At 51.7% G+C, this 70,997-nt stretch overlaps 1 protein-coding gene across 1 annotated transcript; it reads left to right on the top strand.

Annotated features, from left to right (window-relative positions):
* The first annotated feature begins 15,510 nt into the window (after nt 1–15,510).
* CD9 (CD9 molecule) lies at nt 15,511–51,193 on the top strand. The gene is made up of 8 exons (XM_060024147.1): nt 15,511–15,707; nt 39,822–39,927; nt 46,119–46,216; nt 46,811–46,885; nt 48,502–48,600; nt 48,722–48,811; nt 49,431–49,514; nt 50,684–51,193. Exons 1-8 carry the CDS (start codon nt 15,642–15,644, stop codon nt 50,747–50,749), a joined length of 684 nt encoding a protein of 227 aa, XP_059880130.1. The 5' UTR covers nt 15,511–15,641; the 3' UTR covers nt 50,750–51,193.
* Nucleotides 51,194–70,997: the final 19,804 nt, after the last annotated feature.

Here is a 70,997-nt window from a genome sequence, read left to right on the forward strand (position 1 = left end):
CTGGTCCAGGAAGATCCCACATGCCACGGAGCAACTGAGCCCATGGGCCACAACTACTGAGCCTGCGCTCTAGAGCCCGCAAGCCACAATTAATAAAGCCCGCGTGCTGCAACTACTGAAGCCGCGCACCGCAACTACTGAAGCCTGCGCGCCTACAGCCTGTGCTCCGCAATAAGAGAAGCCACCGCAATGAGAAGCCCACGCACCGCAACGAAGAGTAGCCCCCGCTCACCGCAACCAGAGAAGGCCCGCGCGCAGCAACGAAGACCCAATGCAGCCAAAAATAAATAAATATATATATATTTTAAAAAAGAAACAACCTAGTGTCCAGGGTGTGTGTGTTGGGGGAGGGTGAGTGGGGACCAGATGCACCGTTAAGGTATGGGCATCATATCACAGGCCCTGAGGAATTGGGGTTTAACCCTGAGGAACTGGAGATTTTAAAAGTTGAGAACAAAATGTCCCATGTCCGCAAGGAGCTTCCCGTCTAGAATCAGAAGTGGAACAATCCCCAGCAGGGGCTACGCTGACAGTGGGCTTCCTGCTAAAGGCTCTTGGAACGCAGGAGTGTTCTCTGCCGGCCCTGGGGAGACGCCGCCTGCCTCAGCTTAGAAGCCTGCCGCTCTGCGTCAGGGCCGGCTTTTGACTCTTTGTCCCCAGAGCGGGTGCTTGTTTGTTTGTTCGTCATAAATTTAAATTGAGGGGGAAAGTGTCGTAATACCTCGGTTAACCACTTTGCCTCGGAGAACTGAGCTGATCCAGCCACGGCCAGCCCCGTGCCATGGAAAGCAGGACACAGCGCGTGCACGCGTGCGTGGGGTGGGGTGTGCATCGACACGCTGCTGCCTTCCTTCGTCCCTTCCAGCTTCGGGGTTTTCCTGGGACTGTTCCTCTCTTCTGGAGGGAGGGGCGGGGGCGGGTAGCGGAGATGGGGAAGGAGTTGGGAGGCACGCTGGAGAGTGTCTGTGGCAGAAACAGACTGCGTACAAGCAACCGGGGCCACCAGAGACAGAAATAGGAGCGGAGCCCATGTAAATGCACTGACCGAGAGCATTCCTGTGGTTCTAAGCAGATCTGGACAAGTTCACGCAGGGAGGGGTACCGTGTGATGGACCAGGGCCAGAACTAAAAATAAGCCGTGTTTCTATGCCGAGCGGGAGCGCTAGCATCTGTGGGACTGTGGCAGAGGAGAGGGGAGTTTCCGCGCCCCCAGGCACAGTGAGGCCAGAGAAGAGGTTGGCCGGGCCTCCGTCTCAGCAGTGAGACAGGATGATGCTCCCCCCAAACAGGAGACCTCTCTCCTCTTCCCAGCTGGGAAGCCGAAGCCCAGAGAAGGCAGAAGTCGGGCGGGGAAGGACTGAGGCAGAGGCTGTCCCGCAGCAGAAGAAAGACTCCAGGCGTTACTGCTGGCCAACCCTGGAGGCTGGCCCATCCCTGCCAGAGTAGCAGAGAGGGGTGGGGCCGCCTCCAAACCTCCTCCCCAGGGAGCAGTTAAGGAGCCCAGGAGTGGCCTGGAGTGGAGGGAAGGGACACAGCACTTACTGGGTGTTCACTAGACGGGGGTGTTTTCCACAGGGTCCCACAACGATCCTGAAAGGTGGGTATTTCACTCCGTTTTGACAGATTATGAAAACAGGATTCTGGACTTCTCTGGTGGTCCAGGGGTGAAGACTCTGTGCTGCCACTGCAGGGAGGGAGGGAAGGAAGGAAGGGAGGAAGGAAGGAAGGAAGGAAGGAAGGCAGGAAGGAAGGAAGGAAGGAAGGATGGGAGGGAGGGAGGGAGGGAGGGAGAGGAAGAAAGGAAGGAAGGAAGGAAGAAAAAAGGAAAGGAAGGAAGGAAGGAAGGATGGGAGGGAGGGAGGGAGAGAGAGGAAGAAAGGAAGGAAGGAAGGAAGGGAGGAAGGAAGAAAGGAAGGAAGGAAGGAAGGATGGAGGGAGGGAGGGAGGAAGGAAGGAAGAAAAAAGGAAAGGAAGGAAGGATGGGAGGGAGGGAGGGAGAGAGAGAGGAAGGAAGGAAGGAAGGAAGGAAGGAAGGAAGGAAGGGAGGAAGGAAGGGAGGAAGGAAGGGAGGAAGGAAGGGAGGAAGGAAGAAAACAGGGTTCACAAAAGACTCACATAATCCCAAGGCCACCCAGCATGTCAGTGGCAGAGCTGAGACTGGACCCCAAGGCTCTGCCCCCCAAGCCTGCACTCCTTCTGCCACCCGTCACTCATCTAAAAGGCAGAAAGGGAAGCAGACCCTTTCCAGGTGGCCCCAGAGGGCAGAACAGGGACAGGGGTCACAGGCGGGGAGGAAACCTTTGTAATAACCAGAACTACCCACAGTAAGTGGCCGGCCTCAGGAAGCGGCAAGCTCGTGCACAAGCTGGCTGCTGGGGACCGTGAGAGGGATCCAGGAGGTTCCCATCACTCTCAGGGTCTGCGCCATGTGGAAGCAGCACGGGAGCCTGGCCTGCCTGGGTCTGACATTGCCCTTGACCTGTCCTTGGTGTGGGAAGGAGGGAACCTTGAGTCTGGGAAGAAGGGAACCATCTCTGGAAGCTGCCTGCTAATGGATCAATCATTCGAGCAGTTTGCAACCCTGATATCCAGCACCAAGCGGTCGGAACAGAGCCCGGTCCTCAGGCTGCTGAGTACCTTCTAGGGCAATAGGGCTCCCACACAGAGGGAAGCAAGCACGCCAGACCCAGGCAAGAGAGGGTGTTTGCTGCAGAAACAAGGGCTAATTTACGGGCCACCTCCCAGGTTTATAAGGAGTCAAAAGACAGGACAATGGGGCCTGGAGAACCCAGGGAAAGTGCCTTGCGCTAATAATTATAGTGTTAATAGTGTTATTCACAGCTGTCTTTTTTTTTTTTTTTTTTGAGCATTTACTATGTGCCAGACACTGTGCTGAATGTTTCGGATGCATTGTAGGATTTAACCCTCAGAGCACCCCGTGAGACAGGTGCTTTTATCACCTTTTTACAGACAAGGAGACAGGCCCAGAGAAGGGATGTAACTCGCCCAAAATTGCACAGCGAACGTGGCAGAGCTGGGACTCAAGCCCGGATCTGTCAGACTCCAGGCTGGTGCTTCTGCCATCTCTGCCCTGACACAGAAATAGCTCCAAGACAGAACGTAATTGTTTCCTATTGCTGCTTAACAAATTAGCACAAACCTAAACACACGTTTATATAACATTTGTGTAGGGCAGAAGTGCGAGCTAAAATCAAGGTGTCAGCAGGACTGCCTTCCCTTCTGGAGGCTCCAGCGGAGAATTCAGTTCTCTGCCTTTTCCAGCTTCAGGAGGCCATACTCAACCCTCAGTACGTGGCCCCTTCCTTCGGCTTCAAAGCCGGCTTTGCCGTGTCTCTCTGACCTTTACTCACACCTTCCCCTGACCACAGCCAGCGAAGACTCTGATTTTAAAGATCCCCGTGACTAGACTGGGTCCCCCTGGGTAATTCAGGGTCACCTCCCCATCTCAACACATTCACAGGTTCCAGGGATTAGGGTGTGGGCGTTTCAGGGGCCATTATTCTGCCTAGCACTTATAATAAAGTGGGGAAAAAGCAAAGGCACCAGTAGCAAGGTACTTAAAAGGGGAGGGAGGGAGGAGTGAGTAATTATATGTATTAGTATTTGCATAAAGGATACATAAAACCAGCATTGGTTATTGGAGGAGAACCAGGCTGATGGGGGACAAGGCTGGATGGGGATATTTTGTGTTATCACAGAAGTGTTCAAACACACACAAAACTAGAGAGAATAGTCTAGTGAATCCTTCTACCCGTCACCCAGCATCAACAGTTACCACCGTTTTGCCTTCTAGTTTCATTTATCTCCCCACCTTTTGGGAAAGGACTGAAAATGTATAGCAAATCCCACACATCGTATCACTCTAGCTTTAAAAGCTTCAGTATGTAGCTCTAAGAGACAGGGGGTTTTCAGAAGTATACCACAGCTCCATCATCACACCTAATAAACTTAAAAATAGTTTCTTACTATCATCTAATACTTAGTTTATATTTAAATTTCCCTAACTGCCTACAAACTTTTTTTTTTTTTTAATAATTGGTTCATTTGGATCAGGACCCAGACAAGGCCCTCATGCTGTACTGGGTTGAGGTGAGTCCTAAATTTCTCTCAACCTATAACAATTTCCAGGAGATACACTCTTCCCTCTCTACACTTTTATATCTTTATTTCTCAATCATGTAAATGAATGATCTACACAGAAGTTAAATTCGGGAGACAATGCAAATCTAATGCTGTGTGGAGAGTTAAAGGATGGGGGTGAAGAAGACCATCCCAAGCAGGGGACTCAGGAGCAGAGAGGAGGGGGGCGGGGGAGGGGGGCCCCGCCGAAGCCCCCGGATGTGGGTGGAGTCAGGGAGCCCAGGGGTCCAACATTCTGGGGGGTTTCCTGGTCTGCTTGGCAGAGGTAGGTGGAAGGGTTGCAGGGACACCAGCGCCAGCCTAGGCTGCAGCATCCTGAGGAAAGTCCCCAAAGGGGACTTTATAAATAAATCAATAAAAGGACGATGCAACCTTATCTAAATGTGCAGCCGAGAAACCACAGGACACCCGCCACCCACCAAGCCGAGCCTAGTGTTACACCAAAGCACCCCCAGACCGGACAGCGGAAGAACACACAGGCGGGTAATCACGAAGGACAGAGGAGCCGCTGAAACTCCCAGACGTGAGAGACCTGAGCTCTGTGCCCGCTCTGCCTTCAGCCGTCTGCAGGATCCTGTGAAGGTCACCTGCAGACGCAGCACCTTGAGTAACCATGGCTGGGGGAGCGGGGAGTAAGCAACAGCATGCACCAGCATGTGCTTGGATTTGCATAAAGAAGGTTACATAAAAACCAGATGAGAGTGGGACTTCCCTGGTGGCGCAGTGGTTAAGAATCCGCCTGCCAAGGCAGGGGACACAGGTTCGAGCCCTGGTCCGGGAAGATTCCACATGCCGCGGAGCAACTAAGCCCGTGCGTCACAACTACTGAGCCTGTGCTCCAGAGCCCACGAGCCACAACTACTGAGCCCATGCGCCACAATTATGGAAGCCTGCGTGCCTAGAGCCTGCGCTCCGCAACAAGAGAAGCCACTGCAATGAGAAGCCCATGCACTGCAACGAAGAGTAGCCCCACTCGCGGCAACTAGAGAAAGCCTGCGCGCAGCAATGAAGGCCCAACACAGCCAAAAATAAATAAATAAATTTATCAAAAAAAAAAAATGAGAGTCAAAGCGATCCTGAGTATGGAAGGAGCAGTGGAAATTCTCCCCACTTAATATTGCTAACAGCCAGATCCCAAAGCCCCACTCCCCATATTATCCCTGACTGAAAGAGGGGTTGCTGCAGGATGAATAGGAGTTTGCTGGGAATAGGAAATTCACTGTAGACAAAGAGAATGAGAGAGTCAAAGGAAGAGAGGCGGGAATGAGCCCAGGGCGTTCAGAGAATTAAAACGAATTCAAAGTGCTAAATCAATGTGGGATCTTGGATTGGACTCTGGGACAGGAAGAGGACATTAGTGGAAAAACAGGTGAAATCTGAATAACATCTGCAGCTTAGTTAATAGTACTGTACTTAGTTTTGACAAACCACGTTTTTTTTCAGATGTTGACATTGGGGGGAAGCTGTACTATCTTTGCAACTTTTCTGTAAACCTAAAATTATTCCAAAATAAAAGAGTTAGTAAGAAAGAGAGAGAAGGAAAAAAGACAAAAAGAGCAGTACAAAATGGCTAAAGCATGTAAGTTGCCAGAAGGGGGGAAAGGGTGATGGGCATCAGCAGAAGCCAGCTTACCGGGGCGTCCTGTGCCCCACCACGGGGTCCAGACCCCATCTCTCTGCAGGCAGTACTCCACGGCAATGTCCCCTCTTTCTGAACCCTTCCCACAGGCCCCAGGGGGACGCCAGCCACAGTTTCTTACATTCATGTTCATCTTAACTATATTTCACCTGCCCATATGTGCCTGAACACACACACACAAAGATCCCAGGTCTGCTACACACACACACACACACACACACACACACACACACACACGCACGCACACAGCTCATCTAGGAGGAGCCCTGTGTCCAGCCTCTAATCCCCCCCCCCCCGCCCCCGGGAATCTAGAACCATCACCCAGAACAGAGGTCAGCAGCCATCCCCATTCCCCGTGGTGGAGGAAAAGCAGTCACCCTCCCGGCTCCGCAGCTGTGAAAAGGGAGCCTCAGAAGGACAGGCTCCAGCAAAGGCAGGACCAAGACGCAAACTCTCTACCTGTCTTCGGCCCCAAAGACTCAGACGCTCAGCTTGCGGGGGGGGGTACCTTCAAGATGGCACAACCCCTCGGGTGTCACCTGCAGTCCCTTCACCCACCTCCACAACCAAAGGACAAGAAAGACAGAGCACCCATGTTAACACAGCCATTTACGCCATGCAGAGGTAGTTCAGCACCCGGGTCCTGGAGCCAGATCCCCTGGGCTCAAATCCCGGCTCCGCTGCTTCCCAGCAAGTGAATTCATGTGGCCTCCATTTCCCCATGTGTGAAATGGACATAGTAAGACTCTCAACCTCAGAGGGCCGTTTGAGGATTAAACGGGTTTCCACATAGCAGTTGTGCCCATCCCAGCGTTCGTTCTTTGGGCTCCTACTGTGGGTACTACAGGAGCTGATCATCTACTGGGGGACATTTTTTAAAAAAGATGCATGAAACATGAAATTACTGGGAATTCCCTAGCAGTTGAGTGGTTAGGACTCCGTGCTTCCACTGCAGGGGGCAAGGGTTCGATCCCTGGTCGGGGAACTAAGATCCGCATGCCTCGCGGCTCAGCCAAAAAAAAAACCACACACATGAAATTACCATCCGGGACACACACATGAAATTACCACCCGGGACACACACATGAAATTACCATCCGGGACACACACATGAAATTACCACCCGGGACACACACATGAAATTACCACCCGGGACACACACATGAAATTACCATCCGGGACACACACATGAAATTACCACCCGGGACACACACATGAAATTACCACCCGGGACACACACATGAAATCACCATCCGGGACACACACATGAAATCACCACCCGGGACACACACATGAAATCACCACCCGGGACACACACATGAAATCACCACCCGGGACACACACATGAAATTACCACCCGGACACACACATGAAATCACCATCCGGGACACACACATGAAATCACCATCCGGGACACACACATGAAATCACCACCCGGGACACACACATGAAATCACCACCCGGGACACACACATGAAATCACCACCCGGGACACACACATGAAATCACCACCCGGGACACACACATGAAATCACCACCCGGGACACACACATGAAATCACCATCCGGGACACACACATGAAATCACCACCCGGGACACACACATGAAATCACCACCCGGGACACACACATGAAATCACCATCCGGGACACACACATGAAATCACCACCCGGGACACACACATGAAATCACCACCCGGGACACACACATGAAATCACCATCCGGGACACACACATGAAATCACCACCCGGGACACACACATGAAATCACCACCCGGGACACACACATGAAATCACCACCCGGGACACACACATGAAATCACCACCCGGGACACACACATGAAATTACCATCCGGGACACACACATGAAATTACCATCCGGGACACACACATGAAATTACCATCCGGGACAACGTCTGATCAGAGTCTAGCAGGTGACTCAGAAAGCAACTGCTACAGGAGCGCTGAGAGGGAGGGCCAGCGCAGACTGGGATGATCGAGGATTCGGGAAACGCAGGGGCCGAGCTGGCCTCAAAGATGGGGGCTGCTTATGGGGGAGAAGAGAAAAGGATGGGCCAGGGACTGGGGCAGAGGGAAGAGGCGGTGGGAACCCAGCCATAGGTGTGGGTGTGCATGCGGTGTCCCAAGAGAGGGAACAGAATTGTAAATACTATAGGTTGTGACAAGAGAGCAGAGGGCCTTTATGATGAGCTTAGAATTAGGACACGAGCCTTTCATACATTCAGAAAATATTTACTGTGCACCTGCTGTGTGTCAGGTACTGTGCAAGGCCCTTGGGATACTTCTGAGAACAAGACAGTCACAGTCCCTGCTCTGGAGGAGCTTACGTTCCTGCGGAAGGAGGCAGATTATAAACAAAACACATACTAAGAAAATTCTTTCCTCTGTTAGAAGGTGATAAGTGTGATGGCAAACAATTTAGCAGTAAGTGGAGCCCAAGAGGTTTTCGAGCAGGAAAAATGCGCGAAGCAAAGCTTTAGGAGTTACGACAAAAAGACGATATTAAATATTAGTCACTGGGGCTTCCCTGGTGGCGCAGTGGTTGAGAATCTGCCTGCCAATGCAGGGGACACGGGTTCGAGCCCTGGTCTGGGAAGATACCACATGCCGCGGAGCAACTGGGCCCGTGAGTCACAACTACTGAGCCTGCGCGTCTGGAGCCTGTGCTCCGCAACAAGAGAAGCCGCGATAGTGAGAGGCCCGCACACCGCGATGAAGAGCGGCCCCCGCTCGCCGCAACTAGAGAAAGCCCTCGCACAGAAACGAAGACCCAACGCAGCCAAAAATAAATTAATTAATAAAAAAAATATTAGTTACTTACAACTCTTCGTCACCCCCCACCCAATCTCCTGAAGTGGACAGATCCTGAGAAATATGATTTGTTTTGCTGAGCTGGGGTAGTGGGAAGTGGAGGATGCAGACCGGAAATGCCGAGTGAGAGCTACATTGCTCCCCATGAAGCGGAGGGCGAGGGCCAGAGGCTGGCAGGGGCTGGGCAGGGGTGCAGGAGACCAGGCAGGCGTGGCTGCACAGAATGGAAGTTTGAAGAAAGATCCAAAAAGCATTTTGAGAATGGTGTTCTCTGGCATGCAAGCTGTCACCCCTCACCCCGTTCTCCGTGAAATCGTCATAAACTCCATACTCTGCGCGGGTGGTCTCCACAAGGACTACGCGTGTGTTCAACACACTGAAAAGAAGTTATGGTGGGGGTAGGGCGGCCCAAGGCAGCCCAAGCCCAGTGACGTGGCAAGGCAGTCGGTCCAGCGATGCGTGCAGACTGGATGAGTGAATGACAGGAACGCGGGTAGGAGGATGGGACAGTTGTTGGGACTGAGGAGGGGCTTCGAGGACATGGCCCCATCTTGGGTGGAGCGGGTGGAGAGGAAGCTGAGCCATGAACACGGAGCTGGACTCAGAAGCCCTGAGGTCTGCTCTTCTCTCTAAATCCCTCTCTCTTGGGTGGGGAGGGATAAACTAGGAGGTTGGGATTAACATATACGTACTACTATATATAACACAGATAACCAACAAGGATCTACTGTAGAGCACAGGGAACTCTACTCAATATTTTGTGATAACCTACCTGGTAAACTAACACAACACTGTAAATCAACTATATTTCAGTTAATAAATAAATAAATAAATAAACTTCCTCGAAAAAGATAAAAAATTTTTGAAAGACACCAACAATCCAATAATACCCTGTCATTTGAACAGAGAAAAAAATAAGAAACAAAATAAATCAGTCTCTCCTGCCTTGGGCTTTGCTTCTTCATTTTGAAGTCGGACAGCCTCAGTGGCACCTCCTACCGGTGACGGGAACAGTACAAGGAAGCAGGAAGCACATTCAGTGAGCAGGTGTGGGACCAGCAGGAGCAGAGGAATCCCAGGTGAGAGGAGGGTTCGGGGCTGACTGGAGGGTGTGGGCAAGGAGAAGGGCAGGCGGCTTCTTGTGTAGGGAGCCCCTCGGAGATTATGAAGTCTGATCTTGATGTTTATTTTGAGATGTCTATTCGTATACTATTGACTCTGTGACAAATTACCACAAATTTAGTGGCTTAAAATCAGCACACATGACTTTACAATTCTGCAGGTCAGAAGCCCAAATGAGTTGGCAGGATGACATTTGCTCCCTCTGGCAGCTCAAGGGGAGAATCTGCTTCCTTGCCACCTCTGGAGCTGCCACCTCTGGAGCTGCCACCTTCCTTGCCATTCCTTGGCTTGCGGCCCTGTGTCCTTCCCATCTCGGCCTGCGCCTCCACGTCTCCCTCTCTGGCTCTGACGCTCCTGCCTCTTCTTCTAAGGACTCGTGGGATTACACTGGGCCCATGAGTACATGCCACGATAGCCTCCCCATCTCAAGATCGTAACGTAATCACACGTGCAAAATCCCTTTTGCCACGGAAGGTAGTATCTTCACGGATTTGGGGAGTTAGGATGTGGGCATATTTGCAGGGACATTAGGGTTAGGGAAATGCTCTACAGGCCCTCAGATATCATGATGAATTTAAGCGCAAAAGAAAAATGGTGGGAGGAACAAGGGGGGATGCACGTCCAGGGAAAGAGGGGAGCAGAGGACAGAGGAGCCATGCCTGAGGGAGACCCACTCCCTGGCAGTTTTTTCACAAGTTTGCAGAGGGCTCCTATGGGCCAGCAAGGGACTGGATGCTTGGAGAACACAGAAACTAACCAAATGCACGTGTATTTAGAGGAGCTCGCCTCCAAAACGTGTACACAGGAGAGATTACGATGAAGCCCAATGAGTCACACAGGAGAGATCCAAACAAGGTAATCCGTGGAGGAAAAGACCGAGTGTTCAAGGCTTCACGGAGTAGTGACATTTGAGCTTAGTAAGAGGCGCAGCAAAGACGTTTCTAGAAGGGAAGGGAGTGAACCAAGGTGGGTGGTACAACCCCAGGGACAGCAAGGGAGAGGTGTCCAGAAAGAAGGGCTGTTCAGCAGGGTCATGGCAAGGAGAAATGGCCACCAGTGTGGCAGCTGGGAGGCCTTAGTGGCCCATGAGAGTGGGTTCTCCAGCCGCCTCCCATAGCTGGAAGCAAGACCGGGCCCAGGAAGACGGGTGTGGCCAGTCCTCAGGTCCCTAGCCCTGTGTTCAAATCTTACCACCAGGTGGGGCACAAGAGCCAGAGTGAACCCTCAGCCAGGGCAGGGGTTTTTCCAGAAACAGGATGCCCTGAGGGAAGGGAGGAAAAGTTCTCCCACTCCATCACCACACAGCCTGGAAGGCCTCACTGCCTTCATGTGATCTCTGACTCAGGGGCTTACCCAGATTTTCCCCTTCCAGTTAAAGCAAAACCGTATTTTTTCTGTTGCTCCCTTTCTTGGTCGCCTGTAGGACTAAAGGCCTCTAACAAACACACTTTGGGGCGGAGGCTCAGGGCACCACACAACAGAGGGGACCTGATATCTCCTAATTCAACATGTCACTGTACAGGCCCAGACAGAGGAGGTGGCTTGTCCAGAATAAACCAAAGGGTGGGATCAAGAACAGAACTCAGATCTCCTCACTCACATTCTCAGGACTCCTCGATTGTACGTAATTTGATGTTTCACCATAGCCCTCTCCCACCAATGGTTTCTTGAGGGTAAATAGTAACAGTAATAGTAACAGTAGCCAACATTCCCTGGGCACTCCAGTGGCAGGTGGATGACCTCAGTCAGTGCTCACAATTACCCTTAGAAGGAGTTTCTTTTATAAGCTTAAATGTTTGCTCAACTCCTCCCATCTGGACTTGTGAATGAGGAGGTGGGGCGGGGAGAGGAGAGGAGAATATAAAAAAGATAAAATCCTTTCTCTCCTTAGACCTGTTCTCCCAAGGCAGGTTCTCCCAACAGCACCATGAGACCTTGTCTGGTTTCCAGCCTCAGCACCCCACACCCTGCTGGACCCTAGCCATCCCTGGCCACGGTGGGTCAGGGGCAGTGACCTAGGAAAGAGTATCAAGACTCCTCTGCCCGTGGCCACTATTGGCCACATTTAGGGAACTTTGTTTCCGTGACTGCTCCTTCCCAGTCCTCCTTCCTTCCCTGTCTCACCCACTATGGTGGTTTCCCCAGCAGCTGCCTGTGGTTTTGTGCCTGTGCCTTTCCACATGGTTCCCTCTGCCTGGAGTTCCCTCCCCAGCCTTGTCTGCTGGCCCACCTTCCAAAGTCAGCTGCGGTGTCCCCCTCGCTGGAAGCCTCTCCCAGCTCAGGCAGACCTGGGTACACGCCCCAGCCCCTGCTGTTTCCTAGGCAACATCTCCCCCTGTTAGCACGAGTTCATGTGCCTGACACACAGTGAGGCCAAACACCAAAACGTCGGAGTTTGGAGCAGAGAAAGGTTTGTCAGGGCAGGGCCATACAAGGAGATGGGTGGCTCACGCCCTAAAAAAACCCCCAAGCTCCAGGAAGGATTTCGAAGGGTTTCAGCAAAGCTTTTTTAAAGCCAGGCAAGGGACAAGGGTCGCAGGGTCTGTGATCAGCTCGTGCACAGTTCTCTGATTGGCTGATGGTGAGGTAACAGGGCAGTGTCACAGGGGTCTTAGCATCGGGTATGTATAGGACACAGAGCAGGCTCTCCAGAAACACTGGAAGAAGAAATGAATGAAATCCTCCTCGGCTCCAGCTGGCCTGACTCTGATCTTGCCCTCGCTACCCCCTCTCCTGGTTTGCCCCCCTCTCTCCAGCCTCCACCCCGTTGCCCCACCCCTTGGTCTCTCACCTGAACTACTATACACCTCACCTTTCAGTCTAACCCCCCAAAGCTCTGAGCCAAGGCCTGGAGATAGAGGGAATGGTCCTTGTCCTCAAGGAGCCTCCTGCCTGCTCCTCCCCTCAACCCCCAACCGCTCCCTGCCACCAGCCACCCAACTACCCAAAGCACAGGTTCCCTGCTTATAAACACTTCGGTGACCCCTCACCCCCGCTTACAGAGTCCAGGACCATGAGGCACCTCTAGTTACATCCCCACCTTCACCTCCCTACACGCCTCCCCCAACTGTGAGCTCCAGCCTAGACCCCAGACGGCCCCAGCCCCAGCTTTGCCTGATTCTCCCATGATTGCAACCACTTTTGCTGGGGTTCTGCAGCATGCTTTCCAATTTGGGTCAAAGGCTCCTCCTTTAAGCCCCCCTGGCCTTTAAGCCTCTCTCCTTGACCTCCTGTAACACGCTCATCCCCCTCCTGCCCTAAGGACATAACAGGATACTGAAAGGTGTTTTCGAATAAATGCATCAATGAGACAGATCTAACAATAGTAAACAGAGCAAAATATGTACTTTAAAGTGGTAAGGCAGGCTGTTTCTGGTGAGTGTTATTTTGAGTTACGGTTGTTTTTTTTTTTTGCTTATTGGTATTTTCTGATGTTTCCGTAATTGAGCAGGTTTTGTTTTTGTAATTAAAAAAGAAAAAAACCACCAAAGGAAACTTCATTTTGAAAAAAATACGAAAGGGTTTTGGGATTTCAAAAGTAGGGGGAATCTCCTCATCCTCTGGCGAGAAACAGGAAAGGAATGTTTAAGGGGCCATAGAATTTCTACAAGAGAAGATGGGAAGGCAGGCCAGCCAGAGGGCACACACCACATGCCAGGTGCAGACCTGGGGTGCTGGGGAGGGCAGAGTGTCCCCTACAGATGCAAGATGAGGAATTTTAACTTATCTCATTGAATGTGGGGAGCTGCAGAAAGAATCCTTCTCTTCCAGTTTTACTGAGATAGAATTGACCTGCAGCACTCTATAAATTTAAGGTGTTCGACATAGTGATTTAACTCACATACATCATGAAATGATTACCACGGTGGGTTTAGTGAATATCCACATCTCATACACATACATTAAAGAAATAGAAAAATATTTATATTTTCTCCTTGTGATGAGAGTTCAGGATTTATTCTCTTAACAATTTTCCTTTATAACTTGCAGCAGTGTTAATTATGTAGTATATTGTACATTACATCCCTAGTACTTATTTACCTTAAAATGGGAAGTTTGTCCCTTTTGACTACCTTCCTCCAATTCCCCTTCCCCTCCCCTCCCCACCTCTGGTAACCACAAATCTGATCTCTTTTTCTGAGTTTGTTTGCTTGTTTTGGAAGTATAAATTGACCTACAACACTGTGTTAGTTCATGATACATAACACAGTGATTCGATATTTCTATACATTTCAAAATGATCACCATGACAAGCTAGTTACCATCTGTCACCATATGAAGATATTACATAATTATGGACTATATTCCCCACACTGTACATTTAATTCCCATGACTCATTTATTCTGTAAGTGAAAGTTTGTACCTCTTAAATCTCCCTCGCGTAATTCTCTCCTACCCCTACCCCCGTTCCCTGTGGCAACCACCTGTTTGTTCTCTGTGTCTATGACTCTGTTTCTGTTTAGTTTTATTTGTTTGTTTTTTAGATTCCACATGTAAGTGAAATCATACAGTATCTGGCTTTCTCTCTCTGATTTATTTCTCTCCACATAATACCCTCTAGGTCCATCCATGTTGCTGCAAGTGGCAAGATTTCATTCTTTTTTATGGCTGAGTAATATTCCATTGTGTATATACACATCTTCTTTATCCCTTCATCTATTGATGGACACTTATGCTGTTTCCCTATCTTGGCTACTGTAAATAATGTTGCAATGAACACAGGGGTGCAAATATATTTTCAAGTAGTGCTTTCATTTTCTTTGGATAAATACCCAGGAGTGGAATTGCTGGGTAGTTCTCTTTTTAATTTTTTTAAGGAACCTCCATACTGCTTTCCATAGTGGCTGCACCAACTTACATTCCCCCCAACAGTGGAGGAGGGTTCCCTTTCCTCCACATCCTCGCCAACATTTATCATTTGCGGGACATTTCTGAGCGGGGGAGAAACACCCTAAGCACTCCGGCACTGGAGCTTCAAAGAGGTAGCAGTGGGCAGAGTCAAAGGGCAAGAGCGCGGGTGACGGGGAGTAGAGGCAAGAACAGAAGCCAGGCTACAGGCTTTGTCTTCTCCTCTGGGCCATCTGAACCTCAAGTCCAGGAAGCACTCCCGGACTGCCCGGCCCTCAGACATATTACTATTCAGTGATGGTATCTGAGAATTACTCCCATAAGCTTCCGACCGATCTTCCCACCTGGACGGCGAGCTTCTAATTCCTCCTGCTCCGCATGACGTGCCGAGTAATAGTGTGCTTCACGAGGGAAGGTTTGCAAGGAGCCGCCCCAGGGAGACATAAGGCCAGGCAGCTTCTGTTTTAAATCGAGGCCAAAGCAAGAAGAGCCCTCATTCTGCGGCAGCCGGCCTGGGGTTAAGGGACCTCGGCCCCGACCACCGGGTAAGGGGTCTCCCAAAGCAGAGGGCTCGAGAAGGACGGAAACCAGGGGACAACCGGAAGGGCGAGGCCTCCACTTACTCCGGGACGAAAGCAGCCGAAGATGACTGACTGGAAAGACCCCAGGATTGCTGGGAGGAAACGGGGAGGATGGCGGGAAGTCAAGGCCGGCCGACTCGGTGGGAAGGGCCGAGCCAGAGGCGGGAGGGGCTGCGGCCACCGGACCTGGGCGGGGCGGGGCGGGGCAGGTGGGGCGGGGGCGGGGGCCGGGGCCGGCGGGGGCGGGGGCGAGGGCGGGGGCGAGGGCGGGGGCAGGGGCGGGGCCCGGCACATGCGCACCGCGGCGGCGCGCGCCCGAGGAGTGGCACTTTTTAAAAGTGCAGCCCTGAGGCCAACCCGCAGCCGCCAGCACCTCGGTCCGAAGACTGGTCCCGCCTGTCCCGGCCTCAAGCGCCCCCGTCCCACACCAGTCCGGCCCAGGCCAGTCTAGCGCGCACCATGCCGGTCAAAGGAGGCACCAAGTGCATCAAATATCTGCTGTTCGGATTTAACTTCATCTTCTGGGTGAGTGAGCGCGACTGCCGCGCGCTCCTCTCCGGGGCCACCTGTCCACCCCGGGCACCCGGTCCGCGGTCGGGGTTGCCGGTCACCGGCATCGCCTGCGCAGGGGAAGACTCCTGGCGGGAGGAGAGGGCACTGCGGCCGCCAGCTGGCTTCTCGGCGCGGGCTGAGACGGGCTGGGAGGGCGCGTTGGTCCGGGGCTGGTCCGAAGCGGGGCGGGCAGGGGGCGCGGGGCCCTGGTGAGCCGGGGGTGTGTGTGGGGGGGGGTGTTTGCTCCCACCCCGATCCCCTCCGAGTGCAGGAGGGAGAAACGGAGCACCCCCTCTGCTGGGGACTCAAGGCCCTGCCCGAAGGGGACTGTGGCGGGCAGTGCAGCTCGTGACCCGGGTGTGGTCCCCCCGAGTGGCCGAGGCCGCGGGGAGGGGAGGATGCAGGCCCTCCAAGGGACTAAGGTGGCGCCGGAGGAGCTCAGTGAAGGTCTGTTGGCACCTTTACGCCGGAGAGCAAGGGGCGCGCAGGTCGCGGGTGTCAGCGTCCCGGGCCCCGTCCCTGAATGAGCGTCGGGATCCCTCCTCCACCCCCGGGGGGGAACCTTCAGGCCCCATGCTCTCAGACTGATTCTGAGCCGGCGTGAGAAAGTCCGAGCTCCCTCGAAACTACCTGAAAGACTAGCTTGTCTTGATTTTTTTTTTTCCCCCGAAGAGCGATAAGTATCTGAGCTGGAGAGAACTCCGGGAGAGCTGGGGAGGGGTGGGGCAGATGCCTATCGGCGCCCTCAGTAGGATGAGTCCTCTGTTTCTCCATTTCCGGGAGAGATAAGGTGCCGGCCTCACCCCCTTCCCCGCCAGCCCACCCAGCAGCCGGGCGGGGCCACAGGGAGTGGACTGTCACCTGGGGAGGACGCAGGCCAGGGAGATCCAGGACTCCCGCTGCCGGCCACTCTCAGCCTGTCTGCAAATGGGAAGGCTAAGGCCGGCAGGGAAGGGGAGTGGTCCCTCCGCACCTCTCCTTGAGGGATTAAGGGGCCACCCCAAGAAAGAGGCAAGGAATAGGGGACTTTGGTGTCCTGGTTCACGGGCCACATCCCCTGCTCACAGGTGGACAGTATTTGCCCCTTTGCAGTCAGGAAAGCATGTGGAAAGGCAGGCCCTGTGCCACTCTCGATAGAGACGGCTGTAGAAGCAGGGGCGAGCCACCAGAGGCTTGTAACAAAAATGTGCTTATTTCCCTGGAGCTGCTTCCCCGTGAACCCCAGGGAAAACCTCCTGAGATTTAATCCTCTCTCTGGAGCTGACGGGGTATGAGGTTGACCTGCCCTTGCAAGACTCATCACACCCAACACCTGCTCTAGTGAGGACAGTGCACAGGTGTGCCCTGCCCAGCCCAAGGCCTGCTCTAGGGAGACCCTCCTGTGGTGGGCACCCCCTCCTCCCGGGTGTCCCTGCCAGCCAGCTAGCTGCCAGCCTTGGCTCCGCCCGTCTCCAACTCCGGCTCTAGGAAAGAACGTCAAAGGCTGACTAGCCCCGCCCCACCCCGCCCTTGTCCTTTAAGGAGTTTTTCTCTCCCTCCTCCCTAGCACCGTCTCTCCCCTGCCAGTCTCTTGGTTACTCCTCAGCTATCTGCCTAGGCTGTGTGAGGGTTTGGGGCGTGGGGGCCCACGGACTCCCAGGCTGCCTCCATACCCCCCGCCCCATGGCACCTGCAGGAGCCTGGCGGGAGGCTCCCAGGCCACTCAGGTATCTGCTCAGCCTCTCACTGACTCCTGCCTGCCACCCCACTGTATCCAGACCTGCCCCTGCCTGAGCTAGGTGCTGCTGATGGGCTGTGTCATCTGAAACAGAAATGACTCATTCTAGGAACGTCTGTGTATAGAATTAGAAATGACTTTTGAGGTGATTCAGTCCAGCCTCTTCTTCACAGCGAGGAAGCGGGAACCAGAGAGGGGCTGACCTGCCCAGCGTCACGGGAACCCAGCCAATACCCCAACCCCTAGGTCCCTTAAGTCCTGTCCTCTTCCATCTCCATCACAAAACCAACAAGGGGACCTGGTAACGGGTGGTGTATGGGGGTCAGCAGTAGCTTCATGTCTCTGAATCGTTTATTGTTCAGTCGTCCTGTATTCAGGTCCCTGTAGAGATGAAGCCCTCATCTCCCTTCTAGGAGGTGTTGGAATAAAGGAACACCATGATCCCCTTGTGCAGCGTGTTACTGCAAAGCCCTTTTGCAAATCTCATTGTATAGCCAGAGCAGGTAACATTCTCCCCATTTTACTGATGACCAGGAAACTAGTCCCCAGAGAGGTTCCACGACTCAGCCAGGGTCATGTGGCAGGATAGCATCAGAGGTAAGTCTGAAGGCAGGTCTGGTTGGCTCCAAGTTCAGCACGCTTTCCATCACCACCTGCTGCTGTACCTAGCTGAGCGGGAATGAAAGGAGGGGGGCAACAAGCTCTCAAAAAATAACTTTTAAGAGAAGCTATGACCTGAGGGAACTGGTTGCTTGGACTGTTATGATGTCATCACTTCCCTTTCTCTCTTGAGACCAGGAATTTATAAACTTGGTGTTTGGGACCTGATGTGGGCCTTGAAGAGCAGGAGTTGGGAGGCTAGGGGCCACCAGTACCTCATGGACAGAGGATGCTGAGGGGTGGTCCAGCAGGGATCCAGAGAGGAGAAGCCCACCTCAGCGGCAGTGGGGTGATTGGGGCGGGGGAGGGGAGCGGTGTACCTCTTCCCTGGCCCCCAGTCTCATCCCTGTGGGACCCTCAGTGACAGCAGAGCCTGCGCTGCCTGCCCTCCCCAAGTAGGGCCTCTGGTGCCCGCAGCTAAGCCAGCAGTCAGGCTGTTCTTCCAGTGCCCCCAGGACCCTAACTTCCCAGCTCTGTTTCAGTTGTTTCTGGGTTTCCTTCAGACCTCTTTGCCTACCCACCCTCCAAAAAATTTCAATGGGGAAACATTTTACAATGCCAAAGGGGCAGCCTCAGCTGTACAGTGGGGAACCGGGGCTGGTCCAGGCCAGGAGCAAGGCCTTCACATTCTACCCACCCCCTCACCCCTTTGTTCCCTGCCTCTCACCCCGTCTCCTCCCTCACTGATGGGAATAGCAGGGAATTTCTATTTCCCAAGAAATGGTGTCTCGCAGGCCTAAGGCAGGCTTCACGGAAACGTGGACAGAGGCCTGGACCAGAGCTCAGGGACCTGTGTGTTAGTCCAGCTCTGCCCTAAGCTCACTTTGAGCAGGTCACTTTTGAATTCCAGACCTCAGTTTCCTCATCTGTACAACCAGTGGGTTGGAGCAAATGGTCCAGGAAGGTCCCTTCAGTAGCTCAGTCTATGAAACCAGCCCCACCCCCAGGGCCTAGAGCAAAGGACATTCCCACACAACCCAAAACAGGAGTCAGGAAATGGAAGTGTGCAGTGGGTACCCAGGCTTGACCCAGCGTGGCTTCATTTCATTCAGGGGCCTCTTGACGTCTGGGGCCTGAGTCGTGCCTCTCTTTCCTGGTAACCCCAAGTTCCCTCTACTCCCCCTGGGTGGGGTCTCTCTGTCTGGGGGGGTTCTCTGTTTTGGTCGCCCTCAGCCTTTTGTGGCAGTGCTGCCTAGTGGTCAGAGTGGCTCTGGGTTGGATTTGCCCGTCGCCGTGTGGAGCTGGTGACTACCCCCTGGGGTTGCTGTGGGTTATAGGAGCGCATGCGCGTGACGCACTTAGCCTCCTGGATGAGAAGTAAACTTCCAGCCGTAGCTTTTGTCATCCCTGTATGGAAAGGAGGTTGAGGAGGTGGGGAGGGTGGGAGCACTGGCCTGAGGAAGTGTGGAAGTTGAAACCAGAGAGAGGTAGACAGGTGCACACCCCACATCCACACACGTCCCCCCTTCTTCTCATCCTGCATCACTGCCAGCCTCGTTCCTCCACACACCTCTGCGATTCCCACCTCAGGACCCTGACTCCATTTCATGTGTGGCCGCAAGTCTGACTGTGGGGCAGCCCCACTTCTGAAAATAAAACTGCGTGCGGAGAAATCCGGAATGCGGGGTCCGGGCGGGGGATGGGCGAGCGGGATGGCACTGGCAGAAGCCCCTCCCACCCAACCTGCTGCTTCACCCAGAAGCTGTTTGCCTTCAGTGCTGGCCTGAGCAAGCAGCTGGGGCTCTCGCGTGAAATGGCTTCCACCTTTGGCACCCAGACAGCCCGAGCCCTGCGAGAGCCGGCTGTGTTTGCACAGAGGCTGGCAGGTTTGGGGAGGCCAGGTGTCTGCATCTGCTCAGGAAAATAAGACTTCTCCCTGCCCGGACTCCTGAGGCTTTCCCCCCACTTTGCCCCACGATGGTTGTCGACAACAGATGGGACTCCTGATTTGGGGAGTGGGGAGGATTCCTCTACACGCGCGGACGCACATACGCGCGCACGCACACTCACCTGGCACCATTCCAGACCTCACTCTCTGGTGCTCAAAGGAAGCAGCTGCCGGTTCAGACCTGAGTTTGGAACTGCTTTGATAAGAAGCCCTTTGGAGCACTTACTCCGCTAAACGAGTCTTCTGCGGCTTCAGACCTCACACATCACCGTTCTCACATCTTCCTTTTGTGTCAGATGCAAATCTTCACTATTAACACACAGAGCTGTGTGTCCGTGTTCGATTTGTCTGTTTTCCTGTTCGATTCCATTTTACAAGGAGGCACGGTTTGGGGGATTGGTTGCACAGTTTGGGACTTAATAATACGCCTGGGACTTAACAAAAGCACCTTTTCTGCCAAAGAGCACAAGCCTTGACCGTCTTTCTTGGGTGTGCCTGGCTGTGAGGGTGAGGGACCCGACGTCACGGGTTACGGTGGCTTCTGTGGTCCTGTTGCCTCCTTGGTGGCTGCATGTTCTGGAGAGTCTGGGGAGAGGAGCGTGAAGAAAAAGTTTCAGGAAGCTTCATGTTTTTGTGCCGCATTCCTGCCTCCCTCCGGGGGCGGGGTCAGGGGAACTTTATTTGGAACCGCCTCAGGTCTTTTCAACCAAAGACTTGCAGAAACCGTCTTTCCCTCTTACTTACAGAAGAGCAATGACTTCACGGTTTTGGGGTTTGACAATCTGGGGAAGAGCCTGTCGAACCCAGGTTCACCCAGAGATAATTTGCAACTGAGGGAATTAAGGAGACCAAAAGCGCTAATCTAAACAATATTTTTTTTTAATTTATGTTTTTAAAGTCTGACTGCAGATCACTTGCTTGGTTCATTCCGTGGAAAAAGTAATGCTGGTCCAGGGACATTTGCATTTTCCGTCAAGTGATGGCAGGCAGCTGTGGAAAGCAGCGTCCTGTCTCCAGATGAGATAATTTTATTTTAATTACATCCATCCAGTAATTTCTCCCCTCCACCAAAGAAATACTTAGTTCTGGATAGTTTTCTGTTTGGTTTTTTGTTTAATAAATTTATTTATTTTTTATTTACTTATTTTGGGCTGCGTTGCGTCTTCGTTGCTGCGTGGGCTTTGTCTAGTTGCAGCGAGCTGGGGCTAGTCGTCATTGCGGTGCGCGGGCTTCTCATTGCGGTGGCTTCTCCTCTTGCGGAGCACAGGCTCTAGGCACACGGGCTTAAGTAGTTGTGGCACATGGGCTCCGTAGTTGTGGCACATGGGCTCCGTAGTTGTGGCGCGCAGGCTCTAGAGCGCAGGCTCAGTAGTTGTGGCACACAGGCTTAGTTGCCCCATGGCATGTGGGATCCTCCCAGACCAGAGTTCGAACCCATGTCCCCTGCATTGGCAGGAGGATTCCCAGCCACTGCGCCACCAGGGAAGTCCCTGGATAGCTTTTAAGTACTGCTTGCCGTCATCCTCAACTGGCAGGTCTGAACATTTTGGGGGAATCCCATGAAATCAATGGGACCTGCCTCCAGAAACACACAGTCCCCGGTTTTTTTGCTTTTTTCTCCAGAGACCCATGAACCTCCCCATATCAAACACCGCATATTGGTTTCCAGGCAACCCCTGCTCTGTCCGGAATCCCACGTTTCTGCCATGAGGTGTGGGTTGCCTCACTGCTCTCCAGGGCTGCACAGGGGAGCTGTGGGGACTTTGAGGAAGGCATTAGAGAGCCCCTAAGTTCCCCGAGGATCAAGGGCAGCCCTGACTGGAACTCTGGCCTCCCCACCCATCCTTGCTCTGACTGTCAGCTTAATCCTGGCCCAAGGAGTGGCTTGGACTCGAGATTAATTCAACAAGTGTTCTGTATTCCTAGTCCTGGAGCTTGGGCGATTTGTCTTTGCTGGGAAAGAGCAGGGTGCTGTCTTTCCCACAAATGGAAACTAGAAGGCTCGGCTGGCCTTCTCTGGCCTTGCCCCTGAGGACTTTGGAAAGGGAGATGCGCCCCCCGGGGGTCTCTGGAGACGCAGACCTCTGAGTTGTGATGTACAGCCTGGCTACGTAGCAGGGAGGACGAAGCCCACTGACTTGCAGGAGAGGGGCCAGATCTGTTTGATCCCAGGGAAGATCCCTGAGCAGAGAGGTGTGTGGACTGTTGACGTGGAGAAAGTCAGTCAGTCCTTTTGCTCAATCCTCTTGCCAGGCGTTGTGCGAGGGAGCAGAAACGGTGTCCCTGGCTGTGTTAGGGAAGTCACCCTCCACAGCCTACCCACTACACTCTCAAGGTCCCAGTATCCACCTCTCTCAGACCCAGGCAGATGGGGGCCATGACTCCTACCGAGCCCCTGCCTCCAAACTGCTTAGAGGAGGCCCCTTTTCCTCCCAGTCTGAGCCGCATGTCAGTGTCCAAGGGCAGAAACAACACCACACGTGGATCGTAGGAGAAAATCCTTGACTGGGGGTTAAAAATATCATAAAGTAAATTAGACCGTTTTAGTGAATTCAAAACACATTTCTATAGCATTTTAGTTTTAATTTATCTTTAAACTTACACTGATTGAATCAGTAGCAAATGATAAGGTTGATTTATTGAATCTTTAAATGAAAGATCAGCAAAATCATACATAGTTGCGAATTCTTTGCTTTTCAAGTTTGGGGTGTTGTGTGTGTTTTCATTTTATTGAGGTATAGTTGATTTGCAATGTTGTGTTTAATTTCTTCTCTACAGCATGTGTGTGTTTTAATTGAAGTATGATCGACATACAACATTCCTTTAGTTTCCAGTGTACAACGTAATGATTTGACATTCATACACGTTGCAAAATGATCGCCAGAGTAAGTCTACTTACCATCTGTCACCATACAAAGTTACAGAATTTTTTTTTCTTGAGATGAGAGCAGCTTTCAAATCTGCAAAACAATATCACTGACTATAGTTACCTTGCTGTACATCACATCCCCTTGACTTATTTATTTTATAACTGAAAATTTGTACCTCTGAATCCCCTTCGCCCATTTTACCCACCTCCCCAGCCTTCCTTCCCTCAGGCAACCACCAATCTGTTCTCTGTGTCTGTGGGTTTGGTTGGGTTTGGTTTGTTCATTTGTTTTGTGTTCCAGATTTCATTTAGCATAATACCCTCCAGGTCCATCCATGTTGTCACAAATCGTGTGATTTCTATCTTTTTTATGGCTGAATAATATTCTAGTGTATATATGTACCATGTCTTCTTTATACATTTATCTATGGATGGACATTTAGCTTGTTTCCATGTCTTGGCTATTGTAAATAGTGCTGCAGTGAACATAGGGGTGCATGTATCTTTTCGAATTAGTTTTCATGTTCTTTGGATATGTAACCAGAAGTGAAATTGCTGCATCATGTGGTAGTTCTATTTTTAATCTTTTGAGAAACTGCCATACTCTTTTCCATACTGGGTGCACAAATTTACATTTCCACCAAGACTGCACAAGGTTCCCTTTCTCCACATCATCATCAACACTTGTTATTTGTTGTCCTTTGGATAATAGCCATTGTGACAGGTATAACATGATATCTGATTGTGGTTTTGATTTGCATTCCCCTGATGTTTAGTGATGTTGAGCATCTTTTCATGTGCCCGTTGGCCATCTGTATGTCTTCTTTGGGAAGTTTAGTTTAAAAGATAGTTTGCTATAGACTGTTTGCGCCTCTCCAAATTCATATGTTAAATCCTAAAGTCCAATGCAGTTTTATTTGGAGTCGAGGCTGTTGGGGGTGATTAGGTCATGAGGATGGGGCCCTCATGAATGGAATTAGTGCCCTTATAAGAAGAGGCGGGACCTCTCTGGTGACGCAGTGGTTAAGAATCCGCCTCCCGGGCTCCCCTGGTGGTGCAGTGGTTGAGAGTCCGCCTGCCAATGCAGAGGACACGGGTTCGTGCCCCGCTCTGGGAAGATCCCACATGCCACGGAGCGGCTAGGCCCGTGAGCCATGGCCACTGAGCCTGCGCGCCCAGAGCCTGTGCTCCGCAGCGGGAGAGGCCACAACAGTGAGAGGCCCGTGTATCACTAAAAAAAAAAAAAAAAAAAGAATCCGCCTCCCAATGCAGGGGACATGGATTTGAGCCCTGGTCCAGGAAGATCCCACATGCCACGGAGCAACTGAGCCCATGCGCCACGACTACTGAGCCTGAACTCTAGAGCCCATGAGCCACAACTACTGAGCCCACGTGCTGCAAGTACTGAAGCCCGCGTGTCGCAACTACTGAAGCCCATGTGCCTAGAGTCTCTGTTCTGCAACAAAGGGAAGCCACTGCAATGAGACGCCCGTGCACCACAACGAAGAGTAGCCCCTGCTCGCCACAACCAGAGGAAGCCTGCACACAGCAACGAAGACCCAAGAGGAGTCCCAGGCTCTCTCTCTAGACAGCCAAAAATAAATAAATAAAATAAATAAATTTATTTTTAAAAAAAGAAGAAGAGGCCCCAGAGTTCCCGTCTCCCTTCAACCATGTGAGATTCTAGTGAGAAGATAACCCTCTATGAACCGGGAACTGAGTCCAAACCAGATGCCAAGTCTGCTGGTGCCTTGATCTTGGACTTCTACCCTGTCCACAGTGCTTTGTTACAGCAGCCTTAATGGACTAAGACAAAGTTATTTACAAATCCGAACCAAAAACGCCTCTTCTCATCTAGATGAACAATTGCAGTGTCGCAGTTTGCATGCACCCCTCACATCCATGCCCCCCTCTGTTGTGTGGGAAGCCACCCTCAGCAGAATGTGTCCTGCAGGGACAGGAAACTCGTCCCCCGTAAAGACTCTTCCTCCTGCTCACCCTGATGCACTATAAGCGCCTTCTCGTGATGTGGGGCCATGGATTTCAACCTGTTACTATTATGCTCAGACTTTTTTTTGTTTTCTTAGCCACACTGGGCAGCTTGCGGGATCTTAGTTCCCCAAGCAGGGACCAAACCCGGGCCCCCTGCAGTGGAAACACGAAGTCCTAACCACTGGACCACCAGGGAAATCCCTATGCTCAAAAAAAAATTTTTTCTAATAAATTTATTTATTTATTTTTGGCTGTGTTGGGTCTTCGTTGCGGTGTGCAGGCTTCTCATCGCAGTGGTTTCTCTTGTTGTGTGGGCTTCAGTAGTTGTGGCACTCAGACTCAGTAGTTGTGGCTCACGGGCTCTAGAGCTCAGACTCCATAGTTGCGGCGCACGGGCTTAGTTGCTCCGTGGCACGTGGGATCTTCCTGGACGAGGGCTCAAACCTGTGTCCCCTGCACTGGCAGGCGGATTCTTAACCACTGTGCCACTGGGGAAGTCCTCCCTGTGCTCAAACTTTTTAAAGCCTCCTTTCTACAAGCCTGGGGAAGTCATCCCACACTCTACTTTCCCCCTCTTCAATCAAATTATAGCCCTGGCTCCCCAAGACAGATAACCCTTAAGAGATCCGAAAACTCATTTCAACTAGAAATTACATTCTCTTCCAGAGCTGGGGAGGGACCCTTAGAATGGGGAGCTGGTGTGACCCTCCTGCCTCTTAGGGCCCCATGCCCAGGGCTGTAAGACAGGCCTGCAGTGATGCCCTCTCATTCCCTCTGTCCTCTGCTGGCAGGATGGTGCTGTAAGGGGCGGGCAAAGGCTCTGGGTCCCACCTTCAGGCCATGCCTATAGGGATACAAGGACAATGGCCAATGGGCAGCTGCAGCGGTGTCTGCACTTGCCAGGCTTGCGGCGGTGGCGCAGCTGGGACGAGAAGGGCATGTACCAGCTTACTCCCAGTGCAGGGCTGTGGCCACACTCACTTCTGGCTGGCCAGCAAGAACGTGCCCAGAGCTCTCCAGCCAGAGGCCAGCAAGAGGAGTCCCAGGCCCTCTCTCTAGACTCTGTCCGTCAGGCTCCCCCAGAGCGACGCCAGACTCGGAAGGCACGTGCAGGCCAGGTGGCCAAGGCGGGTACCTTCCTGTCGTGAGAAGATAGGCCCTCTGCTCTTACCTGTGGGCTCTCTTGGGGCCTTTACGGATCGAAGATGCCACTTTTGAAATAGAATCAGCTGTGACCAGGAAGGAGAAAGGATAAAAGTGATGAAAAATTCTGGCCCTGAAATTAACAAAATGGATCTAAAAGACCTTTGAGCTTAGCAACATGATTGAGAATTTGGGCTTTGCAGTCAGACTGTTGTGGGTCCAGGTTGTAACTCAGGCACCTCTTTGCCGTGTGATCTCAAGACAAGCTCCTGAACTTCTGTGCCTGAAACTTCTCATCTCGAAAACAAGTTAATATTACCTACCTGGTGGGTCTGTTGAGAAAATTAAATGATTCAAGTGAAGTGCTTCAGGTGAGGCAGGGGACACAGCACACAGTGGAGGGCTTGCTGTTTAATCATTGAGACTAAAATGAAGAGGGGATCGTGGCAGAGGAATAGGGCAGGGGGTATCTCCCACCACTCAGGGTCACGCGAGCAAGTGGTAACAGGTTCCACAGATGGAATGAGAGCTAGCTGGTCTGTGTGGCTAAAGTGTATCAGCAAGAGTGTGTGTGTGTGTGTGTGTGTGTGTGTGTGTGTGTGTGTGTGTGCGCGCGATCACCAGGCATCTTAGTTAGGCATACACAATGGAAAACACAATGGTATTCTGGAATTTAAAGCAAAACAGCCCCAAAACAATCCCCCACATCAGATGATTTTGGTTAAGATCAGAATGGCTACTTTCAGCAGAAAATGCATTTATGGGCTGGCTGACGTCTGCTGCACGTCCGGCCAGAGGCAGTGGAAACTTGAAACTTCTTGTTTGGAAGGAGGTTACCTTGGGCAGAGGCCTCCCTCCCAATCCCTCAGCCCCAAGTGACTTAATACTGGCACCTTGTATTAGCTAAAACTTTTCTGCTCTCAGGCAGAATAAGGGCTCTGGTTTTCTTTTTTTCTTTTTTTTCTTTTTTGGCCACGCCTCGAGACATGCAGGATCTTAGTTCCCCGACCAGGGATGGAACCCGAGCCCCCTGCATTGGAAGCGCAAAGTCCTAACCACTGGACCGCCAGGGAAGTCCCACTCAGGGCTCTGGTTTTTAAATGATGCTGGCTCAGTCCTCAAGAGGGAGGATTTCTCAAGTCTTGAACTTGTTCAGAGCAGGTCACTGCCTAATTTCCATAAAGGTGTGCTGAGAAGAAGTTTACAAGGTCTTTCATCCTCTGCCACACCCCAGAGAGGGGACCCAGCTACCTCCCTTCCACCAGGGATGAGACAGGCAGTCAAGTAACTAACCTCTGCCTGGCACACGCTGTGCATGTGACAGAGGGAGAGAACTGTCAGCTGAGTCACTGCATACCTGCTGTGTGACCATGGGCAAGTTACTTTACCTCTCTGAGCCTGTTTCGTCATCTCAAGCTGGGATGATCGGAACTACCTCGAAGAGTATAAGGCAGTCCCACCAGCATCCTCAGATTCAGAAGGGGCAGCAGGGCCTGACAGGAGGACTCTAGTCTCCCAATATTCCTCTTCTCCCTGGGACATCTCTCACTATGTGCTTCCAGGGAATGTTCCCCTGTTAGCAAGCTGAACACAGTTGCCCAAAAGAGGCCAGCAGAGCAAGATAGTGGTACCCACAGGCTGTAGCTGTCAGCCACCACCCCGCGTCCTCCCAGGAGGTCCACAGACAGGCTGAGCCTGTGCTCAGGAACCTGGGGAAAGTTAATTCTTTAGACTTATCCTACAATTTGTATTATTATTATTTTTTAATGTTGAATTATCTAGGCGGTGGGGTAGGTACCACAGTCTTCTCAGTGTTTAGGGCACTAAATAGCGGAAGTCCGCCTGCCTGAGGTCCTGGCTTGGGAGAAGGGGGGGTGATGGTTGGATTTTGTTTTTGTTGCTGTTGAGACCTCTCCCCCCCCCACCCCCCTCAAGGTGCTGCATTGTGTAAAAGAGTAACACAGAGCAGCAGGGGGCGTTATGACCCAGGGGGATTATTGGGGGAAGGAGGGGTTGAACTGTTGGAAATGTAGATTCCTGGGGGGAGGTGGCCGGTTGGTGACTCTCCTTAGGGTCAAGTTATTATCATGGTACCTGCTCATAGCAAGAGCTCAGCTGTCAGCTTCTGCAACTGTTGTTTAGTTAGGATTACGTAAGGAGCTGCCCCTCCTTAGAATTTTTCAGAGGCTGAAGTTGTCCTAAGCGCTCACATTCGTCCCCATCTTATTGCTTCAGCTCTGCGAAGCCGCATCACTGAGGGCATTGCTCAAAGCTGACATTTTACCACTAGGCTTCCTCTCTTTCAGAAGGCGAAACAGACGACTTATCTTTTCATCTGTCTACAAAACGCCCATTTCAGAGATTCCCCTGGTTTGGGAAAGGTGAGGGAGGGAGGGACCAGTTTGGGGCTTTGCTTGGAGTGGCCCATAAGCGTACCCAGTTGACAGGGACCTCTCTTGTGGAATCTGCCCAAGAGGGGCGGCCTCGGCACCTCTCCTTCAACACTCACCTTCTGCTTCCCAAAAGGGCTGGATTCCTCTTATGGAGAACTTTTTGACACTTTGAAGCCAGGTCCCAGAGGGGACAGAGCCAAAGGCACCATTGCTTCTGTGTGGACACCTTGGGAAGCAAAGAAAGGAAGATAGAAGTGGCCCTGAAGGGTTCATTTCCCCTGGGACCCTCTGAGGGTGGGCTTGAGGCCACGACCTGTCCCATGCTCACCAGAGGGAGGGGGGGAGAGAGAACGGACCCAAAGGATGAGTCCGTGGTCGTTTCCTCCTTTGGCCCTGGCCTTGGCTGGCATTGATGCCCTAAATTGGGCTCGTCTAGCCACCAGGCAGGATAAGGTTTAGGTCAGAGCATCCTGCTAAATTCATGATGTCCAGACCAGACTCTTGTCCCCCACAGAAAATTTCTTGGGGGTTCCCATTCTTCCAGTTCACCAGCTGGCAGGGAGGGAGCACAGTGTTGGGAAGAGTGCGGCTCTGAGCTGCTGGCTGCATGGATCTGGTTCAGAGTCAGCTCTGCCTCTTGCTGGCTGTGTCTTTTTGAGCGAGTTGCTTAACCTCTCTGTTTCACCTATAAAATAAATGTGACGAACGGATTAAATGAGATAATATACTTAAATCACCTCCTGCGATGGAGGACACGAGTGAGTGCTCATGAAGAGTGACTGCTACTGTGATTATATTATTTATTTTCCTTTCCCTAGCCTCTGGAGGAGTTACTAATGGACAAAAGCCTGCCACAGTCCAATCAACAGTAACTCTAGATAAACCTACAAGGTCATTGACCATCAGCCTCTGCATGTGTTCTTTTTTTTTTTTTAATGTTGTTTTCCTAGAATTTGGGGTGATTTGAGGAAGAGTCCACTTCCATACACAACGGCAGCCTGTCCTGGGGAGAACGTAGGCTGCAGAAATTGGGGACGTTTTTGCCAAGAGCGCCCTGCTGCAGGGGCTGCCCGAGTCATTTTGGCGTCTGGGGGAGGAGGGTTCACCAGGTGAGTCTGTGGCTGGAGGCATGTGGAGAAGCCAAATGCAGGTTCCGACTTGAGCATTTACTGTGACTTCCCCACTCAGTGGGTTCAAGAGGGCGTTGTCTAGCCAGTATCTGTCTTTCTTACCTCTTGCTTCCTTCCTGCTTAACGTGTCCTGTATCCTCCCCCTTATCTGTCACCATTCAGCAGCCAAGGTGGTCCTCAGCCCCAGTCCCCCTCCCTGGCTTTCCAGTGCCAGCAGGAGCCCTGCGCCCAGGGGAGGCTCACATCCCCGCTCCGTAGCTTCGTGCCCTTTGGCACTGGCGTTTCAAAAGCTGGTCTCTGGGTTCAGAACCCCCAGAAAGAGCTTTTCCATTCCTCCAATTGTTCAGTGTTTAAATGAAAGCCTTAGAGCAGTGGTTCTGAAACCTGAGTGGGCAGCAGAATCATCTGGGGGTGCTTGTTAAAACAGATTGCTGGGACTTCCCTGGCAGTCCAGTGGTTAGGACTCCAAGCTTCCACGGCAGTGGGCTCGGGTTTGATCCCTGGTCGGAGAACTAGGATCCCACATGCCACGCAGCGCGGCCAAAAAAAACAACAACAACAACAACACAGATCACTGGGCCTCACCTCACTTGGGTTTCTAATCGAATAAGTCCAGGACGGGGACAACAAGTTTGCACGTCTGACAAGTTCCCAGCTGATGCTGCTGCCACTACAGCTGGTCTGGGGACCACGTGTTGAGGACCACTGGCCTGGAAAAAAATCTCCCAGTGGCCTTTGAGGATACAGGCTTCTGTAGATGTGCAGCTCAGAAGAAGCCCCAAGGGGATGAGATGACCCCCAAAATGATCATACTCACGGGGAAGGTAGGGGACAGTTGTTCTTCAGGACTGTGATCTCTGGGGCTTTTCTGTTCATCTCTAATAAATCTAACGTTAGTAATATGCCCTGGTTGGCATCTTTCAGTTCTGCCATGAACGAACAGTTTACTTTTTTTTTTAATATTTATTTAATTTTATTTATTTATTTATTTGGTTGCAGCAGGTGGGCTCCTTAATTGTGGCTCGCAAGGTCCTTAGTTGCAGTTTGCCGGCTCCTTAGTTGCGGCACGTGGGCTCCTTAGTTGTGGCAGGCAGCTCCTTAGTTGCTGCAGGCGGGCTCCTTAGTTGTGGCATGCATGGGGGATCTAGTTCCCTGACCATGGATCGAACCCCCCCTCGGCCCCCTGCATTGGGAGTGCGGAGTCTTAACCACTGCGCCACCAGGGAAGTCCTACCAGTTTACTTGTGATCCTTAAGGAAAGCAAGCCATGGCAGTTTTTTTTCTGATCAGCGTGGAGTTTGGTTTTAGCTGTTGTTATCCTGTGCGACGGGCCTGGAGAGGGCAGGACTCCAAGACCTCTGTTCCTGCCCAAGTGCTTCATCCTTCCAGAGACAGCAGCTCGGGGAGGAGGGTGCCGGGAGAGGGTGAGAGAGGCATTGGGGAGCCAGCTCCTGTCTGCTCTTGCCAGCAGTGCCCGGCCCAGGCTCCTGACGGTGAATCAGCCCATCAGGCTTGGCACTCTGTGCTGAGCCAGGGTTGCCATGGAGATGGGTGAGGCTGGAGCCCACAGGTCTAGGTGGCCCGACTTGTTTCTAAAGGCCATGTGAACACAGAGGCCCTTATCTGCACTCTGGAGGCTGCATCAGGCGTGAGTGGTGAGGCCGCTTACATCCTCTGGGTTCAGCCGCTGTGACTGCCTGGGTGGCCAGGGGCAGCTAAGCTGAGGTCTCCCAAGCCCAGTATGTTAACAAAAAAATCCAGGGCTGATACGGATCTTACCGAAGGAAGGAAGTAAAGAGGTCAAATCCCCTCCCTCTCTGTGATCTGCTCCTTCAATAACTGCTTCCTGCAGCGTGAATTCACTCACGGAAGCAGCCTGGGATCCCGGGAAGGACAGAGGCCTCCACTCTCGGCCAGCCGTGTCCCTTACCCTCCCCGTCCCACTTCTCTCCCCCCATCCCGGCTGGTCCTAGCGGAGCTCTGGAGGCATCTCCCCCAGCACACCGCGCTCACACAGACCCACAGAAGACAGACCCCCACTGTCCTCAGTCGCCCTGTGCCCACCCAGCCGCCTCCTCAGATCAGAGGAGGACACAAGCTGAGGCCGCCAAGAGCCGTGAATATCCCCACTTTTGTCTTCGTGTCATTCGCAAGGTTTGTTATTATCGTTGTCATCATTATATTCCCCACAGAATCTGGCTGTCTCTAGCACTCACGGTCGTCAGAGTGTTTTACACGTTTAATCTTCCCCTTCAACCTCCTGGGTCAAAGGCAGGAAAGTATCAAACTCTTTTTTTACAAGTGGGAACTCTGAGGTTCAGAGAAGCTACAGAGAGTGCTTAGTGTCACACAGCTCCTAGGTGGCAGCGCTGGAATTAGCCCCAGAGGCCACGCCACTGTCCACACATGCAGCTACTCTCAGCAGAGATGTGCGTTCTCCTGGGAGCGCTCGCGTACCCCGGGATGGAGTGGCGGCGGATACGTGTTTAGAACTCTGCCAGGTGATTCTCACATCACCCCGTGGCTGGCTCCGGTGTGCAAGTGACAGGGGGCAGAGCTAGGGCCCCCTGCTTCTTGCCCACTGTTCTGTCATGCCACCTGTCCCTTACTAAAATGTCTGCTGCATCCCTTTGACCAAAGTCACCAAATAGCCAAGGCTTCACAGAAGGACGATGGGACATAGGAAAGAAAGCACTGCCTTCTCCCCCGACCCCCTCCTGTCACCACCGCCCACCTCTAGCCGCTTCCAAAGTGGCAGATGGGACCACTGCAGTCAGCCTCAAAGGAAACTGCATGTGGAGATGATCTGCCCTGCACTTCCTGGGCCAAGACAACTGGATGGAGAAAGTGTCCATGAGTATTTCGTCCTTTTAAAAAATGTGTGACCCGTCAGGTCCTATTACAGAAGACAGAGGGGACCGAGAGGAAAGAGGCCCAAGCCAAGACCACCCAATGTGTTTGCCTTGGGAGGATTTTTCTTTGCAGTGGGGTTTCCCCCACGGGGAGACATGGTTCCTTCTACCTGAGGGATGGGATGCAAGGTGACACATACGCGCACACAGACAGAGAGACAGAGAGACAGACACACACACACACACACACACACACACACACACACACACTGAAACCTCTGCAGTCAGCCGGTTGCCCTTTTCCTCTGTGCCACCTCGTTACCTCCCACCTTTCTGCACGCTTGCTTCAGGCGTTTCGGCTGGTACGGCCGCCACTCCTCGGGCTCCAGCTGGAATTGGCTTTGCCAACTCGGCAGGGGGTCCAGAGAATTCAGGTGCCCCTAAGCAACACTGCACTTAGGATTTGTTTTCAATTCGCCCCTTGGACTTGGAGGCCTTTCCTTTAACCCCGGGTGTGTGTTGTAGTGTAAGATTTCTAGGCCTGTCCCTATGGGTCTGGTGTGACTCACTGAAATCCTCATCTCTGCGTGGGAGGGAGCCTTGGGCGTGTTGTGCTTTCAGCCAGGGGAGAGGAGAGGACAGGACAGGAAGCTGGGCCCGCCCGGGGTGCGGCTGGGCCTTCACGCCTCCTGAAGCTGGCATCCCGCCCCAGGTGACTGGATTACCTGTGTGATCCTCAAGGCTTGGAGGGTCTATCCAAGTACACACAATGTGGAATCCATACCCTCCGGGTTTTCTGAATGGTTTCAGAGTGTCTGTGAACTCTAGAGGTTGTATGGAAAATTATAGCGATGCTTTTCAGACTTTTTCTGAGACTTTCACCCAATTCTGAAACATCTGTCATCCAGAAAAACTTCAAAATCATAAATTCACAGATATTCTAGAGTGATGAATTCAACACCTATCACCAGACATCTAAAACGTCACATATATATTTTTTTCTTTAATATTTATTTATTTGGCTTCGTGGGGTCTTAGTTGTGGCATGCGGGATCTTCGCTGCGGCATGGAGATCTTTACTTGCGGCATGTGGGACCTAGTGCCCTACCAGGGATCGAACCCAGGCCCCCGGGCATTGGAAGCACAGAGTCTTAGCCACTGGACCACCAGGGGAGTCTGGTCACATATATTTTAGAGTGAAAGAATTAAACACCCGTCACCACTTGAATATTGCTGTTAAAAGTATAATGATATGCAAAGCTATGTATGTTAAAGGTTTACTTTATTTAATTATATCTAGTCATCTTTAATAAAGTATTATTAAATAAAAAATGAATGCATTAAAAAAAAGGATTGGAGCATCTAACTGGACTTCGGTGGGCGGTGAGCACAGCAGGGCATGGACTTTTTATAAACCCTCATTTTCCAAAAGACTTGATGTGGACGTGCCCCTAAATCTCACTGTGACATTCATCACATACCCTCATGGCTCTTTCTCAGTATTTATTCTGGGCAAGTAGTTGTTCTTTGTAGTTTCTGACCCTTGTTGGGAGATGTTGGAAGATGGTTCTGGATGACAAGCCAGTGGGAAAGAAGGCTTGTCCAAGGTGAGAGGACCCAGGAGAGGAAATTCTGATGGGCTTCAGAGCTTCTCTTTCATTGAAGTCATCCTTCACTTATTGAATAATGATTTACTAATGACTGTTTGGTCCCAAGTATGGATGGGGTGCAGAGGAGCTACTGAAATGACCGAGAACTCATCCTGCCCTCCAGGAGAGTATAAACAGGAAGAGAGGGAGCGAGGATGCTGGGGAGGACCAGTGCGGAGCGGGGAGGAAGCTGAGGACGTCTTGGTGGGGAAGCAGCTGGCCTAGGTGGTCGGGACAGCCTTCCAGGAGGAGGGGCTCCCTCCAGCTGAGGCGGGATTTACGAGACTTATTTGGGAAACTTTGAGGGATTCCATCTAAGGAGCAGGGGAGAAGGAAGCAGGGTTCAATGTTGTTACTGCTTAGAGGTCCAGAAGTACAAGGGTGGAGTAGAAGCCTTAACACTCGGTGACAGCCCAAGCCGTCTGAGCCTTTCAGAGGAATGGCCACTGTGCTACATGAAGGGCAGGGGGCCCCACAGGGACTCCTTGCTGAGTGAGGACTTGGAGGTGGTTTAGCTACAGGTTCGGGGTTTAAAGCGCAGAGCAGCCAGGAGGAGCAGTGCAGCTGGAGGAGGAGACGGTTTGTTTTCTGGGGTTTTTTTAGGATAGACAGACCTGCCCATGTGTGTTGGCAGAAGTCAGTCAGAAAGAGAAAAACAAATATCGTATATTAACGCGTATATGTGGAGCCGAGAAAAACGGTACAGATGAACCGGTTTGCAGGGCAGCAATAGAGACACAGATGTGGAGAACAAACGTATGGACACCAAGGGGGGAAAGTGGCGGGGTGGTGGGATGAATTGGGAGATTGGGATTGACATATATACACTAATATGTATAAAATAGATAACTAATAAGAACCTGCTGTATAAAAAATAAATTAAATTAAATTTTTTAAAAAAAGTGAAACAGTAGCCGAGACAGACAACAGAGGCAGGAAAGAGGTGGATTAATGGAGCAGGTTCTTTTTTTTTTTTTTTTTTTTGCGGTACACGGGCCTCTCACTGTTGTGGCCTCTCCTGTTGCGGAACACGGGCTCCGGACGCGCAGGCTCAGCGGCCATGGCTCACGGGCCCAGCCGCTCCGCGGCATGTGGGATCTTCCTGGACCGGGGCACGAACCCGTGTCGCCTGCATCGGCAGGCAGACTCTCAACCACTGCACCACCAGAGAAGCCCAATGGAGCAGGTTCTTGAAGGAGACAGGAAGCTTTGAAGGAGAGGCCCCACCACACACACACACTACACACATACACGCACACACACGGAGTTTTAGAACAGCTTTAGAGGTACAGAGAAGTTGCAGAGATACTACAGAGAGTCCCCTTGTACTCCTCCCCGTCTCCCTTCTTGTTCACAGCTTATATTCCCAGGGCACATTTGTCAACAGCTCAGAAACCAGCATTGGAACGTTACTCTTAACTAAGCTAGACTTACTCGGATTTCACTTGGTTTTCCAGCCCAGTCCCCTTTCTGTTCCAGGATCCCACCCACAATACCACATGACGAGTGTCCTGTCTCCTCCGTCACCTCTGGCCTGTGACAGTTTCTGTCCTCATTTTTCATGATCCTGACAGTTTTGAGACATTCTGGTCAAGTATTTTGTAGAATGTCCGCAGGTTAGGTTTTGTCTCGTGTTTTTCTCCTGGCCCATCTTCTAAGAAGAAACTGAGCGTGTGTGTGTGAGGAAATAAATCTCCAATAAAACGATGGGGAAAACTGTCCTTTCTCCCTGAGAGATCAAATGGGTGAGACCTTTCCTGGCCTGAAGGCGGAATGCGTCCCTTTGGCTTTTGTTGGAAGGCGGTAGCCAGGCCGACTGGGCAGAGCCTGGGGCTGGGAGTGGAGGAGCTGTACCTTCTGCTTCTGTCCCCACCAGACCGGTTGGTGGTGGTGGGCAGGTCGCTGCCCTCTTTTAGGGACGCCCTGAGCAGGGAATTGTCTGAGCATCCTCGGCCTGCGCACTCTAGTCCTGCCATGATGGGTAAGAGGCGGGCTGCAGCCGTGGCCCCTGTGTGGCTGACATTCCTGCCACGTACTGTTCATTAACCCTGGAGGGAACGGTCAGCTTCTTGGTCCCGCAGACCCCTATTTCCTTATTCTATGGAGCCCCTCAGTAACTTGCTGACACCCTTTTTAATGGAAGTCTAGTTGATTTACGGTGTTGTGTTAGTTTCTGGTGTACAGTGAAGTGGTTCAGTTATACATATATAGATATTCTTTTTCATATTCTTTTCCATCATGGTTTATTACAGGATATTGAATATAGTTCCCTGTTCTATACAGTAGGACCTTGTCATTTATCTATTTTATATATAGTAGTTTGTATCTACTAGTTCCAAACTGCTAATTTATCCCTCCCCCGTCCCCTTTCCCCTTTGGTTTTCTATGTCTGTGTGTCTGTTTGTGTTTCGTAAATAAGTTCATTTGTGTCCTATTTTAGATTCCACATATAAGTGATATCATATGGTATTTGTCTTTCTCTTTCTTACTTCACTTAGTATGAGCATCTCTAGGTTCATCCATGTTGGTGCAAATGGCATTATTTTGTTCTTTTTTCTGGCTGAGTAATATTCCTCTGTGTCCATGTACCACATCTTCTTTATCCATTCCTCTGTCGATGGACACGTGGGTTGCTTCCATGTCTTGGCTATTGTGAATAGTGCTGCTGTGAACATTGCAGTGGCACCCTTTTTAAAGGTTGAAGCTCTTTTTGGTGGTTCTGGTCATTCCTGTTTGGTTTCTCCTAGGACTCAGGTAGCTGGGGACGAGAGCCAGGTGGGGGGCTGGGGGACCCCTTTGTGCACACCAAAAAGTGTGCCCTCCTGGGAAGTGCTCTGAGCTCCCCGGATAGCACGGCCTGCACACCCGGGAAGGCCACTGTTAAGCGGTGTCTTGGCCCTGTGACCTCCAGCCAACTGAAGCGGTTTCTCCAATAGCGTTACAGAAAACGGGGCAGCTGCTGGCAGCGTCCCTTCAGGCCAGTTAACTCAGTAATTCAAACAAAACGGGCAGCAGTGCTCATTTCTCTGTGATTTTGGTGAACCGAGCCTCCCAGTCCCGCCCCTGTCCTCCCTTCCTCCTGGGTTTTCTTGAACCTTCCTCCTCTCTCATGGTGAGTTTTTAGGCATAAGAAACTGAGATCTATTACTGCTTTTTCCACTTCTTTTTTTTTTTTTGGCCGCACCACGTGGCATGTCGGTTCCCCAACCAGGGATCGAACCTGCGCCCCCTGCAGTTGGTAGCGCAGAGTCTTAACCACTGGACCGCCAGGGAAGTCCCATGCTTTTTCCACTTCTGCAGAGCCAGCCACTTTTCCTTCCTCCTGATGTTAGGTCTGGGATGGTGTCCAGATGTGGCAGGACCCTGGACTCCTCTCCTGTATCTGGCCTTGTCCTTGGCCGGGGTGGCCTTCTGGGACACTGTCCTCCACACAGTGTTCTTCTTGCCACCTGTGCGTGTGGGCCAGGTCAAAGGTAAACGACTGGCTCAGGATCCTCGAGACTAAAACTGGAAGTTTCGTTTGGGTGCTGTTACCTGTGCATGGGATCACTCCCAAAGAGACCCAGCTCCTGACCTGACAAGCTTCTGGGCAGAGTGGAGCTGTCATCATCTTTTGTAGTTTCGTTCTTTCGGATGGGATTGTTTTTGTTCCTTTTGTGGTGACTCGTTTAAGAATTTTTCCAGCAAAGTAAGGGGTGGATGAGTAACTTTATCCACAGGGAGAATGACGGGAGGATAAGCCTTGGATACGTGCAGGCAGCCTAGAGCAGAAAGGACGTGCGTGAAAGGACACGGCTTTCTCAGGCCCAGGTGCTCTCAGCGACAGCCCCGCCAAGATAAGGGCGAGAGGGGAGACTGAGGCCAGGGCTTGTGGCTCAGTGCTAACCGCAGTCTAGGATCACCTGCAAGTGCATGTGAAGCTCCAGCCTCCAGGCTTTTCAGGCTAATGCTTTCACATTCCCAAAGAGGCCAATGGCCTCCGTCTTCCATTCCCCAGGAATCTGATTGGGCCTGCTTGTGTTGGGGGTGGAGAAGGGGGAACTGCTACCTCCTTTCTTATAACGCTCCAAGACCCCAGGGGAGCTAGACCAGGGTCTTGGGTCTTAGTCCCCAGTGCACCGAGAGTTCCCAGCTGGGCCCTTGTTCTAAGAGGTCCTGAGAGTCAGGAGAACCCAGACTGAACCAGAGCATCCAAGCTCACCACGCCTGTTCGCCAGATGGGAGAACTGAAGCGATAGAACTCTAAGGAATTCCAGACCCTCACTGTGGACACCTCTACGGGAGTAGACGAGGGTTTTGGGGGTTTTTTGGCCCCGCCAGGCAGCATGCGGGATCTTAGTTCCCCGACCAGGATTGAACCTGGGCCCTCCCTGCAGTGGAAGCACAGAGTCCTAATCACTGGACCGCCAGGGAATTCCCTGTAGACAGGTTTTAACTCTACTGCAGTGTGAAGTCTTGGGTCGCCCCTCCCACTGCTGCTGTCTCCACTCTCCACCCAGCACGTCCAAACCCGCTGCAAAGTCATGGGAAAAGGAGAGAAGCAGAGACAGAGAAGAGGCCTGTCTATGCTGCAGGCTGTCCTGGCCCTTGGGGCAAAGAACCCAGCTCCCTGAGGAGGAGGGTTCTGACACAGGGTGCCTCTGTTGAGGAGGGTGGGCCAGCGAAACCTGGGGCTGGGCACTGGCCCTGAGCCCACACACCCTCCTCCAGCCAGCCACCACCCACAGCCTGTGAGTCACCCCAGCAAGCCCTGGTACAGGCCAGCAGCAGTGGGGAGGGGAGCTCAGCTGGCCTGGCGGGGCCTGGCAGGGGGCCTCCTCCCTGGCATCAAGTTCAGCAGTGCCTGACGGGCCAGGATTGATGCCTCAGTCTTTCCTTACTGGGAGAGCCTGCCCTTTAGGGTCCAGTATCTCAACTTGCCCACCTATGAAATGGGTTTTTCACTAAATTGTAGGATCGGACAATCCTCTGGAGATTTCTTGTCTAATGTTTACAAGGATCACCCGTAAGTAAATGTCCACCTGAGCCTGGAGTCGGGTGGGTCAGCTTGTTAGGCTTCCCTGTGTGAAGAGAGAGGCGCCAGCTGTGGGTAGGTTTCACTGAGCAGCACGGTTTAGTCCGGAATCACAGCTGCCCTCACAGCCCAGGGAGGTACCTATGCGTTGGGCGATGTTTTTTCTTTTCTTTTATTGTCTGGTATATATACAGAGGAGTGCAGAAAACACAAACAGTGTGAAGGATAATTATGAAGTGAATATCCGGGCCACTACCACCCAAGTCAAAGCTAGAATATCGCCGGTGCCCTAGACCCGCCTCCCCCCACCCCCACGCTGTTCCCTCCTCAGAAACCCCGCCCTCCCTACAGGCCACCACTCACTCGACTTTATGATCATCACTTCCTTCTTTTTCTGTTATGATATACATGCCCTCCTAAACAAGAGTTTTTAACTGTATGGAATTGTATTGTACGTGTCCGGTGCTTTTTGCTTCTTCTGATTAACATCGTGAGATGCACTCGTAGTATTGCACAAGCTGTGGCTGGTTCATTTTCACGGCTGTATAATATTCTGTTGTCCACGAGGTATCCATCCCCGTACTGCTGGTAGATAATTGTTTATTCCCAACTGGCTGGTATTTTTACCAAATGGCTCGATCCCCTGCTCCCACCCCCACCTGGCTGCTGCTACTTCCAGATGCCCGGCGAGGGGCAGAGGCCAAGGGCAGCTCACCTGAGCTAGGGCACCGCGCTGTTCCTGACAGCCGGGCTCACGCCGATGTCCCGTGTGTCTTGCAGCTTGCCGGGATCGCGGTCCTTGCCATCGGACTATGGCTCCGATTCGACACGCAGACCAAGAGCATCTTCGAGCAAGAGAATAATAATAACTCCAGCTTCTACACAGGTGAGTGGGGGACCTTGCTTTTCCCTCCAGCTGTGGAGAGTCCACGTTGATCCAAGGACTTGGGCTGGGGAGGACTTCTGCTCCAGCTGCATTGCCAGTCGGGTCCTTTTCCAGCTGGGCTTTTGTGTAGTTGTGCCCACGCATCTGCATTTAACCGATGTGGTGTCTTTTTCCAAGCTGACCGAGCCTGGCATTGGGACCATTCTCTGATGTGAAGTCAGCTCCGCCAAAGCCGCTGCCACCCTGGAGGGTTTCAGAACCTCTGTTCTTGTCTCTGAACTTCTCTCTGAATTTTATGTCTAAGAAGCCTGGTTCATTTCTTTAATTTAAAAAACTTTGTCCTGGGGACCCACAGAGCCAGGGGAAGGAGAGGGAGCATCTCCCGCACGGTTCAGATAGGGGCTCAGAGACCCAGAGGACCTGCCTCCTGGATAACATTCAGATTAATACGAGAGACTAGAAGAGACACCAGCCCCTCAGACCCCTGCGCTGGGACACAGGCCATGCATGTTAAGTCTTATCTGTTTTCTAAAGTGATTTTGTTTTAGGGCAAAGGCTTCCAGTTTGAAGATAAATAGATTTAGCAGGTTTCTTTCTGCACACGGCATCTTCTTCTAGCATCGTTCTGTCCCTTTCACCAGCATATTGCCGTGTAAGCATCTCTAACAGGAGTGGGAGGGCCGGGGCCTGTCTGAGGCAGTTCCCTGGTTTCTGAGTCAGCTCACAGATCCTCTCGGCTCTCCCCTCGCCTGGTTGGGGGATAGGAACCACTTCATTTGCAAAAAACAAAAGCGGCCCCCTATTTTTAGGAGGATGCTGTCATGTCATCAGGCTCAAAGTGTAAGTTTGGTCATTTCCTTTCCACCCACCAAAGAAGTTATTTTTAAAAAAAGACGGAGCAGTCTGAAGAGCGTTATCACCCAGACCTTCAGGAAGAACGCGGTGGCCAGTGGTGCATGACCCCCTCCCGCCTCCCAGGGCCAGCCTCCAGCTGGTGGCCCCGCAGGCGCCTGGGTCTGGGGATGGTTTCCCTGCCTTCGTCTCTTTTTGGTGGTGCTGTTAGTTGGGGTTTTTTAGGGAGTGTCTCCCAATTGTCAGAAAGAAAGTAAGGGAAAGAAAAGCACAGCATACGTTTTTTTAAAACTACACACACATGCTCTTCCCTGGTGGCGCAGTGGTTAAGAATCCACATGCCAATGCATGGGACACGGGTTCGAGCCCTGGTCTGGGAAGATCCCACATGCTACGGAGCAACTAAGCCCGTGAGCCACAACTACTGAGCCACATGCCACAACTAGCCCGCGCGCCTAGACCCTGTGCTCCGCAACAAGAGAAGCCACCGCAATGAGAAGCCCGCGCACCGCAACGAAGAGTAGCCCCCGCCGCAACTAGAGAAAGTAGCCCCCCCGCAACTAGAGAAAGCAGCCCTCACCACAACTAGAGAAAGCCTGTGTGCAGCAACAAAGACCCAATGCAGCCAAAAATAAATAAATAAAGTTAAAAAAAAAAAAGTACATTGAAAACTACACACACAGAGTTTTTAGGGAGCAGGTTTCCATAGGGCCCTGACTTGTTTTAGCTACAGCATTCTTTTGTGAGGTTTTTGGCAGCCTCGGCAGGCCTGGAATGCCACTCTGTGAGCTGGGGCAGTGGGACTGCAGGGTAGGGTCAGGGGCTGAGGACAGGCCTTGAGCTCTCCACGTCACGTCACAACAAGGAGCTGGGGACCCTCTGCAGGGAGAGCAGATCTAGGAGCAGGTGTGTGCAAGCAGGTGGCATTGTCCTAGAGCGAGTCCCCGGCCTCCCCATGCTCTGCAGGTGCCTGACTCCATACCTCTGGTCGCTTCCAACGACCAGTTTCTGTTTTGTTATCTAGGACTCTGGCTCATTCTGTGTATTTTTTTTTTTATTGGGGTATAGTTGATTTACAATGTTGTGTTAGTTTCAGGTGTACAGCAAAGTGAGTCCGTTATACATATATCCACTCTTTTTTATTTTTTTGACCTCGTGGCTTATGGACTCTTAGTTCCCCGACCAGGGATTGAACCTGGGCCCTCAGCAGTGAAAGCATGGAGTACCAACCACTGGCTGGACCGCCAGGGAAGTCCCTCCCTAGGCCTTTTGACTTTGCCCCAATTGTGGTTGGGGGAGACAGGCCCCCAGCACCAGCAGCCCAGCAGGTGACAGGTAGGAAAGTCAGGCAGGTGGCAGGAGAGTGACAGGCATACAGCCAGAGGGGCCAGGCCTGCCTCCAGGAACCTCCCAGGACTCAGGTCCCCTGGTCATTGCGGCGTCCTTCTGATGGCCCTACCTGTGGTCCTACCTGAGGTGGCCAGGAGCTGGTCCAAAGGCACATCCCAAAGAGACACAGCAAAACCCCTACTGAGGGACAAGTGGCCACTGCCCCCTGAGCTCTCATAGACAGATACAAACCCTCTGCACTGGACCCCCTTCCTGGGAAAGGGCTCGGCTTTGAAGACTTCATTCTGCTGGCAGAAGCCCAGGGCTTGGAGGGTGATGCAAGTGACATCACATAGAACACAGTCAGCGACTGACCACTTGGGCCTGGCTGGGCCCCACGCTTCGCTGAGTGCTTCGGGCAACTGAATAATTGTCACAGCCAGGCAAAGGGCCAAGGAGGCTTCGTTCTCTGTGTCCCCTTCCCCCTCGGGCTGTGACATCAGCCTTTGCATTGACCCACAGCCCCTCTTCCAGCAGAGGGTGCCAGCTCCGTCCCAGCGGCTCTTCCTGACATCATGGGTGACCGTCCCTTGCACTTGGGTACAGACCATCTGCAGGGCAAGCCACAGGCCAGCCTGGCCGTGCAGCTGACCCTTCAGGAAACCTGAAGGACCCAGGGGTGTCTTTTCTCCAGCGGGGCCACAGCTTTCAAGGTAGAGAACGAATGCATAATCAGGCAGAGAAGCGAGGGAAGAAACTTGGCAACGTTCAGAACAGTCTCTAGTGGATCCAGAACGGCTGACAGCCTTATATGGACCTTCTCTGCAGTTCGGGCCCTGGAGATTCAGGCCGTCAACAGTATCCATAATCCCAGGCTGCAGACGAATTGGGGAACTTCTTCTTCTCGGTCCCAGCCCAGCAGCCCTTCTTCAGTCCTTGGTCCAGCCATCAGTGGGCTGGACGGGGATGGGGAGAGAGCCATCGGGGAGCAGACCTAGGGTTCCTCGGAACCCCTGCTTGACTTATTTGGAGACAGTAAACTGTTCTCAGCAAGTGGAGGCCAGAGGCTCGGCCGGAGTTTGTTCTGCACACGAACGTGTGGGGAGCACTGTTTGCAAGATGGGATGGGGGTGGTGACGGGAGGCTGACGTGTCCCCTGCCTTCCCCAGACCGAGAGTCCCAATCAACAGGTGGAAAAAGGCTTTTGTGTAAAGGACACAGCAGATGCTACTGCTTCACTAGAAGCTTTTATTTATTTATTTATTTTTTTTGGAGTAGGCCTGTAATGTCAACCTGAAGAAAGCAGAACAAACAGCCCTTAAGCAAGTGAATACAGTAAAATCCCAGAGAAGGCTCCGTGACTCGTAACTTTTTCCATGAGTCAGACTGAAAGCTAACATCCACTTGTTTTATAAAGGGGAATGCTTTGTCATTTACCACCGCCAGCCCCTGCTCACAAGCTCAGGGTGCAGACCGGGCGGAGCCTGTCCAAGGGGAAGCCCGGGACGGCCCTTTGAAGCGGCAGCCCTCAGCCTGCAGGGGATGGAAGGCTTCTGGGGTTGCACCTCATAGCTGAGCCGCCCTATGGCTTGACGGCTGCCGTCCAAAATCCCCATGAACAGCCACCAGGGAATTGCTCATCGTCATCCCCCACTGGATGGAGAGGGTGACGCCAAGACACCCCAGATCTAGCAGCTGTCCGAGCAAGATTGAAAACCAAGACGCTTGGACCTAAAATCTTCATCTGCTGAGCCCAACCAAGATTGAATATTTACTATTAACCGACAGGCCCATGAGGAGAAGGTTCTCTCTGCGTGGGAAATGCGTTTTCCTTTAATGGCTCTCTGTTGCCGCCACCCTGACTCCTCTGCCTTCTGCCAGGGCCGCCCGGCCAGGCTGGGATCCGGACGGAGAGAGAGAGCGCGTCTGTGTGGTCATCCCCACTCAACCCTGCGATGGAGCTCAAAGGAGGGACCTCATCCTTTGTTGTCTTGCCCCAGTGGGGAGAGATGAGGAGACGGGGAGAAACGGGGGCCGTGTTACCGCTCACTGGGGTCCCCGAGTCAGAGCCCAGACCCGAAAGCGCTGCCCCTTCTCCTGCAGTGGCCCTGTGTGGGCGGGGCGGACCTGCCTCCCCAAGTCCAGCCTGTGGCCCCATGGAGTGGACGACCTAGGAGGATGGGACTTGACTCCAAGACAAGCTGCATTTGTCCCCTTGCCCAGTCTGGGCCGGGCGTGCACGGGAACAATACCCATATTCATCGGGGTTTGCCAGCAAGGCCACGTGACTTGACATCACGACAGATGTGGGGAGGGGACGGGCAGAGGACAAACGCTCCCTTGTGTGCGCCCCTCGCTGTGCTGCCCGGGCGTCTCAGCCACGGGCCGCTGCGAGGTTTGCTGCCTACACAGCTCCGGCCTGGGAGGAGGGTACGGATGTGGGACGGTGAAATCACTGTGACACCTGCCGGGGTTCTCGTCGCAGCGTCCTGTTGTGCATTGTGGCGAAGCACGCCTGCTTTAGGGAGGTCTCCCTGCTCCCAGCGAGGGGACAGCAGGGAGGGAGCAGCACGTCTGTGAAATTCGGCATCACAACCGTGATTATTCCCAACTGTCGTCCATCCTTCGTACTGTGAAGATTGACAGTAGCTGACTGTACGTCAACTATACCTTAATAAAAGATTAAAATTTTTTAAATTCAAGTTAGAAGGATTAGCAGCAGCTACCGCTTGTTGTGGACGTCTGGAGCGTATGGCCTACTCCTCACAGCAATCCTTGCGGTGGGCATTTTTCCTGTCCCCAGTTTGCAGATGGAAGACAGTTACACAGAGAGACAAGTGGCCTTCCCAGGGTCACAGAGCCGGCTTTCAAACCCAGGCATTTGGGGCTCTCGACGTGTGACAGGAGGCCCCTCCCAGCAGTGGACAGATGCCAGGGAGGCCTAGGACTTCTTTGCCAGTTTTCCCGGGGCCTCTGGGGGCTGGCGGAGGGAACCGGGGAAGGGGGTGGTCACTGCAGGTCAGCTGTGCTTCTCAGGAATATAACTGAACGATGGGCCCCTCTGGGCATTCCCTGGGGGAGTGTGGAATGACTAGGGCCGGGGCTGTGTCCCACTGTGTCCCCCTGTCCCAGGCCAGAGTTGTGGAACTCACAGCCCTTCACCACCCTTTCTGCACTGGACACCCCAACTGAGTGTTTAGAAACCTTGTCACTCACCTTCCCTCTAGCAAGGAGGATCCTTTCCACTCAACCTGGTGTAACTGAATTGCAGCTGTAAGATCTCACTGGTGTGCTATAAGGGATCTTTTGAAATTTTCTAGCAACCAACTCCTCATGTTACTGTTAAGGAAATAAGGAAATTGTAATCTTACCCAAGGTCACACAGCAGTTAGTAGCAGAGTTGGGACCAGAACAAGGGTCTTCTGACACCCAGGCTGTTCTTTGCACTAGAGCAGGGTTCTCGTGCCCTCGGACGTCGCTAAGTGTGCAGGCCTGGCCGCCACCAGGCAGCAGGGCGGGAAGGCGTCCCCTCTGGGGATATGGCAGGGCTGGCCTGCCCAGAGCGTGGGTGTCTGCGTGTGCACAGCCCCTTCCTGCTGAAGCCTTGCTCTCCTCGCCTCTTGTGTCAGGTAGAGGCCAGCAGGAGGTTTGTCAGAGCCTCAGGACGTTAGCCCAAGTTTGGAGAGTCTGATTTAACTAGCGGGAGTGGGTCCATCCAGCTGGAGACGGGTGCAGACTGGACCGGTCCGTCCTGAGTAGAATCTGGGGCTCCCGTGGATGTTCTGTGTCCTAGGGCGGGGGCAGTGGGCATCTTCCAGGAGGGCTGAGGGTAAGGTGGGAATGGGGGCTTGATGGGTGGGTCCCAGAGGAGAGACAGGTGGGAGGAGGCTGTTTGGGCCTCTTGTGCCCTTGACGGGGGCAGTAAGGATGCGGAGAGGGAACGAGATCAGGAAGCACCTACACGTCCCCGCTAACAGCTCCTTGTCCTGTCCTCTGCCCTGTGCCCTCAGGAGTTTACATTCTGATTGGAGCCGGCGCCCTCATGATGCTGGTGGGTTTCCTGGGCTGCTGTGGGGCTGTGCAGGAGTCCCAGTGCATGCTGGGATTGGTGAGTGTCCCCTCTGTGCCCACAGCCCCTGGTGTCCCAGGGTGCCCACCCGAGATCCCACAGACCAGGGGGCGGGACGGGGCAGAGCGGGTGCCCATCTCATTGCCCCCATCCCCGGCCCCGGGATGACACGCTGCCCCTCTTCCTTTCTGGAGCCTCTGTCTCATCACTTCCCTTAGGCAACTAAATGCCAGGACTTTGTTTTTCCCTTTGTCGAGGACCACGTTTGCTTTTTTTCCCTGAATCCACAGGTACCTTCGCCTCCCCTTCTTGTTTCAAAATTTGTTACAATTTTCCTCAAACTCTGGGTTGTATTCACCTCCTTCTTTCCTCAAATCTCTGGTTTCTGTGAGCAGGTGAGGGTGTTTCATCGCTGACTCTTCGCTGACACCTTAGAAATATCAGTTCTGGGGTCTGTGCCACTCTCTCCTCCTGCGGCTTTCCCCTCCTGGCCTTGGCAGGGCGCTGGTAGTTCTGTGGACCCCCTCCCGTCCCTTCCAGGCATCCCTTCCCGCCCCCAGAGCCCGGGTCCCCAGATGCTCGTTCCAGCCGGCCGGCTGGGACTGTGCCTCACTCCAGCCCTTTCCCTTCCAGTTCTTTGGCTTCCTCTTGGTGATATTTGCCATTGAAATCGCTGCGGCCATCTGGGGATACTCCCACAAGGATGAGGTAGGTTTTTCCCGTAAGGTCTCTTGGGAGTTAGGGGATGGGGTGATGGCGGTGGAAGGGTGTCCCAGCTGGTCCCTTGCTTCGGCCTTTGGCCTTCAGCCATCAGACGTGCCTCTGAGGGGAGCTCCCCAGGGAAGGGAATGCGAGTGTTCACACTACCCTGGGCGGGTGAGTGCCGGCCACTGCTTCCCGTGCCCTGGACGGCGCTGGCACGGAGTGGGTGTTCGGGTAGTATTGTTGGGTCAGCGTGTCTGCCCCTCACACCTCAGCAGCCCTCCCCTCAACTTCTCTGGAACACGACTTAGGGAAATGTGGCTTCGTCTGGCCCGGACCCACCACACCCACCCCCGGTCCCTCCCCTCATCTCTAAGTCCGTGCCACCACCAGCCAAGGGCTGCACCCCGCTCGCCGGGGGCCAGAGATGCGTGGGTGGTGGTCCCCACCCCAAGGAGCTGTGGCCCCTAGTGTGGGAGAAGGACATGCCTTTGACTAGTGTCTCAGAAGCCATTTATAATCAGAAGCCCCGTGGGATTTGAAAGCCGGCGTGGGGAAGGGGACTCTCTTCTGGCTTCACGGAGAGAGAGGGGTGTTGACCTAAACCCGGAAGGAGAGAGAGGATTTCAGGAGGAAAGCTGGTGGAGGCTGGACCTTCCCGGCAAAGAAAGGGTCTGAGCACAGCTGAGGGTGGGCTCAGTGGGGCGCCAGGGTGGGCTGCATCAGAACAGTGTTTCAGGAAGGGCTGTCTTGTCATGTTTAGCAGGAGGGGCCAAAGAAGAGAGACCCTGGATACAGGCTTTTTTTTTTTTTTTTTTTTTTTTTTTTTTGTGGTACGTGGGCCTCTCACCGTTGTGGCCTCTCCCGTTGCGGAGCACAGGCTCCGGACGCACAGGCTCAGTGGCCATGGCTCAAGGGCCCAGCCGCTCCGCGGCATGTGGGATCTTCCCGGACCAGGGCACGAACCCGTGTCCCCTGCATCAGCAGGCAGACTCCCAACCACTGAGCCACCAGGGAAGCCCTACAGGCATTCTTAAACCCGGATGCACCCGGTGCAGAAGCATAACGCTACTTCCTTCGTGTTATAAAACGATAGCTAGCCCTTCTCCCCTGTTTGCACCAGACACTGCTACAGGCTTAATGCAATATCACCTTTAAATCCTCGCCATAACCTCTGAGGTGGGGACTATTATGATCTCCATTCTACGTACGCAGAAACTCATGTACAGAGAGGTTTGGTAATTTGCCAAAAGTCACCCAGTCTCTGAGTGAAGGAAAAAAGATGGAAGCCTGAAAAACTAGCCGAATCAGGAGTAGGCTTTTTGTTTTTAGTTCCTTAGATTGAGGCAATTTAATTTTGTTTCTAGGTAGAAGGGAAGGAGCCAAGTGGGGCTGAAGGGACCAACCAAAGGTGCAAAAAGAAGGGGAAATGGCTGGAGCGGTTCCTAGAGGATGTGGGAGGAGATGAGGGGGGACCCCGGAGGCCCCGAGGCGGGGAGGTCCTAGTCCAGTGGCTTGTCCGCTCCGGGAACTTGTGGCTGCACGTGAACAAGACGGAACAGGTGACATTCGTTCGTTCATAAAGAAGCCATCTCTGCTCCTCTCTTGTCTGTGCATCCCAGGTGATCAAGGAAGTCCAGGAATTTTACAGGGACACCTACAACAAGCTGAAAAACAAGGACGAGCCCCAGCGGGAGACGCTGAAAGCCATCCACTACGCGGTACACCGGCTTCGCTAAGACGCTGCCCTTCCCCTTGCCTTTCTTCAGAACATGTGTGCATCTCTATTTCAGTCCTCTTTATTTATCTCTCCCACCCCCATCCCTGTCCTTCCCTCTGCAGTTGGACTGCTGTGGTTTGGCTGGGGGAGTAGAACAATTTATCTCAGACATCTGCCCCAAAAAGGACATACTCGACAACCTCACAACGAAGGTAAGCTTACGGGCAAGACCCTTGTGCCCGGCCCAGATGCTCTGGGCAAATCCTGCCAAAGTGGACTTGCATTCAGCTCCCTGGATCTGGGAGGACAGCATCCCAGTGCTTCCTAAACACCTCTTCCCCCTGGGAAGGACCCAAGGTGGCCATCTTCTTTCTCCCCTGCCCTGGGCCTCTGTTTCCTCAAGGGCAGCAAAACAAAGGCCAGGGAAATAACAAAGTGTTCTAGCTCCCTGCAACGATGGGGCCCTCCAGCCGTCGTGTATGGGCGATGCTCCCAGGCCTGGACTCCTGCTTTATAGACTTGTGAGCAGCCCATGGTTGTGAGCTAGAGCCAATGTCCAAACTTCAGAATAATAGGAGGTAACCCTATGGCCACATAAGACATGGACCCCAAAGCAAGGGCTCATCCCTCTTCCCTCCCTGAATTTCTTGCCCAAATTTTGGGGACCCACCTCCCATCTCTCTCCTGGTTCTCCTTTCCATCCACCAGCCAGTCCCCAGCCCTTGCTCTGGGACCACCAGCGCTCCGGGTATGAGATGGGTGCCGTGGGGGGTAGGGGGGAGCCTGGAGCAGGACCGTGTATGACCTGCGTTCTTGGTTTGCCCCCCCAAGCCCTGCCCTGAGGCCATCGAAGAGGTCTTCCAAAACAAATTCCACATCATCGGCGCCGTGGGCATCGGGATTGCCGTGGTGATGGTGAGTGCCAGGGGGCATGGGGAGGGAACCTTAGTAATTAAGATTGATTAAGCCCTTGCTCTGGCCAGGCACTGCTTTAGCTAATCAACTAATTTATCAACTGATGTACGCCTCGCCGTATCCACGAAGTGGGAACTATTCATATCCCCATTTCACAGACTCGGGAACTATTCATATCCCCATTTCACAGACTCGGGCCCGGAGAGACAGAGAGGTTGAGTCCATTGATCAGAGTCTCTGAGGTCAGGAGTGAAGCATCTGGGATTTGAACTCACTGTATCTCCAGAACCCATTCCCATAGCCATCAAGGTGCAGGGATAAATATGAGGTGATTCCACCGTGTCTGGTCCACAGACCACACTTGGAACAGCAAGGATGTAGACCACCCAGACCTGTTAGTGATCCCGGGATCATCTTAAGAACATGTTCTCACCGTGCACCTGCTTTTCTTTGCCCCACGAAAGTAGTTCAGTAAAAGCAACATGGATGTGAACTGTCTCCCCTCCCACTGTGGTCAGAAAGACACCCCAAGGTGGAAAACCAGGAGGAGACTGAAAGCTTCCAACAATCTACTCTCATGTCAGGAGCCCCCAGAAGCCACCAGGGGCCAGCCAGCTTCCCTGGGGTCACCCGTCTTCCCCCACAAGGGAGTGATGGGACTCTGTAGGGGACACAGCCTTCCTCTGCCCCTTGCAAAGACCCCCCCCAGAGAGAGAATCGCTTCCTGTCTTAGGGGTAATTGACACCCCTCCTCTGCATCTAGGAAAGGCTTGAAGTAGCTTTCAGTAAAAGGCATGACAATACCTTTAAAACTAGAATAGAAAACACAGACGTACGCAAAGAGGGAAGTGAAAGTATTGGCCTGTAGACACTACGGGAATAGCTGGCGTTGGAGCATTCAATTTAAGAACGCTCACCTTGAGAGTTCCCAGGGAGCTGGCTTGTGCGGCCTGCAGCGGCCGACGGCTGCAGACTCAGAATCCCCCGGTCAGCAGTCCCTCCACTGTCTTACTTACATTTCTCCTGCTTCACACCCTTTACCTCCTTTGGCCTCGTGGGCGCCTTCCCCTTGTCGTTTGTAGCGGCCGGCGTGTCTCCCGTCTTCCCCTCTCCCTCCGCCTTCCCGCAGCACAGCCACATACTTGCTCACGCCCCTTCCTGTCTTCCAGATATTCGGCATGATCTTCAGCATGATCCTGTGCTGCGCCATCCGCAGGAACCGAGAGATGGTCTAGAGGCAGCGCTGCAGCCGCGAGCAGGAAAGGTCACCCCTGAAGACTGTTGGTTATTTTCTCGGGGTTCCGTGTTTTTGTGTGTGTGTGGTTTTTTTTGTTTTGTTTTTCTTTGCCACTAACTTTAGTATTCATTCTGCATTTCTAAACAAAAAAGTTATTCTACGTTTGTGTTTTTAATGCTTTATTCAATATTGATATTTGTAGTTAAGGGATTTGGGTTTGCTCTGGTTTATATTTTTTTGGTCATTTGTTTTTGCTTATTATGTTAAGCAGAAGTCCTGCATTGAAAGGTACTATATTTGCTAGGCTCTAGGCAAAAGATATTGTATATAAAGAGATTTTTGTGTGTGTCTTTAAATAGATAAAAAAAATGTCTATCAAGTTTAATCAGGTTGTAACTTATGTTAAAGACAATTTGATACATAATAAAAGATGATGACAACATCCCAAACTGGTTCTGGGGTTTTGCTTCCCTACATTTTTTTTAGAGCTGCTTATTTTTTCAAATGTTTTTCACCTGCTCTTTGCTCTGTGCGTACATGAGAAGTAGGTGGGAAGGTTGGTCTCCCTACTTTACTAGTGAGGGCATGGAGGGATGAAGGGATTTTGATCCAAGATCTCACCGTTGTTCACACATCAACACTGGAGCCTAGCCCGGGACTCTTTCTTGCAGCAATGTGATGTGTCTTGAGGATACAGTAGTAAACATGAGGTCCCCGGTGGCCCAGACTTTGTTTTATTCCCTGCTACACCCTCAGCACCTAGCACCTATTGCCTAGTGCATGAGTAAATGAGGGTATACTCATCGGGGTTTAAACAGAAGCAGAATATTAAATAACTTTTCTTACAGGGATTTGACCTTACACAATCGCTGGAGCTGGTTAAGCAGTCTCTATAAGACTATGATCTTTGCTTCCGACGTTGGAACTTGACGCCCACAGGCAGAGAGTCAGGGAGGACAGTTTGATGTAACGTGGGCGAGATCGAGAATGTGGAGCCCACGAGGACAGACAAATCCGCGTCTGTTCTTGTTCTTGATGATGGTGGCGTGGGTCCTGCAGAGGCGAGGACCCGACGCGGTGGACCCGAGCACACACCGGCTGGGATGTGGAGAACCTGAGTAAGCCAGCAAAGCGGCAGCCCTCTGTGTGAGCTGCGGAATGCCTGCTGCTCCATTTCCACCTCCGGTTGTGCTCCACTCTAACCAGAAAGGAGGAGGAAGAGGCATGCTAGGGGATGTCAGTCACCCTCACCAAGCCACCGTGCGGGAGACGGTCTTCACTCAGAGAGCCTAAAATCTAGTGAGCGGTTCAGAGCATCAAGCCAGCAATTACGACGGAGTGAGATAAGCACCACAAGAGGGGAAGTACAGAAGCGTAGCAAACCTGTTTTTATCTTCCACTCCTTGATTCAGTCTGGGCTCTTTCTCCACATTCAAAAAAGAGAGAGAGAACCAAAATGGCCCTGAACGCCATTACATTAAAAAATCAGAACACCGATGTTCACAGCAGCGTTATTCACGAGAGGCAAAAGGTGAAAACAGCCCAAAAATGTCCATCAGCAGGTGAAGGGATAAACAAAATGTGGTAGAGCCATACAACAGAATACAGTAAGTCCCCTACATACGAACCTTCCAGTTGCAAACTTTCAAAGACGCCAGCGTGCCTTCGCACGTCCAGTCACCTAAGTTAGTTCTCGTGTCTGGCGTACATGGTCACGTGCGTGCATCCTCTACAAGTGGTTGTGCTTTTGTGCACTTTGTACAGTACTGCATAGAGTATAGTAGTACAGTATGTTTATTTCAAGCCCAGGATGTCCGGAAGCAAGAGTAAAAGCAGCGGTGTGTAGCCGATCGTGTTAGTTGGGTACCTCGGCTAACTTGGTTGGACATACGAACAAATTGGACTTACAGACGTCGTCTCGGAATGGAACTCGTTTGTATGTAGGGGACTTACTGTATGATTTCACCTCAAAAAGAAATGAGATTCCAACACATCTACAACACGGATGAGCCTTGGAGACATTATGCCAAGCAAAATAAGCCAGACAAAAAAGAACAAATACTGGACGATCCCAATTATATGGGGTACCTAGAATAGGCAGCTTCATAGAGACAGTAAGTAGATTGGAGGTAAGCAGGGGCTGGGGAGAGGAGAATGGGGAGTTATTGTATCATGAGTGCAGAGTTTCCGTTTGGGATAAAGAAAAAGGCGTGGAAGTAGATAGTGATGACGGCTGCACAGCACTGAAATGTACACTGAAATGTACGCAGTGCCAGCGAGCTGTACACCTAAAGGTGGTTAAAATGGTAAGTTGTCAGCTAGGTTTATTCTACCACAATTAACAAAACAAATCCAAGCTGGTTTGCATCCTTGGGTCTCTCTGCTGTTCTGTGGCCTCAGTCCCTTACTAATTTGAGCACTTGAAGGCTAACTACTATTTCAGTTGTGGGAATAACGGGCCAATCGTTTGTTTTATCTCACAGCGAGTGAGACTGTCTTAATTCACGGCATCACAATCCCTGAATGATGGTAGTATTCACCCTGGGGACTTCCCTGGCGCTCCAGTGGTTTGGACTCTGTGCTTCCACCGCAGGGGCCATGGGCTCAATACCTGGTCAGGGAACCAAGATCCCGCATGCCAAAAAAAAGGTAATATCCGCCCTGCTCGTGACTGCCAGCTCCCGCTAGGAAAAGCAGGTCCCGTATACACACTTCCCAGTCCTGGCTTCTTTGCTGGAGAGAGTGGAGTCAGCAAAACAGATTGCTGCTACGTAAACTGAGGAATACCTCAGTTATACCCTGTCTTTCCGTTTGTCATAAATAATAGACCACCTGGGTAGCTTCAGCGAAAGCGAACAGTTTATTAAGAACACAGGTAGTATCTCATGGAACCCAAACATGGAAACACAGTTAAGCTGTGGAAGATCCTGGAACCATGGACTGGGCACTCCTGCAGCTCTCCGCTTCTGGGTGCTGTGTTTTGCTCTCCAAAGACACCAATTGTCTCTGCTACTCAGTCTACATGGGGTGGAAAGAGAGCAGGTGTTCAGCTCCCAGGCTTACACAGAGACAACCTCCACCAGCCCCACTGGAAGTTTTTTGTTTGTTTGTTTTTAAAGGGCTTCAAATGCTTGGCTTTTTAATTATTTATTTGTTTGTTTGTTTGTTTTTGCTGTGTTGGGTCTCCATTTCTGTGCAAGGGCTTTCTCTAGTTGTGGCAAGCGGGGGCCACTCTTCATCGCGGTGCGCGGGCCTCTCACTGTCGTGGCCTCTTGCTGCGGAGCACAGGCTCCAGACGTGCAGGCTCAGCGGCCATGGCTCACGGGCCCAGCCGCTCCGCGGCATGTGGGATCCTCCCAGACCAGGGCTCGAACCCGTGTCCCCTGCATCGGCAGGCAGATTCTCAACCACTGCGCCACCAGGGAAGCCCCCCACTTGAAGTTTTTAGGAGAGAAAGTCTGACCCAGTTGCAGTGGAATATCTACCCCTGACCAGTCAGCTGTCAGGTGGGGGATCAGCACATCATAAGGACTCGGCCACCCTCTGACCTGCAGGCCGGGCCCAGGACCGGGAGAGGAGGGATCGTGAGAGCTGGCAGACACCCGGGAAGGAGCCAGCTGGTCCGCCCTCGCTGCCCTCAGTCCAGCCGGAACAAGCCTGCTCTGCTGGCCACCAGGACCAGGGGAAGCTCCGCAGCAGAGGGAAAACCAAGATGGCCCAGAGCTCTCAGGAAGTTTTACAAACAGGCAATTGACAGCCAGTAGCAACAATAGCTGTGGGTCCAGAAAGAATCCCCTTGAGCAAAAGAGGATATAGCGGGTATGTTGGCCTCTGGGTTCAACTGTGAAATGCAGCCCAAGGGCAACAAATGTGAATAGAGACAGCTGGATAGTAAAAGGTTATTACTGCACCTGGTGCCCTTCAGGACAGAAAGTGCTTGAAAATCCCCACACTCCTGGCACTCTCCTCACGAGGGCCCACCTCTCCACATCCCTCATCCTCCAGAGTCGAGTCAAGGGATGCAAGGTTGGAGCCAAGACCCCCTCTGTGTCCCAGCACTCGTTCCAGACCCCTATTGTTTCCCTCCCCCAGGAAGGAGGTTTCAACTAGTGCATTAGGACACTGCAGGGGTACGGTGAATTTTTATTTCACTGACAGGCTAGGGCATCTCATGAGCTTCTTGGGCACAAGATGGAAAAGTATGAGTGGACCTAACAGCGCAAGTAGGCGGATCCACAGCTGGGTGAGTCCAGCCCCCATCCAAGGGCAGAGGGCTCCCCCGGGGAGCTACAGGGCCCTGCTTTGCCCTACCTCGGTCAATGTTGTTAATGATAACTTGGAATATTATTAAACACTAGGTTTCACAAAGCTCTGAGAAATATCCAGTAACTTGGGTAACAAATTATAGTTCAAAGAGATCTCAGGGTCTAGAATAATGGATTATAACACCCAAAGGATATATCTTAACAGGAATAAATAATCAGTGAATGAGGTCAAGCAATCAGTATAATATGTTTAGCAGAGTTCCTGATCCTTACGCTTCAAGGAGCTGAGTAAGTTAATAACATGTTTGTCTGGTTGGATAATAGTGTTTATCCCCCATGTAAGTCCAGAGGCAACCCCAGGTGTTGACTTAGTAGCAAGGCACTGTCAAAAATGGCATCGCTGTGATTCTCTTGGCTTGTACCCCATGGTCACAAGGTAGCTGCCACAACTCCGAACATCTCTACATTCACAGCAGGAAGTGGGGAGAAGGGCAAACGCTGCATACAACTACCCTTTCTATCTAAGATGCAAAAGCTTCTCCCGACAGCCTGGAAGCCAACTTCCATCTGTGAACCATTAGCCAAAATCTGACACACGGGTACTCAGAGCCATAAAGGAAGCTGAGAACACGAGTATCTAGTTCTTCCAATCTACAGTGAAAGTGGAAAAGGGGCAAATGAGATGTGAGTGTCTCGCTGGTGTTGTTTTGGTTTGGTTTTTTTTGACCACGCCACGCGGCTTATGGGATCTTAGTTCCCCAACCAGGGATTGAACCTGGGCCCTGGTAGTGAAAGTGCTGAGTCCTAACCACTGGACCACCAGGGAATTCCCAGATGTGTTTGATTCCATCTTACAGCTGGAGAACTTGAGGTTCAGAGAAGTTACATATTTGTCCCGAGATCATCCAGTTAATATACTAGACACAGATTGGAATCCAGGTCTGTACTTTTTTGGTCTTATTGCACATTTTACACAGTGGTGCCTCCCAGGATTAATATCGCAGGAGGAGATTTAACAAAAACATACTGGAACACCTTTTCATGGGAAGACCTCCATTCCATAAATACAAGATAGAAAACAATACCGTTTGGAAAAAGACATGAAAATGTAGCTTATCACAAACCTAACTGAAGCCAAATCTGTGAGGTAAGGCTGTCCTGGGCTCCATCCAGGGAGGTAGATGTCCAGGTGGAGGGAGAAAATAAAGCCACGGATGCAGCAGTCAGGCCCCAGAGGAGTATGTTGCTCCAGTCTGGGGCCTCCTCAAAAAGGAAGGTGACCAACTCCAGAGACCCGGAGGGGGCAGCCCTAGAACCCTGTCTTCCAAGGAAAGAGTGAGGGACCAGGGGATTCGAACCTGGGCAAGGATGGTGAACCAACAACACAACAAACTTTGTTTGCAAGTATCTAGAGAACTATAAGGTGGACCAGGGGTATATGTTGTCCCAGGGGCCACAGCGAGAGTTCATGGGTAGAACTCACAGGGAACAGATTTTGCCATAATGCCAAGAAAACTCCTTGAAACCAGGGCTGCCTGATAGAGCGGTGGGCCCTGGGCTATGGGGAGCGGCGGGGGAACAGGAGAGCCTGGAGATGGGGACTTGAGGAACTCCTACATCCCTTGCATCTTAGAGATCTCATAAAGACGTAGGTCTCCCAGCGAATACTCACGAAACCAGGGCTCTCTCTATTTTTTTTTCACTTGGGGTGCAGGGGTGAGAGCAAGGGTGAGGGGAGGACCTCTAGTAAAGATTAACGTAATAGGAATGGTGAATATTTCCATGGACAACCCCAAAATATTTCAAAATAATGCTTTACCTCTGAAATTGTTGCATGTTTTTTCCATATACAGTGCCATGGTTGGGCTGTTCAAGATGTGAGCAGATAGGGTAGGGGGTCCCCAGAGAAAGAGAACCAGGCATAGTTTTCTTGACATCAGAGAAGCCGTCCTTGGCCTAAGCCAGTTTGTGATCTAAGCCTGGACACAGTGCTTGCCCTCGAACAGGTCTCAGTAATCAATGATCTTAAGGGAACAAAGGAATGCAGGAACACAGGAAAAGCAGTCAAGAGACAATAGTTGAGCCATAAAACAGGGTCCTAGTTCCTCCCCAAGGAGCATAACAGTCTGATACATACCTTTGAACTAAGGCCCCAACACAGGTGGAGATCGGAATGATGATCTTGACTTTTTTTTTTTTTTGGCCGCAGAGATCTCAGTTCCCCAGCCAGGTATTGAACCCGGGCCACAGCCGTGAAAGCCCAGAATCCTAACTACTAGGCCACCAGGGGACTCCCAGATGTTGACCTTTTCTGACCCTAGGATTTCAATCAACTAAAGCTGAGACTCCGTCAACCGTTGCCCCGATTCTAGGCTGAATTCCCCTCAACTCAAGCCCCTTCCTGAATATGCACGGACCCTTACCTTAAATCTTCCCCAATTTTGCTGTTTCGGAAAGGACCCTGCTTTGGGAAAGACCCCCGGCGTCCTCCCTACTTGTTGCAGGTGATAAATCCTTCCTCTTCCCGCTCTTTGGCGTGGCTGAGTCTTTTGGCTTGACGTCCACCAGGAAGCGACCCCATTTTGGGGGTAACAAAGGTGCAAAGAAAAGAGCACCCCAACCCTTAACTAATGGGATTCTGGGGGAGGATATTCAGCATCTCGGCAGCCACACCATGACTTCTGCATTTCTGCGCTTCTCGTCTGCATCGTACAACAGACCTGACAGAAGCCCAGGACAGGGGCTCATCCTGGCTCTGCATATGGCATCTCTGCTTCTCTCTGATCTCACAATGAAGCTCCCTTAGCAGAAAGGATCTAGGGAATTCCCTGGTGGTCCAGTGGTAAAGAATCCGCCTTCGGGCTTCCCTGGTGGCGCAGTGGTTGAGAGTCTGCCTGCCGATGCAGGGGACACGGGTTCGTGCCCCGGTCCGGGAAGATCCCACGTGCCGCGGAGCGGCTGGGCTCGTGAGCCATGGCCGCTGAGCCTGCGCCTCCGGAGCCTGTGCTCCGCAACGGGAGAGGCCACGACAGTGAGAGGCCCGCGTATCGCAAAAAAAAAAAAGAATCCGCCTTCCAATGCAGGGGACGCAGGTTCGATCCCTGGTCGGGGAACTAAGATCCCGCCTGCCGTGGGGCAACTAAGCCCATGCGCCATAACTACAGAGCCCACGCGCCCTGGAGCCACAACTAGAGAGAGGCTCACGCGCCACAACAAAGATCATTGCCCACACCGCAACGAAAGATCCCGCTCGCCTCAGTGAAGACCCCACGTGCCGCAACTAAGACCCGACGCAGCCCCAAAACACGGATCTAAACGGTAATTGGCACCATCCAATGAGAAGCATCCCTACTGGCACCTCTTGTCAGGACACTGATCCCTGGTCCCAGGGGTTATGGTGAAGGGAGCAGTGTCCACGTTCAGGATGCCCCATGGTCTCCCAAGCACAGGAAATTAGGCAAAAAGAACTTCCTTGGACACATTTCCCCGTTAGAGCTGACTGGCTCAAGGACCACCTGGGACAGCCTCCCTAGATGATTCCGCCCCACAGCACTCACACCCCAAGGGGATCTTCAATGGAATACTCGGAGTAAATAGGCCTGTTGAAGTATGTTCTCCTTACATAAGTGTGACCACACTCCGGGAGGGCTGGGATTATGCGTGTGGGTCTTGGGGAAAGGGAAGTTACAGGGAGGGTCTAAGAACCGTGGAAAGTCAATGGCAGAGTCAGCTGCAGGTTCCTGGGTCCCAAGCCAGGGATCATTGGAGTCTTAGGACTTTATTCCACCAAGCTAAGTTCTCTGCTCTCCGGCTCAGCCCACCCCACCTACAGTTTTAATGCTGGCTTGGAGAGGCCTGAGCAGCTAATGTAATAGTTTTCACTCAGGCATTGGCTGGCAGACCCCTGGAGAGCTAATTCGATTTCTTTCCTTTTAAATTGGATTTCCCCAAACCATCTGCTTCCCCTGTGGCGATGCAGACAGGACCAGATCTGATTCCAGGATAGAATCCCCTCTACTTTGCAATGTCCCACGGAGGCAGAGCTGACCTTTTGGCCAAGTCAGGCAGTGAGGGACCCAGTGCGGGCTGTTCTAACACCCCCTGCAAGAACCCATAGATCTCAGCAGAGTTTGGGCTGTCCACCTGACCCTCAGTACTGCCCTAGGAGTCAGGGATGCCAGCTAAAAATTGTCACTCACCATCTTGTTCTACAAGAATGAAGTCGTGAGCCATTGCAGCCGCTGACCTTCAACACATCCTGAAAGGAGTCCAGGGTGGAGATCAGGAGTGAGGGTCTCTGTGTTCTGGGAAAAACTGGCGGAACAGTCCTTCAGATAGTTCGATATTTTCAGGAGAAGATCTTATGAGCCCAATTTCTTGCATCTTCTCATATCTAGAAAAGCGCTAAAATCACTAACAGAGATATCTGTCCCTTGTGACGAGCAGCAACCTTCTGCCAAAATGTGGGCTTCACTGCGTGGATCCCCCTTCACTAAAATCATACATGTACTGACCTGCCCCCTCTTTGGAGCAGTTCTTCAGAGCTCCCTGAGAGTCTGTCTCCCAGGCTATAGTCCTCATTTTTCCCTGTGGATGAAAAATGTTGCCTGCTATATCAGTAAACAAAGAATGTTGTGGCCGCCAAGCCACCAGCCACTGCAGCGGCCCCGACTGTGTACCAGAGGGGATTCAGGATGGAGAAAAGCAGGCGCTAGATATATACTGGCCCTAGATAGTTAAGGTGCACATCAAAGGGATGGATTTCACTGAACCCAGACTCTTGCATCTTCCCATACACAGAAAAGCACTAAAGTCATTAACTTGAGATATCTGGTGGGTTTTCTTTAATTAACAGTAAGCTTTTTATTTATTTATTTATTTATTTTAGCTGCACCGCATGGCATGCGGGATCTTAATTCCCTGATCAGGGATGGAACCTGTGCCCCCTGCAGTGGAAGCACAGAGTTCTAACCACTGGACCGCCAGGGAATCCAACAGTAATTTTTGATGTTCCGACTACTTGGGGTTTTTTGCAGAAACTCCTGTGTATCCTGGCCCTCCCCTTACCTCTTCAGAGCAGTCCCTCAGAGCTACCCGAGAGGCTCTCTTCTGAGCTTAAGTCCTCAGAAAGTCCACCACATAAAACATAATTCTCAACTTTTAGGTTGTGCATTTTTTCTTTCAATCGACAGGGAGACACGTGGATTATTCTACATTCTCAACACATGGGGAAATAAGAGGCAAAGAGGCATGGGACTTCTCTTCGGCGCCGTGGTTAAGAATCTGCCTGGGGGCTTCCCTGGTGGCGCAGTGGTTGAGAGTCCGCCTGCTGATGCAGGGGACACAGGTTCGTGCCCCGGTCCGGGAAGATCCCACGTGCCGCAGAGTGGCTAGGCCCGTGAGCCATGGCCGCTGAGCCTGCGCTGCGCAACGGGAGAGGCCACAACAGTGAGAGGTCCGCGTACCGCAAAAAAAAAAAAAAAAAAGAATCTGCCTGCCAATGCAGGGGACACTGTTCGAGCCCTGGTCCAGCAATATGCCACATGCCGCAGAGCAACTAAGCCCGTGTGCCACAACTACTGAGCCTGCGCTCTAGAGCCTGTGAGCTACAACTGCTGAGCCCGCGTGCCACAACTGCTGAAGCCCGCACACCTAGAGCCCGTGCTCCGCAACAAGAGAAGCCACCGCAGTGAGAAGCCCACGCAACACAACAATGAGTAGCCCCCGCTCACCTCAACTAAAGAAAGCCGGCACGCGGCAACAAAGACCCAAAGCAGCCAAAACGAAATGAATAAATAAGTAAAATTTTAACAAAAACAAGGTGTGGACTCGCCCAGGACCACAAAGCCCAAGCCGGCTAGAGAAGACCCACAGCCATGGGGGAGGGGCTATCAGGGGGGAAGACATTTTCCTCTACCCTCCAGGCTCCTCTGGCTGATTTAAGAATTAAATTGACGTGAGACAGGTTAACAGGAGAAAATCAAACAAAAGTTTCTAACCCGCCTCCATGGGAGATGGAAACCTGAGTAAGCCTCACCTTAAATACCGCCCTCAGCAGAAGACAAAAGAGGTTGCAGAGGGCGGGAAGAGCCAGTTAGGGGAGGTGACCAGGAAAAGCCCAGCAAACAAGGGTAAGGTTATGATGCGGTTTATTTATTTATTTTTCTTTTTGGCTGCGTTGGGTCTTCAATGCTGCGCGCGGGCTTTCTCTAGTAGCAGCGAGCAGGGGCTACTCATCGTTGCGGTGCGCGGGCTTCTCATTGCGGTGGCTTCTCTTGTTGTGGAGCACAGGCTCTAGAGCACGGGGTCTTCAGTAGTTGTGGCTCGCGGGCTCAGTAGTTGTGGCGCAAGGGCTTAGTTGCTACGCAGCATGTGGGATCTTCCCGGACCAGGGTTCGAACCCGTGTACACTGCACTGGCAGGCAGATTCTTAACCATTCCGCCAGCAGGGAAGCCCCGGTGATTCAGTTTAAAGTCATTGCTTCTCCAAGGATGTTTCTAGAGATCTGGTCGTTCTCTTCCTGGTACAACAAGAAAGACAGCTTAGAAATGGAGATTTCCCTTATAAATGTCTGTGTTTCTTACACAAGGGTGACTCCTCCTTGGTTTGCAGAGTTTCTTTCAGGTCTCCTGTTTCTTATAAAATAACCCGCTTAAAAAAATTAACATGCCAAAGAGACACATTTGGAGGTAACAAATTCTGGTCCCCCACAGGGCAGAGACACTGAAACAGATGCACATTCAAAAGACCTGTCCCTGGCATTCAGCAAACCTGGTCCTTGGCCTTGGTTTCTTCATGTGTAAGTTGGAGCTGATAAAACATATCTCTGGGGTAGTTTTGGAAATAAAAAGTATTAAAAAGAAATGAGCTATCAAGCTGCAGAAGGACCTGGAGGAACCTTAAATGCATATTACCAAGTGAAAGAAGCCAATCCGAAAAGGCTACCAACTGTGTGATTCCAACTACATGACATTCTGGAAAAGGAAACCGTATCCCACAGGGTTAACAGAAACTGGTGACTAACAGAAATTCTTGAGCTTGTCTTACAGAGCAGCAGGTAAGGGAACAAATTGTTTAAAAAAAAAAAAAACCCTCTGCTTGTAACCTGCCTTCAATTATCGTTTGACTCCTTAACTATCCCTACAGATAACACCTCCGACCTGTGGGTCGCTATAGTAACAGGGTGGGGGGCGTGGCTTAAGCCGTTTTGAAACTTGGCATCAGCTCTTGTCCAGTTCATAGTCTGGTCCATGAATGACATTCTGGGCAACTTTTGGTGTAAAGCAAAGGCAGAGAAGAAAGGTCATAGCACTTCAGTTAAGTACAAATCTCTCTCCCCTAGAGAGTAGTATTTTATCAAACCCTGGCTGACATAAGCAAATATTTCATCATTTCCTTCATAAATAACTGGTTGTTATATTCAGTATAATTTACATCTGCTTTCAATTGTGGTGGGTTGGAAATTGTTAAATAACCAGTATATAATCACGGTCTGGTCAAGAAGACAGAGTCCAAAATAGGTAATTCATCAGAGAGAATTTAATATAGGGAATTGGTTAAACAAGTTTTGGAGGACTGAAAAATCAAAAAGAGAATACAGGGAATGAAGAAATAGTGTCTTTTTGAATTATGGTTTTCTCAGGGTATATGCCCAGTAGTGGAATTGCTGGGTCATATGGTAATTCTGTTTTTAGTTTTCTAAGGAACCTCCATACTGTTCTCCATAGTGGCTGTATCAATTTACATTCCCACCAACAGTGCGAGGGTTCCCTTTTCTCCACACCCTCTCCAGTATTTATTGTTTGTAGATTATTTTTTTTTTTTTTTTTTGCGGTACGCGGGCCTCTCACTGTTGTGGCCTCTCCCATTGCAGAGCACAGGCTCCGGACACGCAAGCCCAGTGGCCATGGCTCACGGGCCTAGCCGCTCTGCGGCATGCGGTATCTTCCCGGACCGGGACACGAACCTGTGTCCCCTCCATTGGCAGGCGGTCTCTCAACCACTGCGCCACCAGGGAAGCCCTGTTTGTAGATTTTTTGATGATGGCCATTCTGACCAGTGTGAGGTGATATCTCATTGTAGTTTTGTTCATTGCAGCACTATTTACAATAGGCAGGACATGGAAACAACCCAAATATCCATCGACAGATGAATGGATAAAGAAGATGTGGTACATATATACAATGGAATATTAGCCGTAAAAAGGAACGAAATTGGGTCACTTGTAGAGACATGAATGGACCTAGAGACTGTAAGAGTGAAATAAGTCAGAAAGAGAAAAACAAATACCATGTATTAACGCATGTATGTGGAATCTAGAAATGGTACAGATGAACCTGTTTGCAAGGTAGAAATAGAGACACAGACGTAGAGAACAAATGTATGGAAACTAAGGGGGAAAGGGGAGGGGTGGGATGAACTGGGAAATTGGGATTGACATATATTCACTATTAGTACTGTGTATAAAATAGGTAACTGGGGCTTCCCCGGTGGCGTAGTGGTTGAGAGTCCGCCTGCCGATGCAGGGGACGCGGGTTCGTGCCCCGGTCCGGGAAGATCCCACGTGCCACGGAGCGGCTGGGCCCGTGAGCCATGGCCGCTGAGCCTGCGTGTCCGGAGCCTGTGCTCCACAACGGGAGTGGCCGCAACGGTGAGAGGCCCGCGTACCACAAAAAAATTTTTGTTAGTAAAAACAAATTTAAAAAAATAAAATAGGTAACTGATGGGAACATACTGTAGAGCACACAGAACTCTATTTAATGCTCTGTGGTGACCTAAATGGGGAGGAAATCCAAAAAAGGGGATGTATGTATATAAGTACAGCTGATTCACTAACCCAACATCGTAAAGCAACTATATCCCAACAAAACAATAATGATAACCACGGGAAACAGCTACCAACCCTAGTGCTAGGGGAACAGAGAGCAGATGTGGGGTTCCCGGGCCCTAGAAGCTCAGAAGAGGGCCCTGAGAGCTGGGATAGACTCTGAGGAGGGACCACGTCCCCGCTGTTGCCGGCACCTCTGCCGGCTGCCAGGAAGCTGATTTAGGGAGTACCACATCCTACACTTCTGATCGTTGGCATGGGATTTCTGAACCTTCACTGACTGGGAACTCAGAAGAAACACTTAGGAGAGCAGGGGTGAGCCATGCCCCTCCCCCCAGGAGCAGGTCCCTCGAGGCCCAAAGAAAATGGTCATAACTTTGACTATAATTGGAAGCTGTGGCTATTATCTGAGACTGAACCTTGTCATTCTGGAATGAAGGCTGTTTTGCAACTCGAAGCCGCTGTAGACCTTATCCTAAAAGTCATCAGGGAAGTGTTGGGACTGCACATCACTGCTGGGCCAGGGAGAACTGCCCCACGGAGCACAAGTTAGGAACAAGGCAGAGTCGCTGTGACACTGCAACCCACGGGCCCTGCTAACCTACTAGGTGCAAATATAAGATGCCCACCACACAGTAGGCACGCACTGATCGAATTGTTATTTTGAATCCCAGGGCTCTGACTCCTCCCACGAAGCTACACCAAAGGTGAGGTAAAGAGAATGTTGGATTTTCACCTCCTCGAAGATTACAAAATCCTCAGGCCCAGCTCTGCCAGGAGCAGGGCTGTCTGAAAGCGGCTCTGGGATTCCCTGTTCTGAGCAGGAAGGTCTGCCCCACGCTCAGCTTCCCACAACTTACAGGGAACAGCCACGTCCTAGGCCGAGGTCTCCAGGTGCTGGGCTGTTCCCAGTGCCCGTCAAGCACCAAAACCCAGGCTGGCTGACCCCAAGCAGCTTGTGGGTCTGTAACCGATCAGGACCCTATGGGGTCCTCCCCCATACCCTTTGCTTTAGCTCCTCCCTGAAGGACCTACATAACAGTATTTAATGCACATTTCCTGAGTTGTTTTGCAGATGTGAAAACCCCCCACCAAACGGAAGATGTTAACTACTGGGTGACCTGAGAACGTAGCCCCAGGCCACCTGGAGCCCAAGGACTGATCATGGTAACCCCTGTGACACCGCCCTGTCACCTCACCATCAGCCAATCAGAGAACTGTGCACGAGCTGATCCCAGACCCTGCGACCCCGCCACCCCCCACCTGGCTTTTAAAAAGGCTTTGCCGAAACCTTCTGAGACCTCGGGGCTTCTTAGGGCATGAGCCAGCCGTCCCCTTTCGTTTTGGTATGTTTGGCCTCACGGTGCGTCGGGCACACGAACTTGCACTAACATGTCCTTCACTAACAAGGCTGCTTTAGAATTTGCCCTACAAAAAGGGCCAGGGGCTGTTCCCTGAAACATGCCAACTGGGTCTTGCTGACCCTGGGCTTGTCAATATTTCCTGTCCCCACCCCCCAATAAATAAATAAAGCTCATTCCTTTATCCATGCCATGGGATACTGTGGGATTCATCCCAGAACCCAGCGATTAGCAGTGAGGTCCCACATATGTTACTGAGTCCAACCTCACTCTGCTCACCACATGACAGGCCAGTGAATCGGCAGACTAAAGTCTCAAAATAACCATCTTATCGGGGTTTGGATGCCAGTTTCTTTTATAGCACAGAGAGGGGGAGGAGATGAGGAAGTAAAGCCAAAAGGTCATAAGTTTTGCAAGTATCCCCTGGAATGGCCCCCCTCTTGGAGGGAATGTGTTAATTTCTTCTTTCTTGCAGCCATCCACAGGTAGACAGGTCCGGATGTTTCCCTAAACAAAGGCACTTTGGTTTAACATTCAGGCAGAGGAGCAGGGTTCCCCGAGGCAGGCCGTTATGTAGAGACAGTATCCTTTTAGTGAACAGAAGCAGCGGAGAGCAAAGGTTCAAGTAAAAGGAACAGATCCAACGTGTAGCCTGATTTGTCTCTTCCCTGTTACAGGTAGAGCCCATCTGCATAAGAGTTCCAAACACAACACAAAGCAGACCGACACATTCAAGGCACTATAATCTGGTCTCTTTCTTTCTCCCCAAATGCACATACCTCTCCACCCCAAATGCAGGCCCTACCCCAATCAGCTCTTTACTGGGCCCAGCGCTACCCACTGAGAGACCCTCCCTCTCTTCCTCCCTAGGTCCCTCCTTCCTTCTAGGCCGGCTCAGATCCTCTTCAGCCGCCACAGTAGCTGTGGCAGAGGACACCCACTGAAGGTCAGAGGTCCTGCTCCCTTCCCGGAGGGAGCAGTTGCTGCTGGAATGGCTGCCCAACTGGTCTCCTGGCAGCCGTGTGTTTAAGAAGCAGGCGTGTCTTCCTCACCAGCTAAGTGAGTAGAACCCCGAGGACCCAGAGGAAGGAAGGAAGGATCTTGGGTGTCTGAAGGAGCACGGGAAAGGCCACCTTGTCAGGACTGACTGTGCAGTGACAGTGACACAGTGAGAAATAGTTTGTACAAAAACTGAGACTTTCCGGCTTGTCTGTTACAGCAACTAGCATCACAGATCCAGCTGCCACCGGTTGCTGCTCTGCCTGACCTTGTACAGTCCTTACCAGCAGGGCCATCCGATGCCATGCTTCTCCTTAACTGGTTATGTAAGCAGAGAAAGTAGGGGGTCCCCTCGAGAAAGAGAACCAGGCATGGCTTTCATGACAGAAGAGAAGCCATTTTGGGCCTAAGTCATTTGGGGAGCTAAGCCTGGCCACCATGAATGTCCTTGGACAGGTCTCAGTAATTAACAATCGAAGGTAACAAAAGAATGCAGGGCTAAAGCGCCGTTATCAGGCAAGAGAAGTAACAATAGCAAAGGTAATACATCAGTTGCAAAGACTCCCCTTCCTGTTTCAATGGTAAAGATTAGCCTGAAGCGCTCCACCACCAGATCAACTGGAACCTAAGTGAGGATGACGTTGACCTTTTCTGACCCTTGTGACTTCAATCAAGAGAAGCTTGGCCTCTGTCAGCCACCCCAGCCCCTCCATGGATACGCATGTTCCCTCAGCTTAAAACTTTGCCAGTTTTACTGTTGGGAAGACGCTGCTTTGGGGAAAATCTTACTTGCTGCAAATAATAAGTCCTTCCTTCTCACGCTCTTTGCCTTGGTTGTGTCTTGGCATGACTTCCACCGAGAAGTGAACCCAGTGTTTCGGGTCACACTACCATCACAGATCCAGCTGCCACTGACTCCCGCTCCGCTTGACCTTCCACAGTCCTTAGAGGCAGGGCCACTCGATGCTGGTTAGGATGCTGTGGGCTACAGATGTGAGGAGCACTAAGGAACTTACCTCACAGATAGGAAGTTCAGAGGTAGGGCTGTTCCGTAGCGTTTGCACTTGGGTTTGTCCCTCCGAGGTCACATGGTGCCAGAAGTAACTCAGGGCTTCATCTCCTACAAAGTTTCTGTCTAAAATAGGGAGAAATAATGTTTCCTCATTGTGTCTATTTTTCAAGAATGAAAACTATTCCTAGAATTTTCTTAGAAGAGATTCCCTCACATCTCATTGGCCAGAATTGATCATATACGCAGTTAAAATCAAAGCACATGGAGCTGAATTACCATAATGGGTCAGACAAGACTCATTCCCCAGGCCCAGGGCTGGGGAGGATCCCAGCCTCACCTGGGGCACATGGCCTCTGGACACCTGCACCTGGGGTAGGACATGGTATTGGACAGGCCCTAATGATGCCGAAAACTCAGTCTCTGTGCACCAGTGCCGAATCAAATCTCAGAGGCAGAGTTTTGGGTGAGGTAGAAAAGAATAGCTTTATTGCTTTGCCAGGCAAAGGAGGACACAATGGGCTCGTGCCTCAAAAACTGTGTCCCAACCCAGGGGGATTTGGTGAGGAGTTTTATAACAATGGTTCAAGGGTGAAGTTACTGGTAAGGATCAGGGTGTGTGCAGGGCCTGCATTCCTTTTTTTTTTTTTGCGGTACGCGGGCCTCTCACTGCTGTGGCCTCTCCCGTTGCAGAGCACAGGCTCCGGACGCGCAGGCTCAGCGGCCATGGCTCACGGGCCCAGCCGCTCCGCGGCACGTGGGATCCTCCCAGACCAGGGCACGAACCCATGTCCCCTGCATCGGCAGGCGGACTCTCAACCACTGCGCCACCAGGGAAGCCCTGCATTCCTTTAATCTGGTCTCAGGTGGTCTCTTGGTGAACTTCTCTGGTTCCTTTGATCTGGCCTCAGGGGGTCTCCTGATGAGCTTCTTGAGGTTATCAAACTGGGATCTTCTCTGCAATGAAGAATGCTTGGAATTCCCTGCTATTCCAGTGGTTAGGACTTGGCTCTTTCACTGCTGTGGACCTGGGTTCGATCCCCAGTCCCTGGCTGGGGAACTAAAATCCCACAAGCCAAGCGACAGGGCCAAAAAAAAAAAAAAAAAAAAAAACAGAATGCTAACATCTTCAAACATATTGTCATGTGTATCCCTTGAAGCGGAACCAGGACCTGCCCCGAGGCTGCACTATTGTTTCTGGGCTGCTCCTCCCTTGTCTCTGCATCCCCTCCCTTCCCTGACTAGCAACACTTCCACTCTGTCTTTTGGAGCTCAGGGAAGGTCATGGAGGCTGGAGTCTGTTCCCTACAAACAAGAAACAGGGGACACAGAAAGGCTTCCATGCCCAGGAGCCCCACGGGGTCCTGCTTGGTTTCACTAACACCATAATCAGATTCATATGTGTCCTATGTTTTCCTTTTATCATCTCAACCTGTGAAAGGTATAAGATACTGGGCAGGAGACCTGGATTCTGAAGAGCCACCAAGATGTCACAGGGACAGAGTTGGAGGGAAAGGTATGTTACAGGGCACCAAAACCTCAAGAAATGACAAGGAGGGACCAGGAGTCTGTAAACAATGACAACGACCATTACTCCTTGCTCCAAGGCTTCTCTTTCCTGCCTTGTGACACAGGCCTCAGTTGTGTCACTTGTTAAGTGTGGAAGCTCCCTAAGGCCTCAAGTCCCCTGATGGTAACTTTCTGCAGCGCCAGGACCGGGTCTTCCTGTGGGACTCGAGGGACATTGTTCCAGCTAATGATTAAGAACTCTCCAGACAATAGGGGCTTCTTAGACAATGGGTGAATTTCCAGGATGTCCGGCCCCCTTCCGAGAAGGAGGGAGATAACAAAATGTAAAAAAGGTGTCTGTCAAAGACCAATCAGGCAGCTGGGGAGAAGGAGGGAGATAACAAAATGTAAAAAAGGTGTCTGTCAAAGACCAATCAGGCAGCTGGGGACAAGTTCCCTCTCTGGTCCGAGCCTAAGCCGGGACCAATCAGCAGGAGAACACAACCAAATCTATAATTTACATACGGGGAAGTGGGAACCTATAAAACTGACATATTCGCGCCCAAAAGGGTTCCTTCTTCGACCTCCTGCGTGAGGACCAAGGAACCCCGGTGCACCGGCCTTCAATAAACCTCTTGCATTTTGCATCGACTTCCGACTCTTGTTGTTTCCTGGGCGAGTCGAAACTCCTAGGAGACCGCGCAGGTCTAACATTCCCTCTTCCTCTGCATCCCCATCCTCGCAGCTCTGGGTGCAGGGCTGGCATTCTGTGGGGACAGTAGCCAGTCAAGAATTTTAATATTTACACTTCAGCTCTGTGGGAGAGCCTGTGATATTGTGATTTATAACAAGAAGTGTATTTGTTCTTCATCCTGTTTCTGGCACAGAGCTCCTAAAACCCTTGGAATTTCCTTAGTGAGAACAATAAAGGGGAACTGTTTTAGCCAACTCCTGTCCACCACACCCGAGGTTATGTTCATGAGGTGACTTTTGGAATGCACCTAAAGATGGGGCTGGCTGTCGGGGGAACCAACTAGGTGATTGGAGGGCTGGGCATTTCAGTCTCACCCCTTGACCTCCGCTAAGGGGAGACGAGCTAGAGGTTGTATCTACCAATGATTGAATCAATCATGTTTGCATAATGAAGCCTCCATAAAACCCAAAAGGATGGGTGTGAAGAGCTTCCAAGCTGGTGAACCAGAACACGTCCACGTGTGCTGTGCTGGGCCTCAGGCTCCCCGGGGACAGAAGCTTCTGCCTTGGACACCTCACCCCATAGATCTCTTCATCCGGCTGTTGATTCCTATGCTTTAATATCCTTTGTAATAAACTCATAGTCTAGTGAGTAAACTGGTTCCCTGAGTTCTCGTAGCCGTTCTAGCAAATTAATGGAACCCAGGACAGGGTAGTGGGAACCTCTGATGTGTAGCCAGTCAGTCAGGGCACGGTTAACGACTTGGATGTGCACTGACATCTGAAGTTGGGGGGGGGGCGGGTGAGCAGTCTTGTGGGACTGAGCCCCCAACCTGTGGAATTCGATGCTGTCTCTGGGTAGATGGTGTCAGAACCATGTTGACCTGTAGGATACCCAGTTGCTGTCGGAGAACGGGTGTCAGAGCTATAGAACCCAACATCTACGAAATAGGTGCTTTGTATTGTATTGAAGCATGAAATCTGAATCCTATGCTGTGAGGATGGTCTGTAAGAGGAGATCAGTCAGCTGGTGGGGGAGGTTGGGAGGTGCTTTGCAAAGGCTACACTGAGGAGTGAGATGGACCTGAGTTCAAATCCTGCCTCTGATGCTGAGTGGCCTTGCGCGAGGCACTCAACCTCTGAACTCCTGACTCTCCCCTATAGAATGAGAAGTAATTTGTGCCCTGCAGCGTTGCTTGTAGGCACATAGAGGGGCTCCAAAGTTGGTGACTGACCTTGACATTGTGTTGCTGTCCTGATGAACACACCTGGAAAGAGTGAGAGGTCCGAGTGAGGACACCCACCCCGGGGCTGTGACCCAGCATTGGAGGCAGGTTGCTAGGATACTGAGGCAGGTTGGAATCGCTGGTAGGCAAGGAGCCAGCAGCTGCTCAGGGTTGGGGGACCACTGGAAAGAGTTAGACCCAGAAATCTTGGGGCAAGGAGGAAGGACCACCTTCAGACTCCTGGGCATTTCTTGAAGGGTTTTGACCCTGGTAAAGTGTGCTCTCCAGCGCTACCCCTATGAAGCATTGGTGATTTCAAGATTCACAATAAAATTCCTCCAACCACCTGGCCTCTG

Source organism: Delphinus delphis, chromosome 11, assembly GCF_949987515.2.
Source record: "Delphinus delphis chromosome 11, mDelDel1.2, whole genome shotgun sequence".
In the NCBI taxonomy this organism is placed as follows: domain Eukaryota; kingdom Metazoa; phylum Chordata; class Mammalia; order Artiodactyla; family Delphinidae; genus Delphinus; species Delphinus delphis.

Bases quoted from the DNA above. Each gene is read 5' to 3' on its own strand.
- CD9 (XM_060024147.1), top strand. From the start codon at position 15,642: ATGCCGGTCAAAGGAGGCACCAAGTGCATCAAATATCTGCTGTTCGGA. The intron at 15,708-39,821 runs GTGAGTGAGCGC...TGTGTCTTGCAG, and splicing joins GATTTAACTTCATCTTCTGG to CTTGCCGGGATCGCGGTCCT. The intron at 39,928-46,118 runs GTGAGTGGGGGA...CTGTGCCCTCAG, and splicing joins TAACTCCAGCTTCTACACAG to GAGTTTACATTCTGATTGGA.